The sequence below is a fragment of the Lathyrus oleraceus genome, chromosome 3, assembly GCF_024323335.1.
Source record: "Lathyrus oleraceus cultivar Zhongwan6 chromosome 3, CAAS_Psat_ZW6_1.0, whole genome shotgun sequence".
Lineage (NCBI taxonomy): Eukaryota > Viridiplantae > Streptophyta > Magnoliopsida > Fabales > Fabaceae > Lathyrus > Lathyrus oleraceus.
Window position 1 is genome coordinate 432,688,201 of NC_066581.1, and position 53,032 is coordinate 432,741,232.

The 53,032-nt window shown below is 39.5% G+C and overlaps 1 pseudogene; it reads left to right on the forward strand.

Annotated features, from left to right (window-relative positions):
• The first annotated feature begins 10,580 nt into the window (after nucleotides 1–10,580).
• On the forward strand, nucleotides 10,581–40,441 carry LOC127131582 (plasma membrane ATPase 4-like; annotated as a pseudogene).
• The last annotated feature ends 12,591 nt before the right edge of the window (nucleotides 40,442–53,032 follow it).

Genomic DNA, 53,032 nt, shown 5'->3' on the forward strand with positions numbered 1-53,032 from the left:
TTAATAGAATTACAGTAATGATTAGTGCTTCTAGATAAGCAGAAATTACACAATGTAAGAGCAAAGAATTTTCACACGTTAGAGCAACAGCTCGTGTGAGAGAATGAATAATGAATATAGTAGGAGTGTTGTATTCTCGTGTGTTTCAGGGTGTGTTCTTTGAGAAGCATTTTGTCCTTTATATAGGAGTGATGAGAGGATCGTTGAGGGATGTTAATGTCAGAATCTTGGGCAATAATGGATGATTAATGTCATTAATATTTGTGTTCTTTCCAAAACAATTTTGGGGCGCCATAAACTTCTTCCTGAACTAGATTCTTTCCATAAGTGGTTCCTTCATGGCTAAGTATTCTGAATTAGATGGATCAAACTTCAAAGTCTCTATTCAGAAGAGTATCATCAGATAGATCCTTGTTGTTGATTGTCTTTAGAGCTTATTTTCACTTGATTTCATCATAGCGCAAGACTTCAGATTCTAGAGTCATTCTTCCACTTCAGAGTGTCTGATGTCTCTTGTTTAGTATACGCTTGCGTTGATCAGAGACAGAGCTCCTGCTTGCGTATCTTCTAAGTGGTATCTAAGAACTTGATTTTGTATCTGATGAGTGTCTATCTGTCTGTTTTGATTAGAATCCTGCATACTTAGAAAATTTCGTTAGGGTACCATTTTTGTTTCATCCTTTGTTATCATCAAAATCTTAGAGATACATTGTAGAACTAAATTTGTCCTTACAATCTCCCCCTTTTTGATGATAACAAAACAAGTCAGAGTGATGATGAAACAGTAAATAATATCTCAAAAACAGATAAAAACAAGGGACTCCCCCTGAGTTGAATCATCGGATTTCTCAGAAGTTCTTACCAGACCTTCCTTGTATGGTAGTTGGTTTGTCCCTTAGCTGATATCCTGTATAACTTTAGTTCTCATAAATCATTAAGATATTAATGTTCGCAGTGCATTCAGAGGTTTAGATATGTATTTTCATCATAGCTGTTTTAGTTCTCCCCCTTTTTGTCAGACTCAAAAAGACATAGAAAGTAAAGCAAGAAACAGATATTCATATATATGAGAAAAATTGTTACAGATAGGCAGCAATTCAGAAAGATATCATAAATCAGAAAACATAAGGAAAACATAAGAAGAAGAAAACAAAAAAGGAGCCTAAGTGCCTAAGGGTTTGGAGGGGGAGGCATCCTTTGGAGAAGTTGAGTCAATAGGTTTTGAATGTTGTTGTTGACGGAGTCCTGGTGATCCAATCTTGCTCTCACAACTTGTTTCTCCTTCTGCAGTTCCTCTAGAGTTTTTAATGCCAGAGGGGCAAAGCCAGAGTTAGATTGCTCCCCCTGAGTCAGAGCATCAGCGTTGGCCTTTGCAGCTTCTTCTGCAACAATGTGTGCTTCTTCTTTAGCTTCGGCTTTTGCTTTTGCCTCAGCTTCAGCAGCCGCAGCAGCAGCAGCTTCAGCAGCAGCCTTCTCTTCAGCTTCTCTGATTCGTTGCTCCTCCTTCAAGCAAGCTTTCTCTTCTGCTTCCTTTCTGGCCTTTTCCTCAGCCTCTCTAACCAAGCGAGCTTGTAGCCTTACTCCAGTATCTCTAACAAAGTCCTTGCGGACTTATTCAAAGAGGCCTTTCAGTTTGAAGGCTTCATAGGTCATCCATCTGATTACTCTGTTCCAATGAATCCTCACTGCAGAGGGATCGTCATTGATGCCAGAGTTTACAGACAGAGACTTGACCTTTTCCATTAAAGACTCTGCAAATAACGTAATTGCTTCTTCTAAGGTGGGGAAGGCAGGTTCTGGTTCTTGGTTGGGGGATGGAGATGTTGGAGGTGTTTGGGTGGTGTAAGTGGGAGTTTGAGAAGTATGGATGATGATGTCCTCAGAGGGTGGTATGGTGGGGGTATTAGAGGGTGGTGGTGTTGTTTGTTCAGGTGGTGGGTTTGCTGGTTGTTCAGAAGGTGATGTTTGTGGTTGTTCAGATTGTGGTGGATTTTATTGTTCAGGAGGTGGAGTGGTGGTTTCTGGTTCATGATGTGGTTGTTGCTGTGAGGCAAGAGCACGTGCCTGAAGTTGGGCTAGTGTGGGGGATTGGGGGTCAGAGGGTTCTGAGTAGGATGAGAGAGTGTATTATGGTGGGGATGAAGATGTAGAAGATGACGGTGAGGTGGTTTTGTTCAGCATTTCTGCTTCAGAAACGGGTAAGGTAGTGCTTGAGAGATTGAATTTTAGAGATGGTGGGTTAGAGGGTTTGGTGGTGGAGGGTGGTGTTTCTGATTGGGTGTAGATGGGAGTGGTTTAGGGAAGAGAAGAAGTAAGTGGCTTTAAATTTACAAAGCGAGAATGAGGCAAAGACTTACTTGGAGAATCAGTCAGAGGGACTGGAGGTCTTGACCTAGAAGTTTCTCCCAATTTTTCCTTCTTTGCCTTCTTGGACTTCTCAGATGGCTCCCGTTGTCTCTTCATGAAGTTAGATGGACACTCAGGTAGCCAATCCATAGAGGACTCAGAAATGTCCACTTCTTGGCTTACAAGGTCTTGCAGATAATGGGCCACCACTTTTGTAGGATCAATCTTGGACATGAGGTAGAGGTCGTTGGGAATCTTCCTCTGATCCTTGAGTGCTTCCTAGGATGTATCTAGAGTGGGTTTAGCCCTGACTTGCTCAATCACCCCCATGCTCTTCAGATTATGAGCATTCAGAGGTCTTCCAATGTCAACAGTGACATCCTCCATCAGATTGTGATAGATCATGTGATCCACCAGCCGACTCCCGATCAGAACATCGGAGATGAGTCTTCCCAGAGGAATGTAGGTTCTGGGCTTCATGTTGTTTATGGTATCCTTGATAGAGTCTCTGAGGTATTTGAAGAGCAGCGTTGGCAAGTTCAGTTTTAGCCTTTTGTGAAGGCAGTAGAGAATGCACTTCTGGTCTGTATTGATGTAGTTAGAAGAGTTGGAAGCTGGGTAGTGATGGATGGTGCCCAGGATGATCTTTAACTAGACTCGGAGGTTCTAGTGAAGTTCCTTGTTTTTGGAGTGTTTGCCTTCAGCGTTCTGTTGAAAGATGGTTGGGGCAATTTCCTGGGACAAGTACTTTGCCCTAGGGTTGATGTTGCGGATTCTTCTTCTCCATGTTCAGAAGGGAGGCAGTTGACTTCCCAGTGATGACTATTTTGACTCCCAGAACATGAGAGACGATGTAGTGATCATCTGAGTCTATGAAACTTCAGAACTCCTTTACCAGATAGGTGTAGACAGGATTGTAGAGTCTATGGAAATAGGTTTCCCTTCCCTTTCATTCTTAGTTCCTCAGTGAGGTATATACCATTGCGCTTCATGTTGTCAAAATCTACCAGTGATTCCCACAGTACTTCAAGCTTGTCAAAGGGCGTGGCAAGATGAATATGAGGTTCGCGGTCTAGAATATGTGGTTCTTTGTAGATTGGGGTAGAGACAACACCAGTTGTAGCAGTTGTTTGTTGAGAAGAAATGGGCGTTTGATCCATTGATTCCATATGCTGAGAATAGTTGTAGACGGATTGCTGTTGAGCATCCATGAAGAACTTTGATGAACTTGTTGGAAAAGTAAGGAACTTTGCTGAGATAATGATGAATTGATGAAGATGATGAACTTGAAAGAGAAGAGGGGTTTGTGTAAGGCGTGAGTGTAAAAGTGTGAAATTGTCATAAGTGAAAATTATAAGTACACAAAGAGATGCATGCAAAACGACAGCATTAGAGACAGTTGAGAAGTTAGGAAATTAACGATGCACATTAACCATGTTGACCTTGTCATACCCCAAAATTTGCCTCCTATTTTTGTTGTTCTACCAAACTCGTGATTCTAACCTCATTCATGTCTCATGCATACCCATCATTCATTCATGATTAACATTTATTAACAAACATGATAGATTTAAAGTTTGTGGTTAACAAAGTAGGTTTGGATTGAAGATTTTGGTATTATTCGTCGTGTGGGCTGCAACCCTGATTGTCTTGAGGGACCTTCTTGCTTGGCCTCTATACAGGAACTGGGCTTCTAAACCCTAGTTGTGGGCTCATGATTTAAAATGTTGCTTATGGGGCTTTGTGCTTGATCCCTAACCCTAATCAGGGATAATTGGTGTTCAGGGTCATGGCTTGGTTGACTTTGGGACTCGGGATTCATCAAAATCTTAGCATTGATCTTTGAGGTTCATGAATCAAGGGATTTATATTGAGGGGGTGAAAACCCTAGTTTCTATCTATGTCATCATCATCAGTGGGGGATACTTCAAGACTGACGTTTCATCTGATTCATCCGGTCCGTTATGGATGGTTCATGGGCTTAGAAGATTCATGGTCCTGATTCATTGATGGAGATTAATTCAAAGCTTTGCATGGTCGTGATATGCTACGTGGTTGATATTCATCTGGTTTAGTTCTGAGCACGGAGTACCTCAAAGTTATTGTGGTCCATATTCAATTGTCCATGAGAGAATACGCAGTTTTACCTAAGTTGACTTTTGGTCAACCGTTGACTTTTTCGTCAACCAGTTGACCAAAGTCAACTGATTCTTTTCCTAAACTTCTATCTCCACTTCTCCATAAACCATATTTGATTCAGCTTGATTCATTTTGAAACCAAGTGCTTTACAATACTCGACCATAAAAAACAATTCACAAGTCTATTCCCATTTTCTTTGATCATGGCCGAATACAAGACAATTCCGCAATCACTTGAGTTAACCATCACAATCACATTTCAATTCCATATATAAATCATGTTACAATTTTAATCACAAACCCATTACATTTCAACCTTTTTTTAGTCCATAAACCATTACAATACTACATTTCAAGTGTCAATCATACTTTTCCATTAACTCATAAACCATTACAGCACACCATTCAAGATCCCATTAAAAGTTTAGATCAAATCACATTTAGCCATACATTCCATTTACATTACAACCCTATCCAGCTAAACCAAATCACTAAATCAACAAGTCAAATTGTGAATCACTGCACATAGAAAAATGTTAGAATCCATGAACCAAAGTTTGTGTGGAAGTAAAAGGCATTGAACGCAAAAGCTATGACATTCACCATTATTTAAACAGTACATTAAGTATAACATTTTTCAACATTCACAAACTGATAGCATCCACACGGTAGTAGCAGATCTCAAGTTAGCATGTTGAACCACTAACGAACTCACCATTAATCTTAGCCATGTTCATAACCGATTATGCCTAACAGCCACAGCCAACTACATACCCAGTTTTCACAAATGGTTTAAATCCAAGGGCTCATCTCCTTTCCCGTGTTTTCTGAATTTTGGTTTCTGGCAGTGGGAACCTTCTCCTGGACTAGTTAAGAAATCCATAAAAGATATGCTCGGTGCATTCTTAAAAGCTACTCAATATTCCAATAAATGGGCCAAAGCTTGGCATGAAGGGGCATTGTCCAATACCGCAGTGATGTCCCATTACACTTTAAGAGGTTTCCTAGACATTGCAGCAGTTTGGTGTTACTGTTGTCGCCGAATACTTCTGTTTCATCGCAAGTACAACTGTGATTTGATACTGTTGAATAAACTTTAAATGTCATAGTTAATGGGCTTTTATTAATAAGTTAATGGAGAGTTTTGGAAGGTCAAAAGACAGTGGCCAAAATTAATAGTATTTACAATATTTCATGTTTCCTAGAATAGCTAAAGTCTATGAGTCTGTATAAAGACCAAAACGTATTCTAATGAAAATATAGAAGTTACAATAGATTTGTCACCTTCTCACAAATTGGCATCAGAGCTAATGGCAAACATGATGAATCAAATGCCGTTGCCACGGCTAACGAAGTTAAATTACGAAAACTGGAGTATCCAAATGAAAGCTCTTCTCGGATCTCTAGACGCGTGGGAGGTGACCAAAGATGGGTTTGAAGAACCAACAGATGTTGAGGGATATACGGCAGCTCAAAACAAGGCGTTGAAAGAGACGCGATCGAAGGATAAAACGGCACTTTACATGCTGTTTAGGGCTGTTGATGAATCAGGCTTCGAAAAGATTGTCGGTTCGACTACGTCGAAAGAAGCGTGGGATACGCTAGAGAAAGTGTTCAAAGGAGCAGATCGAGTAAAGCAAGTTCGACTCCAAACACTTCGTGGTGAATTGGAGAGGATGCAGATGAAGGAGTCAGAAAATGTATCTGACTACATCACGCGTGTACAAAAGGTGGTAAACCAACTCACCAGAAATGGCGAAACAGTAACTGATGCACGAGTTGTTGAAAAGATCTTGAGATCTTTAACAGATAAGTTTGAGAATATTGTGTGTGCAATAGAGGAGTCGGAGGACCTTTCAACGCTCGCAGTCGAAGAGCTCGCTGGTTCCCTCGAAGCACACGAACAATGTAAGATGAAAAAGAAGGAAGAAGGAGTAGAGGACGCAAATCAAACCAAGGAGCAAATCAAAGACGAAAAGGTACTCTTTTCTTAAAACTTTCGAGGAAGAGGACGTGGTCGTGGAGGATGTGACAGTGGTCGAAGTGGTAGAGGCAGCAATTTCGAGAGAGGACAGTCGATCCAGCAAAATTGGCGTGGCAGAGGACGTGGTCAAAGAGGTGGTAGGTCGACTATTCCAACTTTGAATGCTACAAGTGTGGCAAGTATGGTCATTATGCGAAGGATTGCAACTCATTCAAATGCTATAACTGTGATAAAGTGGGACATCTTGCAAAATATTGTCGAATCGAAAAGAAGGTAGAAGAAACAACCAATCTAACTTTGGAAGCTGAAGCAAATGAAGGTTTTCTCTTGATGGCTCAAAGTGAGATCAACTCAAATGACAATGTTTGGTATCTTGACTCAGGAGCAAGTAACCATATGTGTGGTCACAAACACTTGTTTAAAGAAATGAGAAAGATTGAAGATGGAAATGTGTCTTTCGGAGATGCATCGAAAGTGATAGTCGAAGGCAAGGGAACGATCCGTTACCTGCAGAAAGATGGGTTGATTGGATCAATTCAAGATGTTTATTATGTACCAAATCTTAAGACCAACATCTTGAGTTTGGGACGACTTACAGAAAAAGGTTATTCGATACTTATGAAAGAACGGATACTGTATTTGAAGGACAAGCTGGGACATCTGATTGCTCGTGTCGAAATGGAGAGAAATCGAATGTACAAACTGAATCTGATAAACGTTCGAGAAAAATGTTTACAAGTAAGTGTCGAAGACAAAGCGTCACTATGGCATCTACGCTTTGGTCATCTACATCATGCTGGTTTAAGAAGGTTGGCGAAAAAGAACATGGTGCATGGACTACCAGATATGGATTATGAAGGAAAGTTTTGTGAAGAATGTGTGCTTAGCAAACAAACAAGAACTTCATTTCAAAAGAAGGAAGAATATCAAGCTAAACATATCCTTGATTTGATTCACACCGACATATGTGGGCCAATCACGCCAGAATCTTTCAGTAGCAAAAGGTACTTTATTTCCTTTATCGACGATTACTCACGGAAGACATGGGTTTATTTCTTGAAAGAAAAGTCTGAAGCATTCGAGGTGTTCAAAAGGTTCAAGGTAATGGTGGAGAAGGAAACCGACAGACACATTAAAGCAGTTCGATCAGATAGAGGTGGTGAGTATACTTCGACAGCCTTTATGAAGTATTGTGAAGAGCATGGTATAAAGAGATTTCTAACTGCAGCATACTCACCTCAACAAAATGGGGTGGCTGAAAGGAAGAATCGAACAGTCCTTGACATGGTTCGTTCAATGCTTAAAAGCAAGAACATGCCAAAGGAATTTTGGGCAGAAGCTGTAAAATGTGCCATTTATGTTCAGAATTGATGTCCATATTCGAAGTTAGAAGATAAAACACCACAAGAAGCGTGGAGCGGACAGAAGCCAACAGTCTCTCATCTCAAAGTATTTGGAAGTGTTGCTTATGCACACGTACCAGATCAACAAAGAACGAAACTTGAAGACAAAAGTCAGAAATACATACTCATTGGGTATGATGAGAAAACAAAAGGGTACAAGCTATTTGATCCCATAAGAAAGAAGGTGAGAGTGAGTAGAGACGTTCGAATAAACGAAGCAAGTAAGTGGGACTGGAACAGTTCGACAGAAGATATTGTCGAAGTTGAAGAATCATCTGTCGCTGTACCACCAAACATTTTGACAACACTTGAAGATTCTGACAATGAAGATGAACCTACACAACCCAGAATGCGAAGTTTGCAAGATCTGTATGATTCGACAAGTGAAGTGCACCTTGTATGTCTCTTGGCAGATGCTGAAAACATCAGTTTTGAAGAAGCAGTACGAGACAAGAAGTGGAAAAGTGTCATGGACGAAGAGATGAGGGCGATTATCCACAACAACACTTGGGAGCTAGTTGAATTGCCAAAAGGTAGTCAACCCATTAGTGTAAAGTGGGTATTCAAGAAAAAGATGAATGCTCAAGGAGAAATAGAACGATACAAAGCGAGACTTATTGCGAAGGGATACAAACAGAAAGCAGGAGTTGATTATGACGAAGTATTTGCACCTGTTGCAAGAATGGAGACAATTCGATTACTCATATCTCAAGCTGCTCAATTCAAATGGCCAATATTTCAAATGGATGTCAAAACAGCTTTTCTGAATGGTGTACTAGAAGAAGAAGTCTATGTTGAACAACCACTCGGGTACATGAAAGCTGGAGAAGAGAAGAAGGTACTGAAATTGAAGAAAGCTCTATATGGGCTGAAGCAAGCACCGTGGGCATGGAACACACGTATCTACACATATTTCAAGGAGAACGGGTTCGAGCAATGTCCGTACGAACATGCCCTCTATGTGAAGAAAAATGAAAAGAATGTATTACTTGTTGCTCTCTATGTTGATGATCTTATTTTTCTGGGCAGTAATGATCAGATGATAGAAGAATTCAAAAGCACAATGACACGTGAATTCGAGATGACAGACTTAGGCCTGATGAGATTCTTTCTTGGTCTGGAGGTTCGACAAGAAGAAATAGGAATCTTCATTTCACAAGAAAAATATGCAAAAGAAATCTTGAAAAGATATAAGATGGAAAGCTGTAATCCGGCTTCGACGCCAATTGAACCAGGAACAAAACTGTCGAAATTTGATGGAGGAGAACGTGTCGAAGCAGGAAAATATCGAAGTTTGGTAGGAAGTCTTCGCTATCTCACATGTACAAGACCAGACATCTCATTAAGTGTAGGCATTGTAAGTCGACTCATGGAGGAGCCAGTTTACACACATTGGAAAGCATTGAAGCGAATTCTGAGGTACATCCAAGGAACAGTGTCACTTGGGATGTTTTACTCGAATTCAGACAAATACAAGTTGGTTGGTTACTCTGACAGTGATTGGTGCGGAGACATAGACGATCGAAAAATCACTTCTGGATATGTGTTTTTCATGGGAAATACTGCATTCACTTGGCTTTCTAAAAAGCAGCCAATAGTAACACTTTCGACATGTGAAGCAGAATATGTAGCAGCATCCTGGTGCGTTTGTCATGCAATATGGCTCAGAAGATTGATGAGTAAAATGGAGCTAGAACAGAAAGATGCTACAATAATACACGTTGACAACAGGTCAGCAATTGAGTTAGCAAAGAATCCAGTAAACCATGAAAGGAGCAAACACATTGACGTTCGCTTCCACTTCATTCGAGAACACGTGAAGGAAGGAATGTCGAATTGAAGCATGTAGCAAGTAAGGACCAAGCAGCAGATATTTTCAAAAAACCACTATCAAAGGAAATCTTCGACAGAGGCAAGAAGTTGATAGGCATGATGAATAGAAGAAACATTTAAGTTTACAGAGGAGTTTTGTTGAATAAACTTTAAATGTCATAGTTAATGGGCTTTTATTAATAAGTTAATGGAGAGTTTTGGAAGGTCAAAAGACAGTGGCCAAAATTAATAGTATTTATAATATTTCATGTTTCCTAGAATAGCTAAAGTCTATGAGTCTGTATAAAGACCAAAACGTATTCTAATGAAAATACAGAAGTTACAATAGATTTGTCACCTTCTCAATAAATGGGCCAAAGCTTGGCATGAAGGGGCATTGTCCAATACCGCAGTGATGTCCCATTACACTTTAAGAGGTTTCCTAGACATTGCAGCAGTTTGGTGTTACTGCTGTCGCTGAATACTTCTGTTTCATCGCAAGTACAACTGTGATTTGATACAACCATCAATAAAATCAAAATTTGCAAAGGGGAATCGTTCCGTTATATAAAAACGAGTTCTGATGACAACAATGAATCCAAGGGTAAAGGCTAATCGGTTGCTAGAGTCAGGGTCCGACAATAGTTGTAAAAATTACCAAAGCAGGCCAAGCAATACTGTTTTATCCTCATGAAACTCCCGACTCAGGTTTTTCAGATGATTTCCAGCTTTCTGAATTTAGAACATCATCAGATGAAAATTGTTCAGAATCAAGCCGAAGTAGTTTATCATACGTTTCCGTTCCTGAGGAGGATTACCTTGGCAATGTAGGTCCTGAAATATGACTTTCAAGTGGACGTCGTTCAGTGGTTGAGGATACATCTTTTTCTGGATCAATGCAACACAACATTAATGTTGATCTCAGGATGAGTCTTTCTTCCGCGGTTGCAAAGAAAATGCCTGGTATACAATCTGAAGCTGCTTTCTTTGAAAAGAACGCGTTAGAGAATAGGATGAGCACTCAATCTGCTTTAAGTAATACGATTGAATCATTGGATCAAGAAACTGCTGAGCCGACTTCTCAGAAGGGTATGAATCCATCATCCCACAGCCGTTGATTTAGCTTCAACTTAAGTCGAATCGGCAGAAGTTTCAGTTTCGAGGAAGGCCCTGCGGTTTCATAATTTGGTTCTAAGTATGTTTCTTCAAAGTCAGAATCTTCTATTCGTTGGAATAATCCAAGCAAAGGAAAGATGAATAGCCAACTACAATCAACAGGCTGTCATCGGTTCGTCAGCAGCTAGCAGTAGCAAATAAGAGTGTCGATGTTGGTGTAAATGTGGTGCTTGCTGAAAAGGAAAAGGAAGGAACGGAAATGGATATGGCCAAACGAGAATTGGATTTCATGGGGACGTTTGTAAAACATTGGCTGACATAAAGTAGATTCAGTTCAATTGTCGCGTAAAATTACGTCAATATGGCCTCTCCTAGTTGGTTTATTGCTCCAGCAGGAAGTTGAAGAAAGCATACTCATCATGGCATCCATGCCGCATACAATCTGCACAAACAATCCACATACGCAAACTTCAGCATACCCTGCATGATTCTCTCCAGTGGGACACCAACAAGTTCAAACAATAAGAACTTCGGCGATGGTTAAAACAAAGACAACAATGCATAAACCAGTCCCCATGCATTCAACCTGCAACATGCGAGTAAATCACACGTTACAACATAAATCATCAACACCCACTTAGAAACTTAACAGACATAGCAGGAAGTTCATGGTATGAGATAAATAGTTACTTATCTGATTGTTTAGCCATTGGCCAAGAAAATCCAAATCCTCACACTGTCTATGGATTACCAAAGCACTAATTAAACAGGAATGGAAGAAATGAAGGTAATGGTGAGACTCCTTGAGGTCTAAAAAGTGGGAATACGTGATGGTTTTAGTGAAACATAAACAAAATCTCAGGTTATTAGTTATGAAGACGACTCGTCTCGAATTTGCATGCAGTTGAAATACAAGCCTCCTTGAAGGAAAATTCAACATCCTCGTTCCAGTCGGTGCACAAGGATGTGTTTCAATATCAGCACATGTTAGAACTAAACTGAACTTAAACCTTCAAACAAAATAATAGGCATGACAGTGTTGAAACTGTTCGGAGAGCTCTTCATCTTGGTGCCAATTGTCGCATTACGCGAAAAACCGGCGAGAAACGAAAACAACAGAGCCGCCATCGTGCGTTATTTATCCCAAAAGAGGGAAAGGAAACGCTCAGAGTAAACCTGGAAAAAGCATGGTCTCGCGACCAAAGAGAATGGGATCGGGAGTCGGTTATGCGAAGGGAAGGTATTAGCACCCCTACGTATCCGTCGTACTCGAGGGGATCCACGCACAATGGGAAGGAAAATGGTTGCTAAAACACTGCTCACACACACACACTGGCTGAAAGAGACACAAGAAAACAGACTGAAACTGACTCGGCAGGATACCGCATCCTGGGCCTACTTAGTCTATCAGGCATAGACATCAGAGTCGAAGTAGTTCGAACCGGGGAAACGACACATGCTCGCTAGGATGTCGCATCCTATGCATACGTATTTCCTTTGGACGAAGAAGAATCAGAGCATTCGTAGCTCGGCTAACACGCACACAAACAAACACAGGCAAAGGCAAACGTGGAGCCCGAATGCCAATCACTGGACTTACATCAGCATCCGAACCAAACACACACAAAGAGGCAAACGTGGAGCCCGAATGCCAATCACTGGACTTACATCAGCATCCGAACCAAACGCACACAAAGAGGCAAACGTGGAGCCACAAAGGTTGAAAAGAAAAGAAAAGGCGCCCGGAGAGATCAGCTCAATCTCCTGCCTACGTACCTCATCTGGTATGAGGATCAGGGCGACGTAGTTCCCCTACGGAGGGACAAAGGACTAGCCTAACCAGATAACAGAGGGAGACACAACACTAGGGAGACTACGACTCGAGCCTAGATGTTATCATGCAAAATCATCCCTAAGTTAAGGTTTCTAGCTAACTTGCACAGGAAGCAAGCCTATCCTAAACATGACTTGCACAGGAAGCAAGCCACACCAAACCTAACTTGCACAGGAAGCAAGCTAAACTAAACCTAGCTTGCACAGGAAGCAAGCTAAAGCAAACACAAAAGCACAAGTAGCACACACTATATGCAAGCAAGGGGCTCAAACAAGGTTAGGTTTTAGTCGAGGGGTCATATCAACCTCAACAAACAAACCACTAGAACTGGGTAGTGTTAGCTCTTAACCTTGCCATTGAGGGGCTAAGGTGAAGCAGATGAAAGGTGAGTGAAGATGAGACTTCACAGCTCTTATCCCTGGCCTGGGAGAGCTTAAGACAAGAATGTGTGGGTTCAGAAAGTGGGAACCCTTCTACACATTTGAAACTGACTCAATTGTACAATTGTACAAGATCTTGGGTTTGTATCTGCAATGCATCAACACAGTGGTGTGAGCAAAGCAGATGACACACAGAATAGCAGGGGATAGATTGCATATCCCTTGGGTTCTGCCAATTGCCTCTTCACTTAGGAGGTCTTTGAATATATACAAGGACAAATGTAAACAGTCACAAACATTGCCTCTTAAGGAGGACTTCAGACAGTTGCCTGGCCAAGTAACAGGCCAGGTCTTCCAGACTACATGAAGATAAGAAGTTATACCTCACTGCAAATTGCTATTAAGCAAAGCAAAGCAAAGTTTTTAAAGAACTATAAGCAAATAAAGGTACCTGAAACCATTCAAGCACAGTTAGTATACCAGACACAAAGTCAAAACAAACAGCATAAACCAAACAGATAACACAGTCAGTAATGTGTGCAAAGCACAAGCTCAAAGTAAATGAGCTAAGCAACCTACAAAAACAAACAAGTTAGGTCATGATAAACAATCAAGCTCAATCAATTTGTATTGATCTCTTTAGGTATTTGTTGCTTAACCTGAAACAACAAACTTAAACATGAGCAACATGACCACTAGGACAAGCCTAGGGTCAAAAAGAGATAAGAAAGTCAAAACAGCAAGTGGCAACTGTTCAAAATCAAGTTCAAACAATCAAGAAACAAACTCAATTGGTTTCATGTTCATATCAATCATCATCATCATTTCATAAGCAAATTAGGTCAAAGCATGGCATATAGAAGCTCAAAGAAGTCAACAGAATGATGCAACTCAAATCCAATCACAAACAATTCAAAAAATTCTCAAATAATTCATGATCAAACAGCATCCATAACATGATAAGCATACCAAATTTCAGCTCATTTGGATCAAGGGAAGTAGGTCAATGAAAATCCTAAAGGCAAGGCAAGTTCAAACATGCTCAAAGAAGTCAACCAAACATGCACCAACTTCAATAAATCATAAATCCGTGACAACATATGAGAAATGAATGGGATTAAAACCATGATAAACCTTAAGATGTCTACTAACCACATGTCAAATTTCATGTCCATCCAATAATGTATGAGAATTTCACAAATCATATGGCATCATGTGTCACAAAAGTCAACATTTTGGTCAAACAGAGGAGAAATCATCAATCAAATAGAAAATGCACTCCAAAATTCCAGAAAAATTCATACACATTCTCAACATCCATAAGCATGTTCATGCAAAAAAATCAGACCAATTTGAGTTCATTAGACAAGGTAATTAAAATCATGAAGTTGGATATCAATGGTGTGACACAAATTGTCACACCCCTATTCAAAAAATCATAACTCACAAGCCAGCAATGATAAATTCACAAACTCTACACCAAAATCACCATGAATGTGTCTAGTTTAAGCACAAAAAATTTGGGAAGCAATGGATAATGTATCATCATTTCACAATTGATTTGGCAAGACATACATAAAAATGGACACATATGACAAACCCTAGCACAATTTAAAATCCATACGTGCAAAAAATCTGGAAAACTCATGATAAAAAACTAGAGATCAAGCAGAGCATTTTGCAAAAAATCCCATCTAATTTGGATCAAAATTGAGTGTGCTATGATTTTTGGAAGATTGGCCATGCAAATGAAATAAATATTGCAAAATAAAAATGATTTAATTAAATGATAAATGGCCGGTGGCAATATGGTAAATAAATGGTCCCTTAAGTGAAACGCAGCGTTTCACTTAAGGGAATGCTGCGACATGATTGGCCACATGGTAATGTAACAGTGACACCATGCAAAGAACAATAAGAACACGATCCAAACAGAAACATCTGGGCAATGGTTTCTAGGGTTCGAGCTACAGTGCCACCATCATCATGATGAAGAACAAAAATCCCAGAAATGGGAATCAAACACATCATTCGAACCATCTTAACATGTACAATCATAATCTAGCCCTATTTTTCCTCATTTCGTGCTACACAGTATGAATCATGCAAAAAACAAATTTGACAACACAACTTAAGTTTCATGTTTCTCTCTCAATACCTAGCCATTTTCCACGATTCAAAGCTCAGCATATTCATGGTAAGAAGATCTACAAGATGCACTACATGATTTCAAGAATGGTTAAGTTCGAGTTTCTTACCAGATTTGAAGAACTGTGATGATTTGGAGTTGTTTGGTTGTACAAGGCTGGAACAGATGCTCCTGGTGGTTCCAAATGATGAATGAACACAGTATTTTAGCTCAGCAATGTTGGGTTTCGCTCAAAACAAGATCTGCCATGGATGAGCTCTTAATGCAACAGTGCGGTTCCAGCTTTACAGTTGTGCTTTGATGCTTGAAAATGCTCCAAAGATGTTGGTAGATGATGACACAAGGGACCAAGGCTCGAGCTCTTTGAATGTTTTCAGCAAAAGTTCAAAATGTAGAAGATGAATGTTTTGAGAGCAAGAGAGTTTTTGATCTGTCTTTTGTGAAAGAGGCTAGGGATTTTCAGCAGAAAATGAAGTATATATGTCCTGTTTAGTGTTTGTAATCATGGCTAATTGAAGTGTAATTGGAAATGGCTTAATTAAGTGTTTTGACAAATTTGCTAAAACCATACCAATTTGCATGGGGGTGCATGTACATGCACGAAATTGGGCTTTGGGTAAACTCTAAATGTGATTTCAGAACACTTTCAATTAGTAGAAATTGTTGGAATTGGTTATTTTGAAAGGTCACTTTTTCACCTCACTTAATTAATTCAAGTCACTTGGAAAAAGGCCATTTTGATTGGTGAATTTTTGGTGGATTGTGATGAAATATTTGAATAGAGCACATCAAATAGGACTTGTAGCAAAAAACCCCACCCAATTTGGCCAAATGGTTTGGAAGATATGCCACTTTGAAGTTCAAAAATTCTTGAGAATGATTTGATCATAACTTGCCAACCATACATGGGAATTGGGTGTTCTTGGACTTTTTGGAAATGGGAGAACAAGATCTTCAACTTTCATGTTGGACAAAATTTTCATTTGAAGCTTGTATGATGATGTAAATTTGAGGAGCAAGACTTTCCATTTTTGGCAAATTCCAATTACAGGTCAACTTTCTATTTTTGGAAATTTCTTGTCTGACTTCAAATTCTTCAATCTTGACCTTTGAAATGTTGAATGAGACTTGTATGGTCATGAATGAACCCTTTCAAACCATCTCCCACCTTGAAATCCATAAAATCAGGCACAGTTGACCACAGTTGACCACAGTTGACCATAGTTGACTTTCTAGGGTTTCTGGTGAACTGAACACTGACTGATGACTTCTGAGCATCCAATCCTTGACCAAAACACTTCCAAAGGACCCCTAGGTCATGTGAACATGTTGGACCAACCCTAGGGCCTTGCTTCAATGAAAATTGCACTTGCTTGCTTGATGGACTGATCTCCTGACCAGTTTGACCTAATTCTGTCAGTTGAACTTGCACTTGGGCAAAGGACAATGCAATGCTATGCAGTGGACTATGTTAATGTTATGACCTAATAATGAAAATGTATGTATAATGATAGGTGCAAATTTGAGGTGCTACACCAATGTTAAGGTGATTACCGGTGATCAACTTGCCATAGCATAGGAGACTTGGGATGAGAGCTAATATGTACCCACTTGCTACCGTACTTGAACAAGATAGAGATGCGAGTATTGTTGCACTTACGGTTTAGGAGCTGATTGAGAAAGCATATGGATTTGCTGGGGTATTTCCATAGCATAAATATGAAATTATAAAGAGGTTTCAAGAAAGGAAACACATTTATGGAATAACGGGGGATGGTGTCAACGATGCTCCATCTTTGAAGAAGGCCGATATTGGAATTGTTGTTGCCGAGGCCACGAATGTCGTAAGAGGTGCTTCTGATATTGTCCTTGCAGAACCCGGATTGAGTGTTATCATCAGTGTCGTCTTAACTAGCATGGCTATTTTTCAAAGGATGAAAAAACTACACGATCTACGCGGTATCTATCATTATCCGTATAGTGTTTGGCTTCATGTTCATTGCACTGATATGGAAATTTGACTTCTCACCTTTTGTGGTCTGGATTATTGCCATTCTTAATGATGGAACGATCATGACAATTTCAAAGGATAGGGTGGTTCCATATCCCTTACCTGATAGCTGGAAATTGAATGAAATATTTGTTACCGGGATTGTTTTTGGAGGTTATTTAGCTCTGATGACCTTAATATTCTTCTGGGTGTAGCGGGGTATTCGTTACCTTTAGATTTATTGACTAAATCAAAAGTAAATCATACAATTCGAGTCATTACCGCACTTCTATTTATCCAAATGAAAGGTTAGAAAGCGAACAAAAACCGAGAAATTTTATCAAATCAAAAACTAATAAAAATGTCAATGGGAAGGTTTTAAGCACCCAAAACATCTTAGGTATTCCTAGGGAACCCTTTTCACAATTTGTTGTAAAGATAGGTTGGTATTTGTGAAAAAATTATTTCTGCAAACATGATTGGGAGATGAGAGAAGAATGTACAAATTATTTACAATTTTTTGTGTTTGAATGGATAAACCCACTGCCTACGTACCATCTTAAAAAAAATTAGGATCAAAACTTCGTATTTCGGGGTAAAAATCTCAAAACAAGTTGGTCAATTGATTGGTCCAAAGGCCTTAAGGTCTTTTGTTATCTAAGGGAGAAAACTCAACCTAAAACCACAAATCCACCATGTGAGGATAGCTTCAACATGCTAGTGAGGGGTTACCCTATAATAAGCATGGAAGTCTTATTGTCCATCACTAAGGATATAGGTGAGTATTATATCAACCTCAAGGATAATTCAAACCTAATAGCTAATGTTTATGAAAAGCTTTGTTAAGAAGTGCCTATTGAAACAACAAAAACAATTGAGTGAGTTGTATTTACCAATGAAAAGTATTTACAAAATATGGTCAAAGTTGATTTAGGATTCAATTCAAAAAGTTTTATGAAAAGAAAGTTTGAAAATCAAAAGCATAATGCTTAGGTTTCTAATTTTGAAAACAAGTGTTAATGTTTGCACAAAAGTTTTGGCTTGGGTTAGAGTGGAGGGAAGAAGAAGAATGGCTAAGTCCTAAACATACAAGAGGTGAAGGAAGAGAAATAAAACCACAAATGGAGTTCCCTTCTTGAGATCATAGTGATGATCCAAGTAGCTCCCATCCTTTGGAATAAGCAAGCAAATAAGCAAATACTCAAGCAATCAATCACAAATCAAACAAGCTCCTAGGAATCTTCCAATGGCTTTTGTATCTCTCACTTTGGATGCTCATGACAATGGTTCTTCAATTAGGCTCAAGTTGGAATCCCTAGCACAAGAACACACACATCAAAAAGTTCCACAAAGCAAACAAAGAATGGACAAGAGTGAGTTTAGAGATTAGATCCTTTCAATTCATCTTCAACATTAAGCATTGTAAAGGCATGGGGCCTAGTTGCTCTTTGACATTTATAGCACTCTAAAGGCATGAGGCCTAGTTGCTCTTTGACTCCATTTTGCATAGGGAATGTCCTAAATTCTAAGTCTTTTTGTCCATTTTCAATTGGTTCACAACAATCAAAACAAAAACACAAGCACAATAGTATTTACACAATTATGTGCTCAAGGGAGACAAAGGCAAATTGCATTAACATAAACATGAGCTCAAGTGAGCAAAGGGCAAAAGCAAATGAATAATATGTACAAGAATATTAAATTTGCATTAATGTAAAGTGCAAGAATTAAAAGTTGATGGTCAATAGTTAGAGTTAGTGTGCCATAAGGCAATTTAGCGCTATGTTAGACAATCGTAAGTGGACTAATGTAGTAGTCACACCTATCTGAGGCCGGCAAATAAAAATATAGGCAACAAACACAAGTTAGAGACCTTGACTAGTAAGCCAAGCTCCTACAACTTGCCATGCCAAAACAAAATGAGAATGATCTTGTATTGATTTAGGTTTTTTGCTTGATTAAGAAGCAACCTATCCTTAATGCAAAGCCATTCACTTAATCTTTGGATCAAGATTAATTAGATTTGAATCAAGGAAGGTTAAACCTCCTATACATCAGGCTAACCACCAATCTTTAACTCATTGATCAAAAAGAAAAAGATGAAGAAGAAGATGAATAAGAATGTACATTAATGGAATCAAAATGAAGTAGGTAAAGCACATTGACCAAAGATAGATGAAACCAAGGTCAAACACTAGTAAATAGAAGGAAAATGAAACTTAGAAGTCAAGAAACAAATAAAATATTTTTGGTATTTTTGAAAATTAAAATAATACTTGAATTAAAATACACAATTAAAGGTCAAACTTCAAATCCATTTCAAATCAACTTTGAAAGTCCAAATGGATCATCCTAAGTTCAACAAGGTCAAACAAGTTTTGACAAAAAAATTTAGCATTTTTCGAAACCAAAAACTATTTTTAATCAATTAAAAATGAATAAAAAATAACCTAATTGAACTAAAATCTCAAATAAATCTCAAATCAATTAATAAATTGATGAGAATATTTTTCATAGATTCATCATCATTCAAAGAGGTTAAGAAAATATTTTTGCATTTTTTGAATATTGGAAACTATTTAAAATAAATTAAAAATAACCAGAGGAGAGAAAATTCACAAAAAATATCAAATGATAAAATAAAAAATATTAAAAATCATTTTTAGAAACTAGAAATTAAAAGGGAAATGATGCAATTGGTCCTATATTTTTTGGAATTAAAATGAAAGAGTTATGATTTTTTGAAATAAAATGGAATAAACAAAAATAAAAGGAAATTCAGAAAATGAGAAAAAACCACACGCGTTGGATCAATTTCATTAATTGACCTGGCACATCAAACGATCCACATGCGCCCGCCAACCAAAGTCCAGAGTCAATGAGAAACATAAAGTATTTAAAAAAGTCATAAAAATGGAGAGCTGAGATTAGATCTGGAGATAAGATCCAAGGGTCCACAATTAACCTGGCAAAGAGACGGTGGTGTACACCACCGTCTTCTCCGGCGAGCTCATCAGCGCCGGTGGAAGTTGCAGACATGGCAAACTTAACCAAACGAAGCGATCTATATATCATTAGAAAGCTGTGGTGATGTACGTCACCCCTGTACCATTGGATTCTCCTCTAGACTCTCATATGAAGAGAAATCAGAGAGAGAAAATCATGGTGTTCAATCTGAACTTCGTGGATTTGCACAATTAAAGATACAATTCAAATGCCTCTGATGAGAGGACTTCAGCCAAGCCAAGAAACACAAGAAACAAGCAATAATTAGTGAGTTTCGAAGAAGAAAAGTTTGTGCATCAACCTTGGAAATGTCGATCTGTGAAGCACGATTCCCCTCAACTATTGATTGCAGTTTACTCTTGAGGTGAAGATGAAGCAAGGCCAAGGAATTTTAAGTCTAATAATCAACCAATGAAGTTGAAAATTAGATCTGAAATTTTGAAATGAAAGAGAGAACTCCTTTAGGTATGGTTATGGACTCAATTGTGCAGCATATCAGGCGCCTTCAGGTTGGAGAATAATGAAGCCAAGCACACTTATTTATAGTGAAAGGCAAGGCAAGGCATGAGAATTATGTGTGCATGAATGAAGAGGGCCTCCATGCATGGGCCTGTACAGGCGCATGGAGGGCCCGAATCTTATTGGTTTGGAAAGCTTAACATCAGCATAGTAGTTTTGGACGTGCATATATGATGTAATTGGATTATGCGTGAAGTTTGAATCAAGTTTCCATAATTGCACCAAAATCTTCCCCTCTTCGAAAATGCCTCTTCCAAAAATAAAACATGGTCTTGTGGGTAATGGTTGGAAAGGTCTTGACATGAGGATCAATTGTTATGTTGAACAAAACTTCATTTGGAATTAGGAAATTAGTGAAAATTGGTCATAAAGTCCAAGGTGCAAAACATGTGTATGTGAAAATTTCCAAGATGGGGCAACTTCAAGCCCTTATGTTTCAATAGTGAAGGCTTCAAATGACACAAACTTCAACATGAAAGTTGTAGCTCTTTTCAATAAAATCAATTTGGACTCAAATTTTGCATCATTTGGATTTTTTATGAGGAAGTTATGGGCAATTGAATTTGGACTTTTTCACATTTCAATACCTTTGATCCAAAGTGACCTATAATGTTTTGCATTATCACATGTATTTCTTTTAGGATTATGAAAATTTGTTCAACATAACAAATGAATTAGACATATTAAACTTTCCAATTCATTTGATCCCACCTTAAAATCATGAAAAATTAGTGAGTTAGGTCTTTAGGAAGTTGACCCAAAATTAGGGTTTCAGTCAAAATGACCTATAATGTTTTGAAATGGATGATGACCTTCCAAGCTTCAAATCAATTGTTGATGAACATGAAAGTTGTTCATATGGTTCTTAAGAAATGATGAGTGAAAGAACTTCCCAAGTCCATACCTCAAGTCTTTATGAATTGACTGATGAATTGACAAACACATTAAAAGTTAGGTCTTAGTGGATTTCAAAATAATCAGATGAATTGACTGATCAACTTATCAAGTCCATACCTCAAATCTTGATGAATTGATGATTGAGGATACTAAAATAAGCTCAGATATGCATGAAATGATGAGTGAAAGAACTTCCCTTGATTTTATTTGATCATGGGTTGAGGTTGCTTCATGAGCAAGGCACAGTTGATGAATAGTTGGATTAGGGTTTCTTTGGGAAACAACCCTCAAGCCCTTTGGTTTGCTTTGATCAAATTGACATATTGAGATACTTGGGAGGCATATATGATGAATGAGAGCCTTAGTAACCATTGTCATGCTTGCTTTCCACTTCATCTGGCCATATCATTGAGCATAGGGTCTCCTAGAAGCCTTGGATCTTATGATTGCTCAAGCTACAAAACAAAAGATGTTAGTGACATATTTTTGTGCTTTTGGTTAGTAAACAAAGTAAGAAAAGCAATAATATAAAATTCAAGCATGCATGGTGATCTCAAACCAACTCACAAATGTTCCCACCCAAGGGGAAGGAGCCAAGATGCTATGATCCTTGAGGCCAATGCAAAATGCAATGATATGATGCCATAAGGGATCTTAGGTTCAAAATTAGGGTCTTACAGATGCCCCTATTTAAGGTCATTCTAGCCGGAGAAGTGAAGGTTAAAATCTTCATCTTGACGAGGTAGAATGGGCTTAAATAATAACAAAGAGACGAATTTTAGTCCCTAAGAGACCTCATGATGCAAACGTATGTATGCAAAAGGTAATACTCTATGGAGATATATGTCCACAAAGGGAAAAAGAAATCAGGAGAAACTGAAAATCCATATGAGTAATACACTCATAAATGGGACAGAGACTCCTGGGGACTTTACTAGGGAATAAAGGGGATAAAAATGCGTGAGCAGGTCACGAATTAAAATTTGCTGGGAGACACGAAGGGATTCCATGAAAATAAATCAATGTAAAGACTCGGGCTGACGCAAAGATGCATGTATTTGGGAATATGCCAATACAACAAAAATGTCCACAAAGGGCACCTCGGATGAAAATTCGGACTCAGGCTGGAAAAAACCACCAAGGGACTCCGATGGGGAATGTCCAAAGAGGACTCAGCTGAGGAAACAACAAAATGAGGTATTCCCGGTTACTGGGTAATAAGCTCAAAGAGACATATGATCAAAACACCGGTATAAGGGTGAGAGAACAACATGCTCGGGGAGAATGAATATCTAAGACTGGTATAAGGGTGAGAGATATCAATCATCCAAAACATCTGAGGAAGTCCTAAAAAGGTAAATTTCAACTCAGGAAAATCTGACTCCACAGGGGACCAAAATCATAATAGGGAGAAGAAGGGAAGGAACGCCAGGGATACCGGTTACTGGGCATATAATAGGTGACCAACCAAGTGTGAATTGGGGAATATTCTCAAGACACTCATCATCCGAAAGGAGGGCCGAAGAAGCAAATTCGATTAGAGGATGGGCATTCGATTCCATAAGGAAATACGAATCTTACTCGACTGGGGAAGAAAAAGACTTCGACTGAAGAGCGCATGAGATATATTATCTATTACCGTCAGAACGTAGATAATATACTCGCATGGAAGATTATCCACAACCGGTTACTGGGTTAATAAAGGATAAATCGACCGAAAAGAAAGGACATCGGGATACCAAATACTGGGTATAAAATGATGACCAATCAAAGGGGAGAAATGATCATTACCGACAAAAAGGGGTGAATGAAGGATGACTCGCTGGGGATACATTGCTTTATCAGAGCAATTATCCAAGAGACATATCACCGGTTATTGGGCGATATACTCAAAAAGGAAGGAATATCAATACCGAATATTGGATAAAGATAACCAACAAAAAGGGGATTACATCTACCGGTTACTGGGTAGAAAACCACAGACGATAGTAACCGTCATCGGTTAGGATGAACAAAATCAAGGGTTAACTCTGCAAGGGGACAAAAATGGGGTTTACAACTACTGGTATGAGGGTAGAAAACCACAAAGATAGGACTTATAACTACCGGTTACTGGGTAGAAGGCCACAGACTCCGCCGGGGAAAAGATGGACAGTTACTGGTTACTGAGCAGTCATTCATCTAAACCACGGGGGAGTGCAAAGGGAAATAACAAGAGGAGTCAATCTAGGAACGAACTAGAGAGACACAATGAAACAAGACCCATCCCTATGAGGATATAACTCAAGGGGGGGGGGGGGATTCCGTCCCAATACATGTTTAGGAGGAAACTGAAATAACAATCGTCCACGAGGATATAGCTCAGTGGGGAATATGGAAGAAAGGGTAGACACTTTCTGCCTATGGGGATGACTCTATATGGAGAGGTCAAACACCAACATCTGCTTGGGGAAATATATATCACCAAATAGCAAGAGACAATAAACAAAGATATATGGCAAAGAATGCAACATGAATATCTAAATGTTATAAGTATGCATGTATATATATGTGTGGTTTATGTATGATTGATGCTGACAAACAGACATGTCTAACACAAGCAGGTCCAGGAATCAATGGACGAACATCTGATACTACGTCTCAAAAGAGATAGCCAGGCCCACTGGGGAAACTCTCAATCTGATGGGGGCGACACATACCAGGAAACACCAATCTCTGTAGGGGAACAAAGACTACTGCTAGGGGATCCAACCGGATCACCTGGGATCAGAGAACGCTATTGGGAATAGGCAAGGGATCACAATCACCAAAGTTGGGGATCTTCCAACAATACGCAGAGAACAGGGATAAGATCAGTTAGAGAAGCGACTACTGGGGATCTTATCAGGAGGTGATGTAGAATTTTGTGGGGAACAACCACCAAATAGGAGCACATCCACCAAAATTCACTTCTAATCAACGGAAGGAAATATCTCTACCAAGGAGAAGGAGAACCAGTCACTTCGTTGAGGGAAGGAATCAACACATCTTCCTCAGAAGTCCCAACGCCAAACTGTAATCAGGTAAAATCTCGGTTGGGAAGCTAAACACGGATAAAATCCGCCATAGAAGCAACTCTACTAGGGAAATTACCAAGGAGAGAGATGAAACTTTGTGGGGAACAACCACCGATCAAAAAGTTCCAAAACCTACAAATTTCCTCGCACTGCTGGAGAAACAATCTCTGCCGAGGAGAAGAGAAACACCACTCCGTTGGGGATAGAAAATAAAAAATTTCAACACCCGCTCTACTCAGGAGGAAAATAACAAACAGGCTTTGATCAGATAAATCCAATGGGGAAGCACTGCTGAAGACCGTACTGAGGAGTAAAAAGTGGGATCAACCCTGTTGAGGGTGAACAAAGCCAAACCTGTTGGATACCAATGTAGGCGAATCCACAGGGGATAAGCTACAAACCAAATTGTTGAGAATTCCACTCATGCTAGGGATTTCCTGCTCACTCTGCGGGAGAATTCCAATCTGAATGAGGGAAGACCAACTTCCTCGAAAAGATAGCATGCCAAATTTACCAACTTATAAGGGATTTTAGGTCTATCCACAATAGGGATGACAACCATATAATTGGTAACACAGATGCTAGATCCAGCCTCACTGGGGAGCTAGAAGATTAAGACCAAACTCCAAATCTGGGGATTTGGTAGGATGTTAGAGATATACTCCTCCAAACAAAATGGGACCGAAGCTCCGGACTCTCTAGGGAACTTGGTGATGCTTAAGTTTTCTTCTGCGCTTGTGCAGGAGACAACCTGAAAGATAATGAAGAGGATACAAGTATGCTGGGAATATGAAGAAATGTGTTACCCTTTCGGAGATCATACTATCCTTGGGAGAGCACTGAAGATGTCCCAATTACCCTTTTTGTCATTGTGAATGTTCACTTTGTTTAAAAACAATTTATGAAAATTTTATTTATTTAAGACAATGATATTTATCAATTAAAACATGCAAAATATTTGTTGAACAAAAATAAATAAGAGTGCGAAGAATTGGATAAAGGCTCAAATTTATTTGATGGAATGGTAGTCTGCAAATGGCGAGACTCCATGGATCTTTACAAATTTAAAATTGGTGATATATATTGGAAAAGGGCTACATTGAACATAATGATCGTTTCTCCACCAAATTTGAATCCAATGTATTTGAAGCTTCAGTTGACGATGACTGAGCGAAATTCCTTGACAGAAGACAACTGGTAGAACAAAGTCTTGTCAGGATGCAGTTACTTGCCAAATCCCTAATTTTTGCCTAGGTTGCCCCAAGGTGAGGTACTCAATCTAGCGGGATATATATATTCATTTTTATGTCTCTAACTTTTGCCTGGATCGCCCTTTCGGGTTTTCAATCCACCGAGACGCTCATTTTTGCATAAGCCGCCCTTTCGGGTTTTCAACTTAGCGAGCTATTCTGTTTTTATTTTAGGCAAAGTATTTCTTGACTGCATCTGAATTCACAGGACGAGTGAAATCCTCCTCATCCATAGTTGTAAGTATCAAAGCACCTCCTTAAAAGGCTCTCTTGACAACATATGGTCCTTCATAGTTTGGAGTCCACTTGCCCCTGAAATCGGGCGCGAAAGACAAGACTTTCTTGAGCACAAGATCACCTTCTCGGAACACACAAGGCTTGACCTTCTTATCAAAGGCTTTCTTCATCCTTTGCTGATATAACTGACCATGGCACATGGCAGTTAACCTCTTCTCTTCAATCAAATTCAGTTGGTCATAACGACTCTGAACCCATTCAGCATCAGTCAACTTGGCCTCCATCAAGACTCTCATTGACGGGATCTCCACCTCTACTGGGAGAACAACCTCCATGCCATAAACAAGAGAGAAAGGGGTTGCCCCTGTTGAAGTGCGGACAGATGTACGATATCCATGGAAAGAAAATGGCAACATCTCATGCCAATCTTTATATGTAACAACCATCTTCTGGATAATCTTCTTGATATTCTTATTAGCAGCTTCAACCGTCCTATTCATCTTGGATCTATAAGGAGAAGAATTATGATGTGCAATCTTGAACTCGCTACACAGCTCTTTCATCATCTTGTTGTTCAAGTTAGATCCGTTATCAGTAATGATCTTATCTGGCACACCATAACGGCATATGAGTTGATTCTTGATGAACTTCACAACCACCTGCCTGGTCACGTTTGCATACGATGCCGCTTCAACCCACTTGGTGAAGTAATCAATTGCTACGAGAATAAATCTGTGACCGTTGGCCGCTTTCGAATCTATCATGCCAATCATGTCAATTCCCCACATGGAGAAAGGCCATGGTGATGAAATCACATTAAAAAGTGTCGGGGGAATATGAATCTTATCCGCATAAATCTGACACTTATGACATTTCTTCACATACTTGCAACAATCAGACTCCATTGTCAACCAATAGTAGCCTGCTCTCAACATCTTCTTTGACATGGCATGTCCATTGGAATGAGTACCAAATGAACCCTCATGGACTTCAGTCATTAACAGGTCTGCTTCGTGTCTATCCCCGCATCTGAGCAGAACCATGTCAAAATTCCTCTTATAAAGCACATCGCCGTTAAGGTAGAAACTGCCAGATAATCTCCTCAAAGTCTTTCTATCCTTCACAGATGCCCCAGGCGGGTAAATCTGACTCTGAAGAAAACATTTGATGTCATGATACCATGGCTTATCATCTTTCACTTCTTCTACTGCAAATACATGAGCTGGTCTTCCAAGCGCATCACAGTGATATTGGGAACCTCATTTCAGAGTCTCACCACAATCATAGAAACAAGCGTAGCAAGAGCATTTGCCATCCGATTCTCATCTCGAGGAATATGATGGAAGTCAACCTCAGTAAAGAAAGTTGAAATCCTTCTCGCATAATCTCTATATGGGATGAGGCCAGGCTGATTCGTCTCCCATTCACTCTTAATCTGATTAACAACAAGGGCCGAATCACCATAAACATCCAGATGCTTGATCCTAAGATCAATGCACTCTTTTAATCCCATAATATAGGCCTCATACTCCACCATATTATTCGTTCATTTGAAAGTGAGCCTTGCTGTAAAAGGAAAATGTGTGCCCTGAGGAGTAATAATCATTGTCCCAATACCATTCCCATATTGATTTACAGCGCCATCAAACACCATGCTCCATCGGGAACCAGGCTCTGGCCCTTCATCGAGCGCAGGCTCATCACAATCTTTCATCTTCAAATACAGAATCTCCTCATCAGGGAAGTCGTACTGAACAGACTGATAATCCTCAATTGGTTGATGTGCCAAGTGGTCAGCCAAGATACCACCTTTAATGCCTTCTGAGCTCGATACTCAATATCATACTCAGACAATAGCATCTGCCAACGGGTAATCGTCCCAGTTAAAGCAGGCTTCTCAAAGATATACTTGATTGGATCCATTTTGGATATCAACCAAGTCGTATGATTTAACATATACTGGCGTAAGCGCTTAGCAGCCCAAGCCAAAGCACAGTATGTTTTCTCAAGCATTGAGTATCGAGACTCACAATCGGTGAACTTCTTACTCAGGTAGTAAATGGCATATTCTTTCTTTTCTATTTCATCTTGCTGACCTAGGACACAACCCATTGAGTCTTGAAGAACTTTCAGATACATAATCAGGGGTCTCCCTTCCATAGGCGGAGACAGAATCGGAGGCTCGGACAGATACTCTTTAATACTGTCAAATGCCTTCTGGCAATCCTCGGTCCAATCATGACGCTGATCTTTCCGGAGGAGCTTGAATATTGGTGCACATGTGGAAGACATGTGGGATATAAATCTGGAAATATAATTCAAGCGGCCAAGAAAACCTCGGACTTACTTCTCCGTTTTGGGCGCAGGCATTTCTTGTATTGCTTTGACCTTGGCAGGATCAACTTCAATACCTCTCTCACTGATAATAAAGCCCAATAACTTGCCAGAACGGACTCCAAATGTACACTTGTTAGGATTCAGACGAAGCTTATACTTCCTCAAACGCTGAAAAAGCTTCAACAAGTGCTCGACATGTTCAACTTCCGTTCTTGAATTCACAATCATATCATCAACATACACCTTAATCTCCTTGTGCATCATGTCATGAAACAATGTAGTCATAGCTCGTTGATACGTGGCTCCGGCGTTCTTCAAATCGAAGGGCATCACTCGATAACAAAATGTTCCCCAAGGTATGATGAATGTTGTCTTCTCCATATCCTCGGGTGCCATTTTGATCTGATTATATCCGGAAAATTCATCCATAAACGAGAGACATTGAATTTAGCTGTATTATCTACCAACATATCAATATGTGGTAGAGGAGAATCATCTTTCGTACTAGCTTTATTCAAGTCTCTATAGTCCACACACATTCGGACTTTTCCATCTTTCTTAGGCACGGGCACAATATTGGCCACCCATTGAGGATATGTAGAAGTCACCAGAAACCCCGCATCAATTTGCTTCTGAACTTCTTCTTTAATCTTCACTGCCATGTCAGGATGAGTTCTTCTGAGCTTCTGTTTCACAAGCACGCACTCAGGCTTCAAAGGCAGGAAATGTTGCACGATATCAGTATCCATACCAGGCATGTCTTCATATGACCAGGCAAAGACGTCGACGTATTCTCGTAGCAACTCAATCAACCCCTTATTTACAGACTCTTCCAGGAGTGCCCCAATCATCACTTCACGAACACAATCTTCAGACCCCAAGTTGACTGTTTCTAGATTCTCAAGGTGTGGCTGAATGATCTTCTCTTCGTGCTCAAGTATACGGGTAATCTCATCAGGAATCTCTTCAACATCATCTTCTTCGGCCTCAAATACAAGGAACTCAAAGTTGGGAGATGGTGTTGGATCATTATGTTCAATGGGTTTGATCGACCTGCATAATGATTTTGGATATAAAAGAGATTTTAGAATTCAAACAAGGCAAATCATTATGCAGATGAAAAGATTGATTTTATTCTATTTTTAGGGTTTTATGTGATCATCAATTTCATGCAAAAAGCAAAAAGTGAAAATAATTGGAAAAACAAACATTTAATAAGAATTTATTGAATGAAATATCATTGTATTTATGGGCCAACAATGTCATCACTTCTCCTTTTGGCATGGGAGAAGGGTTTTTAAACAAAAATGAACATTACGTTGACTTATGGACAACTGTTGGAACATCAATAGCGACCCAGTTATTGCAGACCCCTCCAGCGATGACAAAGTTGCCAGAATCTTCCTCTGCATCATCTTCCACAACAACAACAGCTTCCTCATTTTGGACGGTGTGGATGAACCCACCACTCTGAAACATCTCATGTTTGTTGAAAGTGCCTGAAGAGTACCCTATGCCAGCCCGGGATTTATTGTCTTCCAACTTGATCATTTTTCCTAAACCAGTAGTTGTGCCATGCTCAATGGCCAACTTCGCATCATTGTAGGACGCAAATGAAGAAGTTCCTTTCTTAGAAGGTTCAGCAATATATAAGGCTTGGAACGGCGTTCCAACCTCATCCTCATCATCGATGTAAGAAAAGGAAGACGGATGGCTAACCAAGAGAGCCTTCTCTCCCCCTACCACCACCAACTTTTTGTTCTTGACAAATTTCAACTTTTGGTGTAGGGTGGATGTCACGGTGCCTGCCTCGTGAATCCATGGTCTTCCCAACAAACAACTATATGATGGGTGAATATCCATGACCTGAAAAGTGATCTGGAAATCACTTGGTCCAATCTTGACTCGGAGTTCAACTTCGCCAATCACAGTTTTGCGGGATCCATCAAAAGCTTTTACTACCACTCCACTCTGCCTCATGGGAGGCCCCTGATAAGAAAGTCTGGCGAGAGTGGATTTTGGCAACACATTCAATGATGATCCAGTGTCTACCAGCACATTAGATATGGCATCATCTTTACAGTTCATTGAGATGTGAAGTGGCAAATTGTGGTCTCTTCCCTCCTCATGGAGATCAGCATCACAGAAACTCAAATTGTTACAAGCGGTAATGTTTGGAACAATACTGTCAAGTTATTCTATGGTGACGTCATGATCTACATACGCCACGTCCAACACCTTTTGTAGAGCTTCTCGGTGTGGCTCAAAATTCATTAACAAAGATAGCACGGAGATCTTTGATGGCGTTTATAGAAGCTGATCTACAATGTTGTATTCACTCCTCTTGATGAGCCTTAGCATCTCATCACAGTCCTCTTTCATCATGCCATTCTGGCCAACAGGGACAAGAGTTTTAACAGCGGCGGCAGGTCTATTAACCGCAAGTGCCGGATTTGGAGAATTCGAAGAATTCCCAACCGGACGAATAACACAATCAGCAACATCAGCCCTTCTGGTGTCAGCCTGAGGTTTCGGCGGCGCCGAGAAAACACGACCACTACGGGTCAGGCCACTGACATCAGCAATGTTAACAACAGAGGTAGAGGGTAGAGGCACCTCCTTCCCATCTTCCAATGCAACAACATTGTAACGATAGGGAACAGACTTATTAGAAGAATATGGCACAGGGCCAGCTGGCTTGATTATGAGAGCAGGAGAAGCCTTCTTCTTGATGCCATCATACCAGATGACAACAGGCTCGGGGATCCTGAATACCGACGATATCACATTGACTTCATCATCCTCATCACGATTTTGAAGTATCTCAATTACACCTTCGTCCAGCATTTCTTAGATGTCCTTTCTAACTTGACGACATCCCCTCTCATTGACAGTGCAAACACGGTGCTGGTTGTTATGCTGATAGTGTTGGTTTTCTCTGAAAATAGGTGCTATGTGAGCCACCTGATGCTGGTTACCGGCGGAACGCACGGTCTTCCTCTTCACAGAGGGTCTTCTGGATTTGATATGGGAGGTCACAGCATGTGCCTCACCATCTTTCTTCTTTCCAAATGCCCCATATCGTATGGTAGAAGAGCCTTCTTCTCTAGTCAGGCGCCCTTCCCTGACTCCTTCCTCCAGACACATCCCCATATTCATCATCTCGGTGAAGTCAGAAGGAGCGTTGGCAATCATCCGCTCATAATAGAATGAGCTCAAGGTCTTCAGAAAGATCTTGTTCATTTCTTTCTCTTCCAGCGGAGGCACAATCTGTGCAGCTAATTCTAGCCACCTCTGGGCATACTCCTTGAAAGTTTCCTTGTCCTTCTGGGACATGGCCCTCAATTGATCCCTATCGGGAGCTATATCCACGTTATATTTGTACTGCTTGACGAAGGCTTCGCCAAGGTCGTTGAAGGATCGGATGTTGGCGCTGTCCAAACCCATATACCATCTTAGGGCGGCATTGGACAGGCTGTCTTGGAAATAATGAATGAGGAGTTGATCATTGTCGGTCTGAGTCGACATTTTCGGGCGTACATAACCAAGTGGCTGAGAGGTCAAGTGTTTCCCTTGTACTTTTCAAAGTCAGGCACTTTGAATTTTACAGGGATCTTGACATTTGGAACCAGGCAGAGCTCAACAGCAGACTTGCCAAAGAGGTCCTTCCCTCTGAGAGTTTTGAGTTCCTTGCAAAGCTCAAGGAACTGATCATTCATAGCATCCATTTTTTCATACACGTCTGGGCCCTCAGATGGATCAGAGTGATAGATGGTGTCGTCTACTCTTGGCATAGTATGCACGACCAGAGGTGGCACAGCAAGAACCGGGCTAGATGCCGACAGAGAAGCAAACGTTGGGGCGAGACCCTCAGGAACAAAATTCGCGGGCATCCCCTGGGGAAACTCGGCTGGCATAGCAGTAGGCATGAAATGGGCACTGGCAGCAGGCACTGTTGAAGAGGCAATCTCAAAGATGACTGTCCTCTGAGGAGGAGTTGAAGGCGTTGGAGTACACTGGCCTTGAGTGGCCAAGAAAGACTCCATCAGGGCAGTCAATCTTTCCACTTCCTCCTCTATCTCTTTGTTCTCTTGTTCAAGGTGATCCATTAGTCTTGAGGAGTTGGCTCTAGTGTAGTACCGGTGAGTCAGCTTGTCTTCAAAATAAATGAAGAATACAGAGTTAGACCATTGAACAAGAAGCCTGGAGCAAAACCTGCTTATGCACATGATGCATGCAATGCTTGTGCATATGATTTATTTTTTAATCAGAGGAATTTTTGAGTTCTATTTGCAAATGTTGGAAATATTAATCATTTAGACATATATGGAAATATCATATCAATAATATCTGGAAAAAAATTTACACCAAAGAAGTACAGTCTTGGTAACCAAATACAATACAAGGGAGAAGGAAAATGAACATCCTATGGAACCCTAGAAACAATCGTCCAAAGCTCTCGAGACCGGAAGATAACCTGCACGAAGCCTCTTCACCTCTCGCTCATAGGCTGCCTCCATATTCGCCTTCTCTTTGGCGAGTCGATCGTACTTCCTCTTCCAAAACTTGGAAGACTGAGGAAGAAGAGAAGTCACCACATTATCAGGCTCGTCAATAACCTGATGCTCAAGAAACTCTATCAATGCATCCTTATCTCTAAGCTGCTGAAGTAGCTCCTCTCGTTCATGAATCCAAGCACGTGAACGGTCTTCGTCTCTCAACTCCTCTACTCCTTGGTCAGGGAGGGTTGAAGGTCCAGCCATAACCAAAGGTGTAGGTCTCGGATACTCATAAGGCATAAGGTACTCGGAAGCTCTCCTCCTCACCCACGAGGTATAGGGTTCCAAAGCAATACAGCTCTTCGGACCAAGCTCTTTCCTTCCATTCCTATGAATCTTGCGCCAAGCGCGGACCATCCTGCCCTTCAAGCTTTGGGGATCTTTACCCTCTTGAAAGAACACACCTTCTAACAGAACATTATTAAGTTTATCCTTTAAGGGGAACCCAAGCTAACGAAGTGCTAAAACGGGGTTGTAGTTAATCCCACCACATGTACCAAGAAGAGGCACATTGGAGAATTCACCACAAGAGTCAATAATCTGCACATTATCGTATACATGGTTGTACCAAAATATATCATCATTAGTGAGAGACATAAGCCTCGTGGACCACCGCAGACATCCTTTGTTCTCCTTGAAGGCGACTGTCTGTGGCAAGTGCGAAATAAACCACTTGTACAACAGAGGCAAACAACACACAATGGTACCACCACCCTTTGCATTCCTCATATGCAAAGAGAAATAAGTGTCACCCAACAGAGTAGGAACGAGATTAAGAGTAGAGAAAATCCTAATAGCGTTCACATCCACAAACTTGTCAAGGTTGGGGAATAACGCTAGCCCATAAATGAGAAGTACAAATATGGCCTCGAAGGCATCCTCATTGATGGCCTTCCCATTCAAAATAGCTTGAGCAATGAGGAACTCAGAAGGGAGACCTTGAATTCCACCTTTGGTTGTCATATGAGCACCAACCAGAGATTCATCTATATGCAACAGATCAGCAATCTTTTGAGAAGTAGGCACTCTCTCCAAGCCACTGAACGGCAACTGATCTAGAATAGGTATACCCACAAGATAGGCATACTCCTCAAGCGTAGGCAAAAGCTGGAAATCCGAAAATGTGAAGCAACGGTACAAGGGATCATAGAATTGCACCAATACACTCATCAGTCCTTTATCCACTTGAGTAGCAAGAATAGACAGAAGCTTCCCATGACGAGCCTTGAAACTCCAAGGGATCTAGTACATAGGATGTCAAACTCCTTAACTCTTTCAAGTCGGATTGTCTAAAACTGTACTTCTTTATATTTCTTCTTTGTTTATCCATGTCTGAAAATTTGCAAATATACCTCTTAAGTTCCTTGAAAATTTTCTCATTGTTGATGATATGGATGCAAATCGATGCATGAATGCATGGATGCAACAATCACACTCAAGGATCAAGCAAAGCACACCACACAAAGGTAATGGGATGGATCAAGTCATCCTTAATATCAATCATCCATTTTGGTGGATTATGGTTTACACCTTATCAAAACCCAAGTTCCATTGATATTAAGGATACACAAGAACAAATCAACCATGAATCAAGGGTTTGTTGCAAGTCACGAGCATGGAGTCTCGGTTAAGAACCACCCAAAGGGAGTGTACTAGGGTTAAACCTGCCAGTCATATTCTACAAGAGGTTCCCATAGTCATCGTCCCATCTTTCGGATATTATCGGATAAACGACTACTCGTATTCCAAAAATATTCTCAAGAGAGACTCTTATGAATGTAGTATCGCGTAACAATCGTATCAAATCTTACACTTGAATGACCTTCGCACTACTTCCTAAGAATAGGCCAAGATGAGCTTGGTAAACTAAGGTCCTTGGCTTCTAAGGTCTATATTGGAAAGAGTAATGCCTAACCACGACTACTCGTGTGACATTATTGATCCCAACATGACCTCCACCAAGTGAATGGGCTTGCAAGCCAACTTGCTAAGGAATAACTCCACACAAGCCAACAAGACTATGCCATTCTCCTATCCTAAGTGCACTCGAGTTCGGGGATAGAACTCATCTCACAAAGATCACCAAGCACACAAGCAATTAGTATATCAAGCAATTCATACATTACATACAATACAATAATCCCAAATTGCACAAAAGTATGTCACAAAATAATATACACAATACAATACAACGAATGTGAAAAGTAGGTAAAACCCACTAGGCAAATATCCCCAGCAGATTCGCCACTTTTCTGTAGCAGGGTATTCGTTACCTTTAGATTTATTGACTAAATCAAAAGTAAATCATACAATTCGAGCCGCCACCGCACTTCTATTTATCCAAAGGAAAGGTTAGAAAGCGAATAAAAATAGAGAAGTTTTATCAAATAAAAAACTAATAAAAATGTCAGAGATCGAGGTAAGGGGGTTGATTATGCAATGGGAAGGTTTTAAGCACCCAAAACATCCTAGGTACTCCTAGGGAATCCTTTTCACAATTTGTTGTAAAGGTAGGTTGGTATTTGTGAAAATTTTATTTGTGCAAACATGATTGGGGAGATGAGAGAAGAATGTACAAATTATTTACAATTTTTTGTGTTTGAATGGATAAACCCATTGCCTACATACCATCTTAAAAAATATTAGGATCAGAGCCTCGTAGTTCGGGGTAAAAATCTCAAAACAAGTTGGTGAATTGATTGGTCCAAAAGCCTTAAGTTCTTTTGTTATCCAAGGGAGAAACTCAACCTAAAACCACAAATCCATCATGTGATGATAGCTTCAACATGCTAGTGAGGGGTTAACCCTATAATAAGCATAGAAGTCTTATTGTCCATCACTAAGGATATAGGTGAGTATTATATCAACTTCAAGGATAACTCAAACCTAATAGCTAATGTTTATGAAAAGCTTTGGTAAGAAGTGGCCATTGAAACCACAAAAACAATTGAATGAGTTGTATTTACCAATGAAAAGTATTTACAAAATATGGTCAAAGTTGACTTAGGATTTAATTCAAAAAGTGTTGTGAAAATAAAGTTTGAAAATCAAAAGCATAATGCTTAGGTTTCTAATTTTGAAAACAAGTGTTAATGTTGGCACAAAAGTTTTGGCTTGGGTTAGAGTGGAGGGAAGAAGAAGAATGGCTAAGTCCTAAACATACAAGAGGTGAAGGAAGAGAAATAAAACCACAAATGTTCCCTTCTTGAGATCATAGTGATGATCCAAGTAGCTCCCATCCTTTGGAATAAGCAAGCAAATAAGCAAATACTCAAGCAATCAATCACACAATCAAACAAGCTCCTAGGAATCTTCCAATAGCTTTTGTATCTCTCACTTTGGATGCTCATGACAATGGTTCTTCAATTAGGCTCAAGTTGGAATCTCTAGCACAAGAACACACACATCAAAAAGTTCCACAAAGCAAACAAAGAATGGACAAGAGTAAGTTTAGAGATTAGGTCCTTTCAATTCATCTTCAACATTAAGCATTCTAAAGGCATGAGGCCTAGTTGCTCTTTGACATTTATAGCACTCTAAAGGCATGAGGCCTAGTTGTTCTTTGACTCCATTTTGCATAGGGAATGTCCTAAATTATAAGTCCTTTTGTCCATTTTCAATTGGTTCACAACAATCAAAACAAAAACACAAGGACAATAGTATTTACACAATTATGTGCTCAAGGGAGCATAAGGAAAATTGCATTAACATAAACATGAGCTCAAGTGAGCAAAGGGAAAAAGCAAATGAATAATATGTACAAGAATATTAAATTTGCATTAATGTAAAGTGCAAGAATTAAAAGTTAATGGTCAATAGTTAGAGTTAGTGTGCCATAAGGAAATTTAGAGCTATATTAAGCAATCGTAAGTGGACTAATGTAGTAGTCACACCTATCGAAGGCCGGTTAATAAAAATATAGGCAACAAACACAAGTTAGAGACCTTAACTAGTAAGCCAAGCTCCTACAACTTGTCATGCCAAAAGAAAATGAGAATGATCTTGTATTGATTTAGGTTTTTTGCTTGATTAAGAAGAAACGTATCCTTAATGCAAAGCCATTCACTTGATCTTTGGATCAAGATGAATTAGATTTGAATCAAGGAAGGTTAAACCTCCTATACATCAAGGCTAACCACCAATCTTTAACTCATTGATCAAAAAGAAAAAGAATGTACATTAATGGAATCAAAATGAAGTAGGTAAAGCACATTGACCAAAGATAGATGAAACCAAGGTCAAACACTAGTAAACAGAAGCAGAATGAAACTTAGAAGTCAAGAAACAAATAAAATATTTTTGGTATTTTTGAAAATTAAAATAATACTTGAATTAAAATAAACAATTAAAGGTCAAACTTCAAATCCATTTCAAATCAACTTTGAAAAGTCCAAATGGATCATCCTAAGTTCAACAAGGTCAAACAAGGTTTGACAAAAAAATTTAGCATTTTTAGAAACCAGAAACTATTTTTAATCAATTAAAAATGAATAAAAAATAACCTAATTGAACTAATATCTCAAATAAATCTCAAATCAGTTAATAAATTGATGAGAATATTTTTCATAGATTCATCATCATTCAAAGAGGTTAAGAAAATATTTTTGCATTTTTTGAATATTGGAAACTATTTAAAATGAATTAAAAATAACCAGAAGAGAGAAAATTCACAAAAAATATCAAATGATAAAATAAAAAATATTAAAAATCATTTTTAGAAACTAGAAATTAAAAGGGAAATAATGCAATTGGTCCCATATTTTTTGGAATTAAAATGAAAGAGTTATGATTTTTTGAAATAAAATGGAATAAACAAAAATAAAAGGAAATTCAAAAAATGAGAAAAAACCACACGCGTTGGATCAATTTCATTAATTGACCTGGCACATCAAACGATCCACATGTGTGCGCCCACCAAAGTCCAGAGTCAATGAGAAACATAAAGTATTTAAAAAAGTCATAAAAATGGAGAGTTGAGATTAGATCTGGAGATAAGATCCAAGGGTCCACAATTAACCTGGCATGGCATAAGCGCCGGTGGAAGTTGCTGACATGGAAAACTCAACCAAACGAAGCGATCTATATATCATTAGACAGATGGGGTAATGTACATCACCCCTGTACCATTGGATTCTCCTCTAGACTCTCATATGAAGAGAAAACAGAGAGATGGTGTTTAATCTGAACTTCATGGATTTGCACAATTAAAGACACAATTCAAATGCCTCTGATGAGTGGACTTCAGCCAAGCCAAGAAACACAAGAAACAAACAATAATTAGTGAGTTTCAAAGAAGAAAAGTTTGTGCATCAACCTTGGAAATGTGGATCTATGAAGCACGATTCCCCTCAACTATTGATTTCAGTTTACTCTTGAGGTGAAGATGAAGCAAGGCCAAGGAATTTTAAGTCTAATAATCAACCAATGAAGTTGAAAATTAGATCTGAAATTTTGAAATGAAAGAGAGAATTCCTTTAGGTATGGTTATGGATTCAATTGTGCAGCATATCAGGCGCCTTCAGGTTGGAGAATAATGAAGCCAAGCACACTTATTTATAGTGAAAGGCAAAGCAAGGCATGAGAATTATGTGTGCATGAATGAAGAGGGTCTCCATGCATGGGCATGTACAGGCGCATGGAGGGCCCAAATCTTATTGGTTTGGCAAGCTTAACATCAGCATAGTATTTTTGGACGTGCAGATATGATGTAATTGGATTATGCATGAAGTTTGAATCAAGTTTCCATAATTGCACCAAAATCTTCCCCTCTTCGAAAATGCCCCTTCCAAAAATAAAGCATGGCCTTGTGGGTAATGGTTGGAAATTTCTTGACATGAGGATCAATTATTATATTGAACAAAACTTCATTTGGAATTGGGAAATTAGTGAAAATTGGTCATAAAGTCCAAGGTGCAAAACATGTGTATGTGAATATTTCCAAGATGGGACAACTTCAAGCCCTTATGTTTCAATGGTGTGGGCTTCAAATGACAAAACCTTCAACAATAAAGTTGTAGATCGTTTCAATACAATGAATTTGGACTCAAATTTTGCATCATTTGGACTTTTTGTGAGGAAGTTATGGGCACTTGAAGTTGGACTTTTTCACATTTCAATACCTTTGGTCCAAAGTGACCTATAATATTTTGCATTATCACATGTATTTATTTTAGGGTTATGAAAATTTGTTCAACATAAAAAATTAAGTATACATATTAAAATTTCCAATTCATTTGATCCCACCTCAAAATCATGAAAAATGAGTGAGTTAGGTCTTTGGGAAGTTGACCCAAAATTAGGGTTTCAGTCAAAATGACCTATAATGTTTTGAAATGGATGATGACCTTCCAAGCTTCAAATCAATTTTTTATGAACATGAAAGTTGTTCATATGGTTCTTAAGAACATTGTTTCTCTTTGGGTTCATCTTCATTTGACAAACACATTAAAAGTTAGGTCTTAGTGGATTTCAAAATAATCAGATGAATTGACTGATCAACTTCTCAAGTCCATACCTCAAATCTTGATGAATTGATGATTGAGGATACTCAAATAAGCTCATATATGCATGAAATGATGAGTGAAAGAACTTCCCATGATTTTATTTGATCATGGGTTTAGGTTGCTTCATGAGCAAGGCATAGTTGATGAATAGTTGGATTAGGGTTTCTTTGGGAAACAACCCTCAAGCCTTTTGGTTTGCTTTGATCAAATTGACATATTGAGATACTTGGGAGGCATATATGATGAATGAGAGCCTTGGGAACAATTGTCATGCTTGCTTTCCACTTCATCTAGCCATATCATTGAGCATAGGGTCTCCTAGAAGCCTTGGATCTTATGATTGCTCAAGCTACAAAACAAAAGATGTTAATGACATATTTTTGTGCTTTTGGTTAGTAAACAAAGTAATAAAAGCAATAATATACAATTCAAGCATGCTTGGTGATCTCAAACCAACTCACAAATGTTCCCACCCAAGGGGAAGGAGCCAAGATGCTATGATCCTTGAGGCCAATGCAAAATGCAATGATATGATGCCATGAGGGATCTTAGGGTCAAAATTAGGGTCTTACACTGGGAAATTAAAGAAAATTAATTCTTCCCTGACAAACTTGGACTTAGGCACCTGAATCATGATGAAATGATGGTTGCTTTGTATCTGCAAGTCATTATAGTTATCCAGGCTTTGGTATTGGTGACTCATTCTCGTGGTTGGTCGTTTCTTGAATGCCCTGGAGCCCTATTAGTCAAATCTTCCTCATTGGTCAGCAGATTGCTACATTAATTTCAGTATAGGCCAACTGGGGATTTGCAAAGTTACAAGGAATTGGTTGGGGTTGGGCAGGAGTAATCTGGCTCTACAGTATTGTCTTCTACATTCCACTCGACATGATGAAATTTGCCATGCCACACCAACAGCTATAGTGTAACCATCTTCTAAGGATTTTGTTCCAAATGAGTTAGACTTAACTGAAAGTTTTTTTCAAATAATGTTTGATGGCATGTCTGCGCCGAATTTAACGTGACAGTGGTAAGCAACCTTATGCAGTAGGGTCGGTAATGCTTCGAACACGTCATCAAAACATCCTAAAGAAAGCAACAACGCATGTGCAGACTTAACTTTAGATTGAAGATCGACAACTTCAATTAAACCACTGCAGTTTGTGACAACACTCATGCCCTCCTCTAGAATCCCTTCAACATTATTAGGATAGACAATGGAGAAAGTGTTGAGTAAAGATGATTGAGCTTGTTCAGTAGATGTCGCAGCTAGTAAACCTTTCACCTTCTCTACAGTAGTGAACTCTTTAAGGACAGTCTTGTAGCATGGTTCATAAGTTAAACGGCGAACCAATACCATACAAAACCGGCAATAAACCTGCAACGCGAAAAGTTACATTACAACCAACGTGCCGATTAACACCATTTAACAAAAATTACTAACACATTTTTCACTTAACTCGAGTTCCCATTTTTAACATAGCTAAACACTCGAGTTTCCACTAACTGATTTTGTCACTAACTAACTTTTTCCAAATAACTCACTAACAAAATTCCATCTAACTGAGGAGCTAACACAGTTAACCGTTTAACCACTTTCCTCTCCGAACTCACTAAGGGTAACTGCTTCCCTAACGGAGCTACCCGAACTGCCCAATTTGGTTAGCCATCCCCAACTCTATAAATCCATCTCTCACCCTCATCCATGAGTCTGGTATGTGACTTCTGCAAACTCATCCCCATCCATCACTATTCGCTCAATTACCGTAATTGTTAGAGCTTCAACATTAGAAGCTCTAATCAGTTGAGCTTTAATCTCTATCACATCACTCCTTCGCTCGAACTCACGGTATAATCCCACAGCTCATGAGAAGTTTGAATAAGAAGAAAAGTGAAAAAGAAAAGAATTCTGAGACGAAGAGGAGAAGGATTTGAAAACTTTGAGTAACGTACTTGGAATTCCGACGACCTCTGTATCGGTAAGTTCCCTTGTCTTCGCTGTTTTGCCTCATGTTAGCTACCTAGAGGTAGAAGAGGAATAAGGGAGTCAAATCCCTAACATGTTAAGCTTTGACTCCGAGAGAGTGTAATTTAATTTCAAGTCTCAGGTTTAGGGTTCTTGGTCTATAGGCTTCGATTCAGGATGTGTAAGGAAAATTGGACCTCTTCATGGAGATTTCTGAAATCAGAGGAGAAAGATGAAGGAATTGGTCTGTTATTTTAGGCATCTATAGTTTCGCCGTCGCCGAAGGCGACGGAGAAAATGGAGCTCCGACGAGTAGAGTTTGAGTTCAAATCTCTGGTTTTTGGATTTACCGCGCGAGTTTAACCTGTTCCCTTACATCTTGTTGACACGTGGCCCCTTTCCATTGTTTTAGTTTTGCTAATCATAATTAATTAGAAAGCTTGGATTTACAAACAGTAGGTTGTTAGGAATTATTAGATTTTGATTAGATGATAATTAACTTTGGGTATAAATTTGATTAATTTTAGAATTTGGATTTAATTGAATTTTAGGTTAATTAGATTAATCCTTTTAGAAATTAGAAATACCATGAGGATTAAATAATTTTAGGATTAGAAATAATTAGATAATCTCTTAGAAACTAAAATAGTTTAGAATTTAGAATCAATTTCAATTTGGATCTATATGTAGAATTTTAATTCAATGTTCATTATTGTCAAATGACTATTTTGCCCTTAGTGTAGAAATAGTCCAACTTTTGCATGTTCCCATAGTTTTGGCTTTGAGAAAATATTTCAAATAAACATTAACCCTTTAGGTAGTTGTACATCCACTTTCAACTAAATTTTCCCACCGATTAAGTTGATCAAAGTATGCTTTGATTGACTAAATCCTTTAACTGTGCTTAATTCCCCAAGCTTAGTCAAGTGATCAAAAGACCCTTGATCACTTGATAAAGCAAGTCCTTGTGATCAAGATGATGGATACTAGATCTCCAAGTTCAATCAAGATTCAAAGATCAAGATCGAGAGTTCGAGCTATGCAAATCAGTACAAGATAGGACTACCATTCAAGCACTACAAAGGTCAAAATTCAACATTTGTTAATCATGAGCCAAGTTGTGTGCCATGAGTCTTAAGTAATAGAGAAGGAATGGGACTGGAGTATTCTTATCCCCATTCTGAATATCTTTGGGTGCAAGACGAATGACCTGTTTGCTCATCGTATTCACCTCTATTCATAGGCTTTAGCACAACTCGATTCCAGTTGATTAACAAGCCTCTTCATCATTCGAAGATAACCCTTCATCATGGGAAGCTGGGAGGAAATTCAAATTCAACACTTATCGATCACGTTGTGAATTGCACGTCATGAGCCTTAAGTAGTAGAGAATGAATGGGACTGGAGTATTCCTACCCCCATTCTGAATATCTTTGGGTGCAGGACGAATGACCTGTTTGCTCACTGTATTTGCCTCTATTCATATAATTTAGTGCAATTTAAATTGATTAATTGATAAGTCTGTCTGCACAGATTAAAGCACAAACATGAAGATCAGACTGAAGATCAGACTTCCAACTGTTCAAGATTTCTCTTTCTATCCTTTTGTTCTCCCAGTAAAACTAAAACCATTTTGTAAATAAACTCAAAAAGCAATTAACCCTATGATTAGGATTGTACGATACGAGCCTTAAGCAATGGAGAAGGAATGGGACTGGATTATTCATACCCCCATTCTAAAAATATTTGGGTGCAGGACGAATGACCTAGTTGCTCACTGTATTCACCTCCATTCATAGACTTTAGTATGATCCTAATCATGACTCTCTTTTCAGAATAAAATCAAACTCACCTCATCAAACTCAGTTTTGCCTTTGGGCGTCTTTTTCAGTTTAAAACCTTTTCAGAAAGGACGTGTTACTTCCGTTCTACCGTGAACGACGCTTAAGCCTCCATGTGAGAGCAAGCCATGTTTAACTACTAGAGTGTGATCCGAGTTCATCCATTCTACCATAAACAGACAGACGCTTAAAGCTCCCATGCTCGAGCATACAAGCCAGTCGACAGTAGAACGCGAATGTTAATACTGACCACTAAAAACAACTAACACATCAGTCCTAGCTCCACGAACTACGGAGCTCTGATTTCCTCATTGCATGAATGAGGATACGTAGGCACGAGGGCCCAAATCCTTGGCAAGCACAATTATCTATTCCCTTCACCTTTTCCACACTTATCTATCAACCCCTATTTTCACCCTTTCGCGAGTAATCTTCAAATAATAACACCTATTCTTGTGAAGAACATTCAAAACGGTTCCCATGGAGTACCATGGATGTTTGGGGTGCTAATACCTTCCCCTTGCATAACCGACTTCCTTAACCATTTCTCTTTCCCCTAGGTTTTATCGATTTTTTTCCTTCCCTTAGGGGATAAATAAAGTTTGATGGCGACTCTGTTGTACATTTAAGTGTGCGACGCGCTCGAGTATAGTTCGCATAGCTTCAGCTGGCGACTCTACTGGGGAACCTTTCCTAAGCAAGTCGAGCCTAGTTTTGTTTGATTTTTTTGCGTGTTTAGGTGTTTACCTTTATTACTTTACTCACTTTATTTATGTTATTTATCACATTAGTTTATTGCTTTAAATATTCATATGATATATTCTGGATATTATCTGTCATATCTGTTGGGATGGAATGATACTACGTAAGAGAAGCTCTACACCCGAGCTTTAGTATACACACAGGATTGATTCGTGGATAGTCGTGTTGGCCTGCGTTTTGCGCGTTGGGTTGTCACGAGAACCACACCCAGACTAGACTCACTTGAAAGTACTTTTGTCCTGTGAGAATTCACTACGGAGGGGTATTTTCATTTGACTCGATGACTCTGGGAGAACTTTTAGGGACCACCTTTGAGGACTAGTACACACCTGTGAGAGGGCTATTGGGTTTTTCATGCAGGAAACCAAGCCCCTTCATACCATTGATCTCTTACATATGTTGGACCTTTGATCCTATGCTGAGTTGCATGTACAGGTTATTATCCAGATTTCCCAGACCACGTCGGACCTTTGATCCATATTTGAGTCACATAGACAGATTATTATCCAGATTTCTCATATTATATCAGATTATTGATCTTATGTTGAGTTATCCATACTGTCTAGGTCATGTCGGACCTTTGATCTTATATTGTGTGATATGGCCAGATTATTCAGAATATCCATATTATACTGAACTGTTGAATCTATGATGCTTGCATATCATTACATCATTTTGAAATTAATTTTTGCATGTGCATTTCCAGGGAATTCAAGAGATGAATCTTTGTTTAAGTGATCATTAGAGAATGGGTCCTACTAGAAGAGGTGTTTATAGCTACAAGTTTGTGGAACCTTCTTTGAAGACATTGAGAGGATTAAGAGCTCTCCTGGTTCTCAACAACAAAGACAAGTTCAAAGATGCCTATGGGAATCTCCTAGGCATGCTTAACACTGAGGTCAACATTACAGCTCTTCACGCTCTAGTGCAGTTCTACGACCCTCCTTTGAGGTGCTTCACATTTCAGGACTACCAACTGGCTCCTACTTTGGAGGAATACTCACATATTCTGGGAATTGAGATTAAGGATCAGGCTCTCTTTGTCCCTACAAAGGAACTTTCTAAGCCTCAACATCTAGCTGAAGTCCTTCACATATAGAAGAAAGAGGTGGAGCTCAATCTTAAACATAAGGGTGGGACCCATGGGTTTGCCTTGAAGTTTCTGGTTGACAAGGTTATTACGTTTGCTGAAGATGAGAGTTGGGATGCCTTCAACACTATCTTTGCTTTGATCATATATGGGATTGTGTTGTTCCTCAATATGGAAGAATTTGTTGACTTGGCTTCTATCTACCTCTTCATGGCCAAGAATCTTGTTTCTACTCTCCTTGCCGAACATACTATTCCATCCACGTGAGGAATGAGAAGAAAAAGGGGACTATCGCGTGTTGTACCCCGATGTTGTATAGATGGTTTATTTTGCATCTACCCAACAAGGGTCCTTTTGTTGACAATGAGGAAAATCTGAAATGGTCTCAAAGGATCATGTCCCTCACAGCTGAAGACATCTCCTGATATTCTAGAGTTTATGACGGTGTTGAGATCATCATGGATTGTGGTAATTTCCCCAATGTAGGTACAAAGGGTGGAATTAACTATAACCCAAGGATAGCACTGTGCCAGTTGGGCTACCTGATGGTAGACAAGCCAGATTTTGAGCTTCTATAGGAGTTTGTTTTGTACGAAGGGGTTGACAACTTAGAGTTCCAGAAGAGGATTGTCCGAGCCTGGGGAGATATCCATCATCATGGAAGGGCCGAATTGGGAAAGAAGAAGTGTATTGCTAAGGAAGCCTACACTCAGTGGGTTAAGGAGAGAGTCAAAGAGTTTTTATTGCCATTTCCGTACAAACCTTCCATGATCATCAAGCCGGTTGAGCCTGTTGTTGCTCCTACTTCAGGGGTTGACAAAATCAAGGCGATTATCAAAGAGTTAGAGAAGGAGAATGTTGATCTCCGATCTAACCTAAGTAAGCTCACCTTGGAGAAAGAGAACCCGAAGTTTAAGCTCAACCAGAAAAGAGACCGAGCAACCGAGACCGCCAAAGAGATCCAGGAAGAACAACACAAAAGAAGGAAAGTAGGTGATGATTTGGAGGGTACTATTGAAAGCCTTTCTGTGAGGAGGAAGCAACTTGCTACAACACAGTATCTGGTGTGCGAAACCGAGATCAACTGCCAGGATCAGCTCAGGAGGTTACAAAGCCAGCTAGAAACTTACCAAAAGGAGCTGAAAGAGGAGCAAGATTGGGCTAAGAAGCTAGAAGTTTCTTTGTCTCAGCAATAGTTTGACTTGGACAAGAAATTCGAAGAGATTCGGGAGATGAAAAGTCAAGCTCACAAGAACTTTGAAAGTACCAAGTTGCTCGATCAAGAGGTAACTCAGTGGGAAAGGAAGAGCCGTCATCTCAATTCCTTTTAGACCAAAAGGAAGCTTTCTTGAGAAATCTTTTGTACCTGTTATTTCCTCGATACTGAATAAAATGTGTTGTTTCCATTTATTTGGGCATTATCTTCTACCTCTACTCTTATACTCTATGATTGCTCATAACAATAGACGAATCTCGAAGATTCCCTGGAAATAATAAAATAAATAAAAAATGATAATGAACAACTTCTTGCATATATGCATCATTCATACATCATATTGCATTTCATAAATCTGAAACCTATGAACTCATCTTCACTTAAACCTCCACAGACAAATCACTTCCATCAGAGCTGATTACCCGACAATTGTCTTGAACTAGAAGCATGTCGCAGGTTACTATGGAAGAACTCCGAAGGAATCAAGAAGAAATGAGGGTTGAGATTAACCAGCTGAAGACTCAAATGGGTCTAATCATGGAGATCATGCAGTCAATGATGAGAAAGGAAGGCAACTCTTTGCCAACTGTTGTGCCAGAAGTGGTCACTCCGGTGAACATGCCTGATCCTACTCCAATTCAAGAGCAGCCTCATGGATTTCACCCACAACCTATACCTCCAAGGGCTGCTTATCAGCGGCCATTCCCTATGCCCCGACCAAGGCAGGGGAACCCAATGCCGAATCAGTATCTAAATTAGCGGTGGACCTTTGCTCATCAAGGAAGACAGGGACCAAGAAGGCCCCTAAAGCAGTTTGATCCAGTGCCTATGTTGTATGGTCGACTTTTACCCCTGTTACTTAATAGCTCATTGGCGCAGTTGAGGGAAGCTAAGGCTCCTCCAACACCTCTGCCTCCAGATTATGATATGAATGCTAGATGCGAGTTCCATTCTTGGACACCTGGACACTCAATCAAAGACTTTAAGATCCTTAAGTATAAGGTACATGATTTGATTGATTCGAAGGTCATCATGTTCACAAAGCATGGCCTAAACATTGTGAGCATTCCCGTGCCTCCTCAGGAGGGCACATCTGCAATGTCGTGATCTGTATGAGTGGAAGTTGTGATAGATTTGAAGAATCTACAATTGTGTGAAGAATTCGAGAAGGATCTCCTTGAAGTTTTCTAGGTTGTCTGATACCAGCTCTATAATCTCCAGTATGAGGATCTGAAAATAAGGCCGATTATGCCAACAGTCACTAGTTTGGTTCGATCATGTTCATATGTGATTTTCTTTATTGTCATTTGTACCATTCATATGTAATAAACTCATTTATTTTTGAATAATAATGACATTAAAATGAATATGCATATTTTTGAATCAATCCATTTGTGTTCACTCATACTTTATTTTGTCCATATCTAACTTTTGTTTGAGCAAAATCAAGGGGAGGAGGATGAAATTGAAAAAACACGAGATCGATGCACGTAAGCTTTTGAATAAGACCCCGACTGATGATGTAAGGCATTGTTTCAAATCCCAAACACCGGAGTCATAAGGAAAATATCCCTAGTCAACCCTTTTGGGCCTTGTAGTAGGAGTTTCTTTCTTTAACACATAAAACCATCAATTTTAAACTGGGGTAGGGTAGTGGTCAGCTAATTTGACCAGGCGTTCAAATTCCAAAAAAGAAGTGTCCTATCTGAGGATCAACCATATTTTTATCCCTCAAGAGAGGTCGGAAACACCAAATCCCTAATGGTTGTCCCTCAGCGACAAAGGAACGAGGCAGTCACAACTCTTCCAACCAATGGACAAATGTCATACGATTTGTTTCAACAAAAAGAAATGAGAAAAAAACGAAAAGAAAGAACGCCCGCTAAGTCTAAAACTCGAAGACGAGTGACTTAGGAAAAAATTAGGGCATCCCTGTGGATTGTAAATCTGAACCAATCCAGTAAAAGTAGGGAAATGAAAAGAGAGAGGAAAATCCTCAACAAGAACAAATTTGTGTGGCTACCAAACTAAACAGAAGAAGGGTGATTGTCGCATCGAAAACCTCGTGTGCGCCGAATTAGCTGAACGTAGGACTGAAGAACATCACGAGGAACAGGTGGGTTAGGATAGGTTTAAGCCTTATATCCTTTCTTTCTGAAACCATGAACCAGTCCACGTTACAACCCTCAAAAGACCTAATTGAAGCAGGGTTTATTTCGAAAGCATATAGTCGGTATGATCGTGTTAATACTTACTCCTTAATGATACGCTCATCATTTGTGTTGATATTGATATGACATTCTTAATCAGTGATGCATTCATTGTATGTCATAATTCCAGTGAACAGGCTTGGGTTTCAAAACTAGCATAAACATGACATTGTTATTTCTAAAAATGAACATGTGTTACTCATGAGTGAGAATTTAACATCAAGAGGATTTCCACAATGAGCGTGAATTGGAAAGCTTGGTTATTACACTAGAAGAGAGGATGCCTGAAGACTTTGTTAAGCATAGGCCAATTACTTCAACTAATTGAATCATAAGACAGAATACCTGAGAACTCTGTTGAGCAGAGACAGGTCACCTTGATTTTATCGCCCTCCGAGAGACAAACGCCTGAGACTCCGTCGAGCAGGGGAAAATTATTCTGATTAATCATACCAAGTGTTGAACGCATGAGTCTCCGTTGAGCAGCGACCAGCCACTTCATGTGATTATATCAAGGAATAGAATGTCCAAGAACTCTGTTGAGCAGAAAGACATGATATTTCATTTTTCAATCGATCTGAGACCATTACGTCAAGAAATTTCAACAAGATTCAGTTAGTCTGAGACAGTTACGTCGAGATTCTACGAATCTCTCCAAAGATCAAATATTCATGGGGTGAACCACTCCAATTGATCGCGTCAGAAGACCAATTCCTGAGACTCCGTTGAGCAAGGGAAAACTATTTTGATTGATCCTATCAAGTGCAGAACTCCTGAGACTCCGTTGATCAGAGGCAAGCCATTTCATTAGATCACATCAAGAAGCAGAATGTCAGAGAACTCCGTTGAGTAGGAAGACAAGACACTTCAATTTTCAATCAATCTGAAGCAATCACGTCGATAAATCTCTCAAGATTTAGTTGATCTAAGGAAGTTACGTCGAGATCCGATGAATCTCTATAAGACATGATAGTCAAGGGCAAGCTACCCTAGGAGCCAAAGAAGTTAATCTCTCTGAGATAGTTGGTTAGAAGAATACAGTCCCAAGACACTGGGGCAGGTCGGGTCGAGATAGTTTTGATAGAGCTGCTTCACAACTTGTGACTGGGGCATTTCATGCAGATTCCCAACAAACTGGGGCACGACTGACTAGTGAAGGAAGATCATTTTTGTACTTTTGAGGTTGTTCATAGAAAGATCCATTGCACATAAGAGACTTCTAAGTTCAAGGTGATTGTCGGGGAGTCACGCTAAACACATCCCCCAACCTTTCAACAGAGAACCTTGATCCTCATTGATAAACCCAATGGTTATTGGTACCCTCAGATACATCCTAAATCCTGACCACGCATCAGCATCTTGCATAATCTCTCATCTCATTGCATCATGATGCGCGTAGCATATTCCATTAAAATGGAGCATTACGCCTAACAAAATAAATGCATGAAACTCTTCCTCGAAGTATAAAAGAACCCTCCGTTGAGACATTCTTCCTCCCCAGTGAAAATATTATCATGATACTCTTGAGCAGTATTCCCCACAGGTTTTCCCGTAATACTTCTTCTCTGTGTTTCCTTTTGCAAGTACCCTTGTGACTCTTTCGTTAATCACTTACCTTTTGTAAGTCTCTTTCGGCCTCGTGCCAGTCCTCCTTGCCTTTATCTTGGAGAAGATAATTGAGATAACTTATATTTCGTGGGTTTATTTTGTTGCTTTGTGCTCGAAATCACGTCTCCCCCTTGTTGCATTTCGCACGAGTAGGGTACCTTTGTTAGATCTTTGCTTCCCGTTTGTTTAAACGCCTGATATAGGTTTGGTGAGTCCCGGAGTCAGGTAGCCATTGTTTGAAAACGTCATCCCCGCCATTGTGCCTGAGCGACAATGTGAGGTTTTCATACCTATTTGTAAAGTTCCCCACCTGTCAGAGTGTGCTAAAGCCCAGATTCGTTTGGCAAATCCCCTGAGTTTAGGTTTGTACCTAGCAAGTCTTGTTGGATTATTCTGCTTTGTGCAGATGTCGGTGACCTTTTTTTACGGTTACTTACCTTTTGTAAGTACTCTCATGCCTTTCGCATATAAGACGATCCCCTTATCGCTTACCTTTCGTAAGTGTCCTTTGCCTTTTGCACTGAAATCTTTCTCTTGACAAGGAGCAGTTGCTACCTTTGGTATGAGATAACCAACCATCCCTTTCTTCTTAACCTTTCGTTGAGAAGTTTCTCGTTACCGTTTGTATGAGAAATCCCAGCTTTCTTCTTAACCTTTCGTTGAGAAGTTCTCACTACCTTTTGTCTGAGATCCCTAGTAGACCTTGTGTCTACGAGTTCTCATAGCATATTGCACGAGAATCTCATTCCATTTCTTCTTAACCTTTCGTTGAGAAGTTTCTCACTACCTTTTGTATGAGAAATCATCAACTTTCTTAGTAACCTTTTATTAAGGAGTTTCTCACTACCTTTTGTATGAGAAATCCAATCTTTCTTCTTAACCTTTCATTGAGAAGTTTCTCACTACCTTTCGTATAAGAAATCCCCTCTTTCTTCTTAACCTTTCGTTAAGGAGTTCTCGCTACCTTTTATGTGAGAATCCCCAATAGTCCGTGTGTCCAAGAGCTCTCCGTTGAGAAGTTTGTCTGCCTTTTTCCTTCACTGTGTTAGGAAATTTCTTTCTCTCCTACTAAGGAGACGTTGCTACCTGTTGCACGAGGAGGTCGTTTCTCCGTTGATAATTCTGCCCGCCTTTGGAAGTTTTACCCTCTTGCTAAGGAGTCGTTGCTACCTGTTGCACGAGGAGGTCGTTTCTCCGTTGAGAAGTCTGTTCGACTTTTTCCTTGACTGTATTTAGAAATTTCCATCCTTCTTGCTAAGGAGTCGTTGTTACCTATTGCACGAGGAAGTTATTTCTCAGTTGAGTTGTTCGTCCTTTTTCCGCAAGACGTCTCTCTGCCTATGGCAGAAGATCTTGTTCATATTCTTTTTGTTCGGGTAATTTCCGTTGCAAACACACAATTCTTTTTCCTTCGTGGAATCCTGCGTGGATATTTGAATCTTTGGTTATACGCCAAGAACTTGTTAGTGGAGGTAAGAATGAAAATAGAAGATGAAAAAAAAAGAGAATGAGAGAATAGAGAGAGACGAAAAAAAAGATTAATCATGCATAGCATAGAATATTGCATACCTCATGCATATCTTTACAAACACTCCTTTGTACAGCTGACTCATATTCCCCACAGACATGGCAGTTAATCCCTAACGAATAACCATGTATGAAAGCCTATACACCATCCATCAAACAATTTCCCATTAACACCCTTATCCTACATCTCACTCACTTCGTTCACTCCCTGCGGACAAATTTCTTGGTTATTCTAGTATTTAATCCTCTCTTACCATGAATGTTCGAAAGCGTTGCTATTCATACCTTCAGGTCTGAGAAGATTAAATAGAGGCAACTATCATACCCCAAAATTTGCCTCCTATTTTTGTTGTTTTACCAAACTCGTGATTCTAACCTCATTCATGTCTCATGCATACTCATCATTCATTCATGATTAACATTGATTAACAAACATCATAGATTCAAGGTTTATGGTTAACAAAGCAGGTTTGGATTGAAGATTTTGGTATTATTCATCGTATGGGTTGCAACCCTGATTCTGGGTCTTGAGGGATCTTCTTGCTTGGCCTCCGTACACGAACTAGGCTTCTAAACCCTAGTTGTGGGCTCATGATTTGAAATGTTGCTTATGGAGCTTTGTGCTTGATCCAAAACCCTAATCAGGGATAATTGGTGTTCAGGGTTCTGGCTTGGTTGACTTTGGGACTCGGGATTCATCAAAATCTTAGCATTGATCTTTGAGGTTCATGAATCAAGGGATTTATTTTGAGGGGTGGAAACCCTAGTTTCTATCTATGTAATCATCATCAGGGGGAATACTTCAAGACTGAGGTTCCATCTGATTCATTCGGTCCGTTATGGATGGTTCATGGGCTTAGAAGATTCATGGTTCTGATTCATTGATGGAGATTAATTCAAAGTTTTGCATGGTCGTGATATGCTACGTGGTTGATATTCATCTGGTTTAGTTCTGAGCACGGAGTACCTCAAAGATATTGTGGTCCATATTCAATTGTCCATGAGAGAATATGCAGTTTTACCTAAGTTGACTTTTGGTCAACCAGTTGACTTTTTGGTCAACCAGATGACAAAAGTCAACTGATTCTTTTCCTAAACTTCTATCTCCACTTCTCCATAAACCATCTTATTCAGCTTGATTCATTTTGAAACCAAGTGCTTCACAATACTCGACCATAAAAAACAATTCACAAGTCTATTCCCATTTTCTTTGATCATGGCCGAATACAAGACAATTCCGCAATCACTTGAGTTAACCATCACAATCACATTTCAATTCCCTAAATAAATCATGT